At 35.0% G+C, this 72,089-nt stretch overlaps 1 protein-coding gene across 1 annotated transcript; it reads left to right on the forward strand.

Annotated features, from left to right (window-relative positions):
• Positions 1-5,344: 5,344 nt before the first annotated feature.
• On the forward strand, positions 5,345-26,669 carry LOC134857252 (cingulin-like; the record flags this gene model as incomplete). Its single annotated transcript, XM_063873635.1, is given in 16 exon segments — positions 5,345-5,464; positions 5,616-5,705; positions 6,915-6,932; positions 7,466-7,585; positions 7,808-7,921; positions 9,820-9,966; positions 10,036-10,107; positions 10,185-10,313; positions 13,723-13,800; positions 14,061-14,183; positions 14,265-14,369; positions 15,380-15,502; positions 16,799-16,879; positions 17,282-17,495; positions 17,970-18,151; positions 26,395-26,669. Coding segments are annotated over 16 exon segments (1,908 nt in total), but the record flags the coding sequence as incomplete, so codon positions are not given.
• Between the last annotated feature and the right edge of the window lie 45,420 nt (positions 26,670-72,089).

Below are 72,089 nucleotides of genomic sequence, written 5' to 3' on the forward strand. Positions count from 1 at the left end.
TCAAAAACATTGTATTTGGAGTACTATATTAAGATTTACTTGTTTTAACATTTTTAACTTATCAATAAAAAATATTTTAAATCATTAAACTCATCGTTTTAAATCATTATTCCATTCTATTTAGTTAAATACATCCACTTTAGAATAATAACCAATACTCAATCAAGTTTTTTTTAGTCGACCTATAAGCTCTGCTTTTTCTTTACTTTAAATCATTTCAAAAATAACTATTAAGAAAACCTTTGCCGTTAGTTTGCATACATTTTATCGAATAAAGTGTCTTTCTTTCTTGATCAACCATTGCACTAAATCTAAGTTAATGGTGTGTTTGACCGACAATTATGTTTACCCGGTAGCAATAAAATCAAGCGTTTCGAATCTTATCATAATATGGGCAGTTTAGACATCAAACATACAAACTGCCCTTTAGCCCTCGGGCAAAACAAGCACGACAAAACTTGACTCAATAAAAAACAAATGCCCAGATAATTAAAATGCACAGTTAGTCAGTGGAGAGCGATTCATTATTAGTTTCACAAATAAAAAACAAAATTATTTATCTTTTAATTATACCTTGAAGCGTGAAAATCTTACCCAAAATCTTCCCAAAAAAGTATAAGCATTTCAGAATCATTCTTAAAATTATGTTTTAATTTTCTGAGAAAAGCAATCGATCATTTGGTTTGAGCAACTATTTTTGAACACTTTGGGGAAAAAAAATTGTTTCTTTCGTCATGATTTTTAAAATAAATCAATGGGTTTCGAAGCACAAAACTTCTTTGAACTTTTTTCTTGTTATGTGGACATCTTTAGCCATGTGGTTGTACAGCGACGCCCTGATCATTGAATTGCCATTTTTGGTGCCCTACTTGCCCGAAGGGTGGAGATTGGGCTCTTGGGTTACATTCATGAAAGGAACTTCCACCTTTTCGCTCATACTTTTACCCATTTTTCTCAAACCGGGGTTAATCAGGGCTAACTTTATTTGTTATGGCCTTGGATTTCTCTTAAGTGTGTCTTTGGTTATGACGTGGGATAAAGTTTTGCCGCCTTGTGACAATTTTCCGAGTGGATTGAGCCTCGGTTTTTTGATCACGTCGTTTTGTCTTTTCGGGCTTGACGCAATTCGGATGACCTTGATTTACATGCTAGCCGACAAAATGTTCGGAGAGAGATACGTCACTGCGAACTTAATCGGCGATACTTTGGGCGGACTATTTGCCACTATTTTGTCTTATATTCAAGGATACAAAATTTATTTCAAAAAGGACAATTTAGAAGTTTTCGTCGATGGAAAACCAGTTGAAAATGAAAGAAAAAATGACATGTTTCTTTCGACTGACTTTGTTTTTGGGCCTGAAACGGCTTTAATTATTTTTGCTGTTATTTATTCATCAACTTGCGTTACTTTGTGGATTATGATTCGTATTAATCCCGAAACTCTGCGCAGTATGTCAAAAAAAAGCTTCCGATTATAGAAACGTCGATGACGAAAAAGTATTTTTGATTCCGAACGTTGAAAACCCAAATTTGGGTGACGGTGATTGTCAAACACAAAAAGAAGAAAATATTTGCGCTCATGGATTATTCCAGAATGTTCGAAGTTGCAAGGCACATATGTACTGTATGTTTGGTATGTGGTTCGTTGTCATAGCAACGTGTTTCACTCTAATGCCTTCGTTTTTTACATTTACTACCATTCCCTACAGCCAAAGATGCTTCAATTTGTCGGTGGCCTTTTGGGGGGTCTCAATGCCCTTAATAGCCATAGTGGCCCATTACACCCCTATGCGACGGCTCATATCATACTTCTTATTACTCCTTATACATATTATCATATGCTTCATTCTTCTTTTTATTGCTTCGAAAAGCCCAAACCCCCCATTTGTGGGCAATTTTTGGGGCGAAACTGTGGTCATAGGTCTTTGGGCTGCGGAAGCCTCGACTGGATATTTTCTCTACTCTAAAGTGTTTTACGAACTGAGCAAAATGAAGTTCGACAACGCGATAAAGTGGGGCTCTGTTGCCGCCCAATTGGGAAATGTCGGCGGATCGCTATTGGGATTTCTCTTAGTTAACATGACAGATGTGTTTCATGATTACTGAACTAAATGAACATATTGCAAGTCGGTTATTTAGCTTAGATGACCTCAACAAACAAACAACCATGTCACAAAAAATTTGGAAGTTAAAGATTTTGGTTTCCAATATTGACTCATTAATTTGACTTTTCTAAAACCAATTTCAAGAAGTATTATGCAACCAGTGCTTTAAGACCTATAAAATTCAATGATTAAGTTGATCAATACAAGTTCAAAGATGACCAACTATTATGTATACATGTTATACATTCAAATTTTTTAATACCATCAATATCTTTCGTAAAAAGTTACGATTTCTTATTATTAACAAAAACAACAGTGGAGAAATTTTGAATGCTGTCCGAATGTAAACTAACCTATCTGCAGTAGCTGCAAATTGTATGATTTAAAAAACTTAAAACTAGAGTACGAAGAAAACTAACCCGTGAATAAAATACCTTTTTCATTTTGAGCTTTTCATATATACAAGAATAGCCGGTTACTGTGCAAATAGCACAGAATGTTCCGACCGTCTTAAAAATTACAACAAAACTGTCGTTTTTTCGGCTTGGTGTGATAAAAGAATCTCAACAAAAAAAATAGATTGGGCATTTTCGTCAGTCATTGTAAAATACGCAAATTGAAAAACAATTTTTTGAGGACAAATAACAAGAAAAACAAAAAATTCAAAAAAAAAGTTTTTTATAACTTTTCAAATTTTTTTCCCAAAATTTTGAAATTTTTGATTCCTAAGATGACGCTAAAAACTTTAAAAACTAACTTCATTTGAGCCAATCTAATTTTTCAGGTCCTAAATTAAGCTTAAATAAGCTAATGTAAGCCTGCTCACTCACTTGAAATTAGACAAAAAACCAAAAATTTCAAAAACTTTTTTGATATTTTTGATGTCGTTCGAATTACGAGTGAAAGGGTTTTATTAAGATATATCACTAAACCTGATCCAATGATTATTCGGGGTAGCTGATTTTGCGTGGAAAACAAAAAGGCTGCTCGCTTGTTTTATTCGCTCGAATTAAGACAAAAAATCAAATATTTCAAACCGTTTTTTTTGGACACTGGGAAAGTTTTTTGGGTTTTTTAAAATGTTTTTTAAATTACAACTGAAAGAGCTGTAATATGACATATTATTAAACCCAGTCCGATCATCATGTGTGGTCCCTGATTTAGCGTGGAAAAAAGCACTCCAATTCCAAAATTATGTAATATGTGTTTAGCAACATATAAAAATTTCCCTTTAACTTGCCTCAAATAAAAGTTAAAAATTTTTCAGGCCGGATTAAATGGTCGCTTTAGCTTTTATAAGAGCAAAAAAAGTATTGAGCGATAATCGTCCGAAATAAGCCAAACTCGCAATTTTCAAACCGCCATAATTTTACTAAGAGTTATATCAGCTAAAAAATTTTAACATTTGAATTGGGGACATCAGTAATTTTCAGGTGGTATAAGAAAATCCATTCAAATGTGGCTCTCAAAAAATTCAAAAGTTTTTTGAAGAAAAAAGATGCACGATTAGATGACATCTTACAGATTATAGCTGCTAAGGGGAGCTTTATTTTCTATGAAGATTCAACAAAGTTTGAAAGTTTTTGTTTTCAAATATTCCATTTTTTCGTAAAAATTGGAATAAAATAGTTTGAATTTGAGAAATTTGGAATAAATAAAGTCAAAAGGATACTCTTACTTAAAAAAAGGTAGCGTTTGCTTTAATAATAGAAGTTTCTGGAAAAATTTGGCAGGATATTATTGTTCCAAACTAAATTTGGAGATTCTAACTGATCCAAATACTATGTTGATAGATGAAAAATTTATTATTCTATATTTTTATTGGGGCATTGGGGAAAAGTTAAAAAAATACGAAAAACTTCAAACTTTTAAATTAAATTTATATTAATTATTTTTTTTCAATTATTTTGTAAAACATCATAAAAAAGGTTAAAACTGAATTTTCTTCAAAAAGCCCTGAAGCTCAATCAGAACATTTAGGGCATCGCTTTGATTCGAGGAATCTTGTTTTTCATTGGTTTCCGTAAGGTTTCTGGATCTACTTAACAATCTACCCCTATTAATAAATACAGTAAATTACCCTAGTCGATCAAGGGAGGTTATCTTGCAAGATCTTGCAAGATTCTTGCAAAAGAGGGTTATCTTGCAAGATCTTGCAAGATGGAGGTTATCTTGCAAGATCTTGCAAGATGGAGGTTATCTTGCAAGAATCTTGAAAGAGGGAGGCTATCTTGCAAGAATCTTGCAAGAATCTTGCAAGATAACCATCCCAAAATTTCTGTCGAAAAACACAAAAAAAATAACAGAAATTAGGTGTAAGATCAAAAAAATTGTTTCTAGAACGAGATGCTTAACGAATAAAATTTCTAGAACGAGATGCTTAACGAATAAAATTTCTAGAACGAGATGTTTCTAAATGCTTAACGAATAAAATTAGACAAAAATCATGCGTTAAAAAGTAGTCGCATATTTGTTGTTAATTTATTCAATGAGATTAAAAGTATCAACCAATCAAATCTTTTTAATATATTCGCAATTATTGCGGCTACTGGTTTGCGAAAATTGAAGGATTATTGGCCAAAAAATTTTTGTGACGAATTGCTTTCATTAGTTCAAACCGGGGATATTTAGTTTTTTCGACTATCGATTTCTAGTTTTGAAAGTGGAATTTACTTTTTAGATTTCCAGAGAATAAAAACTTTACTTATTGATCCAGTTTTCTCAAGTCGGGTTCATGTTATCAAAAAAGCGCCCATCATAAATTGTTCTAGAAATTTAAAGAGCTTAAAGGGCTTCTATTTTTTTCTTTGAGTTTTGAAAGTTGAGATTTTTGAGCGGGCTGTGTGTATGTATGCGTAGCTAAGATTGCTTCCTTCTTCCACGAACGCTACTTGGTTGTCTTCGCGTGTAAAGCTGTTTTTGCCCAAAAAAATTGTATCTTTAAAGATCTTGCAAAAAAAGGTTATCTTTAAAGGAGGTTATCTTGCAAGATCTTGCAAGAATCTTGCAAGATCTTTTAAAGAGATGCATCCTCTTTAAAAGAATCTTGCAAGATTCTTGCAAGATCTTGCAAGATAACCTCCCTTGATCGACTAGGGTAGTACTAGAGCTTGTAATGAGAATTCTAATTTTGATGCATTCTGATTGGTCGAAAAATCGACCATTTTGATATACTCAACAATCTCCCCACTTTCGTAAAGGTGTGGGGGTTGTTAAGTAGATCCAAGTTTCTATTTCAGAGTGAAGTGGAAAAAGCTGTGAAAGAAGAGTACAAAATCAATCAGCAGTTGAACAGAGCAGTAGCCGAGACGCTAAAGCAGGAAATTAATGAGCCCCAATCACAAGCTAACATTTTGCCTGTAAGTAACTTAATTTGTTCCTACTTAAACAATTTTTGTCAGGCCAAAACGTACTTAACGTACAATGTAGATATGCAAAACTAGGGTCAAGTATCTAAGAACATTTACGATTTTTTTTTCAATGAATCGGTTCATGAAATTTTTGTTTCAGAGTTTTGGGATTGATGAGAAACTGGTCCAGTTGGAAGTGGCAGCCTCGGTAACTCCCATCCAAGCCAGCTCAGTGGCAGAGGAGATGCAGGTATAAATTTAAAGAAGATTCAAATAATACAATTAACAAAAGGCTTTGATAATTTAGCACCCGCCCCTCTTAAAGCGGGTATGTCAGCTTGGCTATGGGTTGAAATTTTCAGCAAATCCCCGTCTAATAACACAGAGCATTTAGCAAGTTTAATTCTAACTAAATATAAAGGTGGCGCGTCTTTTTGCGTCAATTAAGCATTTTCAAATATTAAGGGATGATTGTTTATTTTGTTCGGGCCGGAATTGCAGCCATGAAAAAACACAATAAGTTTTAGTCAATGTACAATTTAACTGCATCTTTACTGCAGTTTGAAATTTTGACGAAAGTTGTTTTGTTCGCTTATAGTTGAAATGTTTTCAAATTGATTTCGACTTTTTTTGAACAAGTGTTATCTCAACCAGGGGCGGATTTAGGGGGGGGGGGGGGGGCGGGGGGGGGGCGGACGCCCTCCCTTCAGGGATTCGACCCCCTGCCGACCCAAAGGGTCCCCCCTTTAATACTTTTTCAGAAATCCATTTTTGGCGGACCGACCCTAAAATTTTTCTAAAGGCGCCTTTGGCGCCAATATATACTAACTTTGAGGGGGAGCGCGCGCCAAAAAAAACGCAATTTTATTGTCAAAAATTTTCAAAAAGTGCCCAAAAACGGCTTTTTTGACTGTTTTTTCAAAAATTTGCCTGCGGCGCAGAAAATTTTACCAAAATAGGCGCAAAACAGTGCTTTGGGAGAGCTCGAAAAATCAATTTGGTCGACCTAAAAAAAAAAAAAAGGTCGTCAAAATTTTGGAAATTTTTTTCGAAAATCCGCCCCCCCCTCGAGAAAATCCTAGATCCGCCCCTGATCTCAACCATTGGGTTTGTAAGTCCACATTTGAGTTACTATAGCAAAATACAAGCGCTCTTTGCTCCGACTTTCGAAGATTTTTTTTTCATATTAAAAGATTGAAGATGAAATCGTAATAATAGATTAAAATTGTAGCGGAAAACTGATCAAAAAATAATTAATTATGATTGATTAAAATGTTCTATAGTTGATTACAATTGTTATAAGAACAAGAGATTGTAATAAAAAAACTAATTGATTGTATGGATGTTCTTAAATTTAAAAAGACTAAATTCATTATATAATCGATTATGAACGCTTGAAACTGTATGTAGCTAAACATTGAAAACTTCAATCAACACTTTCTTTTTTCACATATGTCAGGAACATGTCAAAAAGCTGGTAAGTTTCATGTTGAATCGAAACAATTGAAAAATTGAGGTAACTGATACTCTTGATTGCTTTTTTCTTTTGTTCTAAATTTTTGTTTGATAAAAAAATAAATGAAACTTAAGGTTAGAGTCAAGGGACACTTAGAGCAGCATATTTTATTTATCTGAAAAATCAGGTTTTTCAATGCTTTTACAAACGTTGTAAGGGAAATAAATATAGAAAAGTATTCTCAGATTGCCCTTCTGCAAAAAAATGAGACTAAATTTTGTAATCAAAAGAAACAAGATATTATTATGAAATTGTTATTTAGTTTAGAATATTTTCCCCAGCAGTTATTTGTTCGTTTGGGTTGAGCTTGAACTTAAACTTTTCCTGAACTCCTGATTTTTTTGACTGATTTCATATCTCTACCTAAAACGTGAAGAATATGCCTGATTTCTTAATTTATCTCAAAAGCGTATATTATAAATTAATAGATCTTCGAACGTTTAATTTTCATGATTTTTTTTTAAGAAAAAACTTGAACTTGAGTGTCGTTTCAGGCTGCAGTCGATTCCTTGATGCAGACTAGATCGGACGTGAACAAATCTTTGGATGGAATAGCAGACTCTGTCTTCGAAATTGCCGCTGAGAACTCAATTGATCTCACTTCCAAGCATCCTGTAAGCACCAAGTTCTTCTCTTCACAAAAATCTTTATGCCATAAAATTTATTTAAGAAAAACTATATAGAACAAAAGGGATTTATTCAAAATATCGCTTCCGATAGATTGAATAAATGGTTTTCCTAAAACATCAGATTCCTTTATTTCTGTTGATTATTCCTTTGAGAACCTTTTGTTTCTTTGACATTTTTGAAGAGGAACAGTTTTTTTTCTGTTTCAGAGAAATTTCTCGTTAACTGATGACAAGCTTCAGGCCACAATTAGAGCCGTTAATGAAGCTCTTTTGTCTCCGCTGGCTACAGGGAACTCCAGAGCTGAGCTAAATCAACTTCAGGTGAATGAGTGTGTTGTAGTTTCTTCATTATATATTGTATGAGTCTTGGACAGTAATCTCGACACCTATCTAGATGTCGTGATTTCATTTTTTTAGCAAAATTAGCAAAATTAGGCTTCGTAAAATGTAAATTTCTTAGTTACATCAAAAATCAAAATCCAAAATTCCTTCATTTTATGATAAATATATGAACTAACTAACTTCGGCAAAGTCACAAGCATAATAACAAACTTGGCATCCATTTATTTACAATAAAAATAGGTTCAAATGAAGACAGGAACTCTGCCTAGGATTAGCGACAGGCATTTGCTCTCACGACGCTGAATCTAATATGTGGGTATTACGAAAAAAATTTATTTAGAAGAAAAATGAAAGCAGATGGCGAATAAAAAGTTGATCTGACTTGATTCTTAAACGTAAAAGTCGAATGTGTTTGTTTTGTTTCAAAGCAAAGTCCCTTGATACCAACACTGGTAACCTTGATCATACAAGTTCGAAAAACAAAGATCTTAATTTTTCCAAAAATTCAACTACCAAAGTCTTTTTGTTTTTGAAAGTCGCTAGTCGTAGGCTCATGTAACCGGTTCACTCAAATTTCTTGATTTTGTTCAGTTTATAGCTACTGCTTCTTCTAATTGTGAAGTGCACCTGAAGTTTTCTTACCCCTGTAGATCAGGTTAGAGACTTCCATGCCGCAGTAACTAGTGAAAAAGAGGAGCTTTAGTTTATTAAGGCAACTTGAAAGAAAAAAATCATAAGTTTTGTACAAATAAACCAAAAAAGCTCCTCAAATATACTTGGTCAAAGAATATCGAAGCTTTTAGAGCCAATTCGTTACTCAGCACCCACTATGTTCTTGTAAATTGCTTGGTTTGTAGTTTTTTTTTATAAAACAATGTCGTGTAAGCCTTTACTATGAATATTACAACGGTCTAAAATCGTGTGATAAAAGCAGTTGAGTCGATACCGACTAGCAAAATCAAATTCAAAAACACAGCATAAATTTTTTTTAATTATCAGGTTCAGAGCGGAATCACGGTATCTTTCGAAAAAAAGTTCTTCGAATTTATTTTTGCTTTTCAGTACCTGATTCCGACTAGTGTTGTTTGAGCAATCGTATTTTAAACCACCATATAGAATGATTGGTGCTTTATTGTAATTTAATTGAATTATAGTAGTACTTAAGTAGATAGTTACGCTGAAACACGCATCTGATTTTTTATAGAAAACAACAATTTTGATAATTAAATTATTTGAAATGCTACTAATGTGAGGACTCCAACTCAATTTTTTATCAATCAACAGTCCGAAAAAATGTATAACCGATATCTGTTCACCTGTTTTGTTGTGTTACACAATTAAAGCTCCCACTGCAATTTTAAACAATTGTGAGGGCATTGAGGTTATGAAATTTTTACTAAATTTTTTGATAAACCATCAGGAACTGCTGAATTTATTGGGCAATTTCGGAATATCTTCAAAACTTCAGAAATATGAATGAGTTTAACAAAAAATGATTACAAACAGGAAGGTTTGAACTGGTTAGATAATGAAAACGCGATGCTAGCTTTACCAATCATAGCAAAACAATCATTCAAAATATTATAAACTTCGAAAAAGAGTTTGCTCTCATTCTTGACTCGTGCTAACTTATTAGCATAAAAACTGTATTTCACTTTGCAAACAAGTGATATCCCAACAAGTGATTCAAATGCCTGCCAATGATTCAGAATTTCCCAACAAAGCAGCTGTGAAAGTGTAGTTGAAATTTCATTTCAAAAATTAATTTAAGAAAGAAGCGATTTGTGTTTTCGATCCCCCTTAAAAATGTCGCAAAAAGTTGACTGTAACTGCTGCCAGATCTGAATTATTCTTTGGTTAAATATTTCAATTTGTAGTCGCAGCTGACGAGTAGTATAGACAGATGCTCACAGCTGGAACAGAATACGGAAGAAGCGCTTGCTTCGTACAGCATAGTCTGCCTTCACGAGGGAATTAGTCCCATAAACAACAATAACATCAGCAGATCTCAATTTAAAGACACGGTAGTATTATTAAAGAAGAACATTACCCATAGATTTATATCAGGTTTTTGCAGCTCTAAATGGTTTTAGATTGATGAAAATGTTCAAAAATTGGAAGAAGCTTCAAAACAGTTGCCAACCGACTTGCGACTTAAAATTGACGTAAGTATTCAAAAAACTCACCTTTTTGCATAAAAAACTAAATATTTCACTCAAATTTTTTGTTCAACCAATTTCAGGAAGATATCAAAGAAGTCAAAAACAGGAAAACATATTTAGACGATTCTGTTCAAATCCTACTGGACGACATTTTTGCAACATGCGAACCGCAAATGACCTCCAGAGAAATGGAACAACTATCCGCTCAGGTGTGTGTCTTTAGTTATTAACTTATCGAAACATTGTTTTTCTTAAACTCAGGGGGGTTGAGAGGTTTCCGGCGTTTCGCTATCTCCGACAAAACATTTATTTGGGTTGCGTTGAAGTTTTTAACTGCTTATCCCTTGAATTAGCCAGATTAAAAACATCCATAAAAAGCATACCTTCGATAAATCAAAAATTTGAATATTTATAAATTAAAAGAAAAATTATGCCAGTCATGTGCGATTCTAACTTTGAATTAATTTGTGAATGAATTTCAAAAATAAACTTGCTTATGAATGTTTGCTTGAACCACAAGCGCATCCAGCGAGCAATTTTCCTCTTCAAATAAAGCCCTCATTCAAAATTTTAACAAGCCCCTTTTCGCGGTGGGTTTTTTTTTTCTTCAGACAAATTTCGACTTTTTAACTAGCCGTTTTTGACGGAACTTTTTAATCCGTCTTAGAAATCGTTCCAAATTGGTTCAAGGAAGGTTATATGCCATAATTGATTTGTTAATAGGCGCAAAATCTATCACTTTGTACTTAATATGACGTGTGGGGGGATGTTTTTACATAAAATCTCAAATTTTTTCCAAAAAATTTTTTAAATTTTTTTTATTACATTGAAATTTTTCATCTTATTAATGCTCCATAGACCTTAAAAGGCAGTCGGAATTTTCAGGGCTTCGCCCTAAAACGAGCAGTCTTGTTCTCATTTTGTGCCACCTTTTTGAAGGAAAGTTGACTTCAAATGATTGCTTTTTGTTTCATTTTTTAAAGGCTTTCCTAGTGTGATTGTTGTATATGCGTCGAATGAAAATGGTTCAGAATTCATTAAAATTTTAAATTTTGCCGTGGTTGAATGGTGCTGTTGTTAGCTGGAGCAGCATTGTTAAGCGATGATTTTGTTAATGCTTTTGTGAAACTTCATTTACTGTAGAAACTTGTCCTCTTGTATGGAAGTAGAAAAATATAAGCTTAGTGGTCGATAGCGGCATTGAGCATCCGGAAAAAGTGCCAAGTTTTGGAAAACGAGAAAATATCCAGACCCTGAACTTGTATCGAGCTGTTTCCTCTCTTGTGTTAATGAAGTTTTGTCAAATAAAACAGAACAAAAAGCTACTGAAGGGTTTATCAATATCACCCAAACAATCTTTTACTCAATTTGAACAAGTAGTGCTTCGCCAGTCAATATACGGAGCTTTGCTTGAAGGCTGCGGTATTTAGTTGTTTCAAGATTTCTTTCGGATATTAAAAAACCGGGACCAAAATGCCTGTATAAAAACAACTATGAACTCATTTTGGCTCTGCGGCTGATTCCAGCTATCATTTCTTAAATCATTTATAATGATCAATGTTGTTTTAAAAACTGGTCATTGAGAACGTCAAAATTTTTCATAGAAGTTTGACATCAATGACGAGATAGTCTCACACTTCCATTGAACCTATATCAAAGACAAAACTATTGCAAAAAATGTGATCTTTTTTTTTGGCAACTTTTCAGAATCTTTCCGAAGAAGCAGCGGCTGGATTAATCTGGATAGCGATCGCCGGAGAAAGATTGCATCTTGGTGTTGCTTCTCTTTTAGGGAAAACTAGCCGTATATTTAAAAATTAGATGCAGCAATGTAAAAACTCGATATTTTCAAATCTATAAGAGCAACAGCTTTTCCTTAGTTCTGTTTGCTTAACAATTTTTTCAATTTTCAAAACAACTATATGAGTTTATGAAAAACATGCATTTTATGAGTTTCTGGTGGTCTGGCATTAGGTTCCTGTTTGCTGATAATGTTTGCTGATTTGAAAATGTATGTTTCGTTGTCCCACGCTCCGCCATCCAGAACCACCTTGCCCTGATACTGAGGAGTTTACACTTCCTTTTTGAGTCTACCAAAGATTTCTAGAAAGTTTTTTGAATTCGGCTTAAGCAATTAATTACGCGGAAAATGATCTTTAGAACAATGATTATTGAAGCACATGCACTATCCACTAAGCTAAAAAAGACTTTGCAATTCAGGATTTGCTCATTTAATAATTAGCAGCAATGCATAACTATGATGAAACTCAATTTAAATTTTTTGGTCCTTCTCGATTTGAGTTTTTTTCTGATATAAAACAACAAAGTGTAATTCTCGTTGATTTTTATTCACATGCCGCAATCATTTTATCAAATTATTCTAACTGTTTTTTGATTTGCTCAGAATCTTTCTGTTTTGTTAGTTTTTGAAGGCTGGAGTTTTTTTAGTTGCTCTTAGTTCATGGAAAATGTCTTGGGCTAGATTGGAACACATGGTAAGATAGTACAAACTTTCTCACAAACAGAACGTGGAACCTTCGATTGGAGCAGGGTAGAATTTCTTGGAGCTATTGTTTAACCAAAAATCAAAATTCCTCCATCTTTTTCAGTACGATGTTTTCAATTGATTATGTTTATACCGCAAAAAGAACTAATTTTGGGCCAATCATCGTCGTTTCTCAATTTCTCAAATTGTTTGAAGAATTTTTTTGCTTAATCAACAATATTTTATTTGTTTTCAGGTATAGTTTCAAATATTTCACCCAACCTAACTTTGTCAAAAAAATACAATTTTTGTGACGTTAAAGAGTACTCCAGTTGACCAAAATCTAATCATTCAGTTTTGTTTCATGAAAAAACGCTCATCATACATTCTAATAAAGCTCCCAACAAAATTATCCAACTAGCCCTACCGACATGATTTTGAAAAACGGAACTGTGTGAGTATCCTTTTCCATAAATGAAGATCATTTAGTTTTTTAAGCTTTTTTACATTTTTTGTTTGCTATGAAATACAGAAGCCAAGAACAATCTTACCCCAAAAAAAAACCGAAAAAGGATCAATCAGAAAAAGTTCATTTGTAGATTTGCCATTCATGTTAAAACAAAAAACTCACACCGATCTTCAACAAAAAACGTAAGTTTTTGTATCTGGCCAGATAATTTCTACTTTGAAAAAAAAAATTTCTAGGGTTAAAATTCGTGGCCTGTTACTATAAATAAAATATCTGGCTTTTCACAGATACTCAATAGGTGTTTTATTTTTTTTATTTTTGTTTTAAAAAATTGTGTAGAAAATTTTTGTCGAAAAAATTTTTATCGACTAACCTTAACGTTATTTTATTCTGGTCTTCATGTTTAAACTGCTTTCCGATCATTTTCCTAAACTAAAATATGCATGACCAGCAGTTTTTCAAAATATTCAAAAATGTTACAGCTACTTCTGTAAAAAACCTTGAATGAAGCAGTTTGATTTTACATTTTTTCTGATATTGTGAATTATCAGTTTGAATGAACGCAATTTATTTGTAGATAAAATGCTAGTTGTACATTTTTTATGAATGGTTTTTATGACAACCATTTTCAGTGCTGAGTTCAGCCAGGTGTGCATCTATTTAGGTGAAAGAGTGTGCAACTGTGACCTCCGTCGCATCCCTTCTTCAGTCCAGATCAGTGGAACTTACGCCAGTACAAAAGGTATTTTTTATTCTGTTTTTGCTTGAAGCCAGTCGCTTTTTAATCAATTTTTTTTTTGAAAAGTCTCAAAATTGACAGGAAATTTGCATTGATAAACTGAGCAACACAAATTACCAATAACACAATGACCCGGATTTGTTTAAAGCGATGAAAACTAGTTTTCGAAAAAGTACCTTTTCTGAATATTCAATTTAATGTTTCTGAAAAGATCATAACTATCACTATACTGAATTGAATCTCTCATTTTTTTCAAACTCCAGAAGTCACTCGCCAAACTGATATCCGACGAGAATTATCTGAAAGCGAAGGTTGCAGAGTCTTTGGGGAGTAACGTAGCGAGCCTACTCGGCAAAGGAGATCGCATTCCGGTGGCCTTGATTGAGGTAAAACATCATAGAATCTCTTCAAATTAACCGACAGTTTCTCAAGTTGAATAGTGTTTGCATCTGATTAAACTATTTTAGACACTTGGACAACCTCATACAATTCAGGCTGTTTCTGAAGCTCAGGCGACTCTAATGAGAATCCCAATGTCATCTGAAAATTCTGACAGACTCTCCGATATCAAGGCAAGCTTAATTCAACAGCAGATTTGTTTCCTTAATGATTTTTAAAACGCTTCCACAGGGGCCGATTTAGGGGAAGAGAGGGTTGGACCCCCCCCCCCCCCCCCCTTAGGGATTCGACCCCATGCCGACCCAACCCGCGCCAAAATATACTAACTTTGACTGGGGAGCGCGCGCCTAAAATCCCTATTTTTTGGTAAAATGTTTTCCAAAAAATGCCTAAAAACGCCTTTTTTGGCGGCGCAGAAAATTTGGCCAAAACAGGGTCTTTTACTGCTTTAGGAGAGCTCGGAAAATCAATTTGGTCGATCTAAAAAAAAGGTCGATAAAATTTTCGAGTTTTTTGAAAATCCAAACCCCCCCCCCTCCCCCCTCCCTCGAGAAAATTCTAGATCTGCCCCTGCGCTTCCATACAGGCGCGGATCTTAAGTTTTCTCGAAGGCTGCGGGAGGGCTGTTTTTCAAAAAAAAACTGTCGAAGTTTTAGTCGAAATTTATATAAATTCAACCAGATTGATTTTCTGAGCTCCACCAAAACACTACTTAAACCGTATATTGAGCGTCTAAATCGAGTTTTGGAAACAAAACTGGCCAACAACGACATTTTAGGCTTTTTTTGGATTTTTGGCCAAAAATTGCTTTTTTGGTCAGCGCTCTCCCCTCGTATTTAGAAATACTTAGGGGTAGAAAGTTTTTAGGGTCGATCTGCAAAAAATGGATGTCGTACAATAGTACTAAAATGGGACCCTTTGGTTTTTCGTGGGGGGGGGGGGGGGGTGAATCTATGAGAAGGGGAAAAGCGTCCACTCCCTAAATCCGCTTATGCTTCATGGCTTATTTTAAAAGCAAGGAAATTAAAACTGATAGTCAAAAACGCTAATAGCCACAACTCAAAAGTCTTTTTTTTCCGCTTAATTTTTCCGAGAATCTGGAAATTAAACAATTGCAAATGCAAGAAACTATATTATTTGAAAAAAAAAACTGAAAACTTTATGATTTGAAAATGTGTTCAAGTCGAGGAGTGAAGAATTGGTTGAACAGATGAACGAGTTGAACACCCGAATAGAAAGTGCGGCCATTGGCATCATAAACAGTAACGAATTCCTTGCACAGTCGCCTCAACTTCTCACCTCATTGGCAAGTTCACCATTTAATAAATAAATTTAAAAAAAAACGAGTTCAATTAATTTTGCAAATATCTGAGACTCTGGAACACCTGTGAACGGACCTGCAGGTCCAATGGTGTTATCCTATATAGTTAAATTGTTGCGTGGTTTGTCCATTTATTAATTTAACTGCCCACAATGGAACTGCCCGAATGCAATTTATTATTATTACTATTATCATCATATTAATAAACAAGCTTTGATGCGTGGTAATCAGCTTTTTTTTTACAGATCGTTCTCACTGGAATTTTTTGGTTGAACTTCTGTTTGCTTTTGACTAAGGTCATAAAAGTAGGAAAAATTTTCCTGGCAGCCAACGCAAAGAACTAACTACTTGCAAAGATTCTTTATACTTTGGCAAGAAGAAAATAAAAAGACAATTGCGTGGTAAAAATAAAAAGAGATTTTCCAGAGATTTTTTTTCACTATTTAATTTGATCAAAATGACGCTGAAATGACGAAAAATATTTAAAAAAAAAATTTCAGCACATTTTGGATATGAGAGTTGGAACGCTGCCCGGGTCGAGGTCTGCGATTAATTTTTCGACTTTTTCGTTGGTGGAAATGTTAATTCCGCGACCAAAAATCCATAGTCTGGACAGGGCATTAAGTCGCGGACAATCTCTAGAAATACACTATTTCGGTCGCGATAGTAGAAAAATTAGTCGCGGCATGGTCAAAAAGTAAGTCGTGGCGGTCGAAAAATTAGTTGCTCAAACCTCAACTAGTTTTTCGACAGCCGCGACTAATTTTTCGATCGCCTCGCCTAATTTTTCGACCAAGCCGCGACAATTTTTTTGACATCTGCGACTAACTTTCTTTCGGTCGCGCCGGTCGCGGTTAACTTTCCTTGGGTAGCGCCGGTCGCGGACACGTTGCCTCGGTCCGCAAAGTCTGAACACACCAAATTTTGGTCGCGGCGGTCTGAAATTATCCAATTTTGGTCGCTACAGTCTGGAAATACCAAAATTTGATCGCGACCGTCTGGTCATAAAAGCAAAACCTCGACCCGGGTGGAGCTTTATAATATCGTAAAATCGAGGGTTTCAAATCGTTTTTCAACTGATGCCAGATTGCTTGAACGAAAGTTTTTAGTCAATTTGTCTTGAAACTGAAACAATTTTGAAGAATACTTTGGAATTCGAATCATGATACGAGGGCTTCAATCTGGTACCACAATAAATCAAATGCAAACTTTTTAAGGGTACTTAAGTTCTCGTTGAAAAAAAAACGCGCCAATGAATGCCATATTTTTCTCTGACTTTAGAAATCGAGTCATAGCCCTGAGGAAAAATTGAAGATGCTTCTCAGTGCTACGGAAGAAATCAACCTGAACAACAAAGAACGGGTAAACTTGTTTAAGAGTACTGAACGCAGTGAAAACTCTTATATAGGCCTTGGTGTTTTTTTGGAGTTAAACAGGGTTTTTTCAGGAGAATGTCTTGTAATTCTCTAATAACTACAGATGTGCATTCATACATATTAATGCTTTTATGAATTAATGCTTTTAGGTATATATGCGTTCTTTTGATTTTAATTGAAATTCATCTGCTGAAAGTGACGTAAATAGCTCTCCAAATACAAGCGGGAAACTCTATTTTTTCTGTGAAATTCGAAAGTTGAGATTTTAATAACAAAGTCAGTGTTTTTTTTCCTGTTTACTTGCGTTCATTACTCTTTTCCAACTGTATGTGGTCTAAATTTATAACCAATTCAACTTAAAAACAAAAAAATCCTCATTGCGTTTTAGAACGAACTATGCAAGCTAATTGAATTGATGCACCTTGTGGATAACGAAGCGCTAAAATTGAAGACAGATTGTGATCGCGAAACAGTCAACTCAATCAAACAAAATGCACACTTAGATGGAAGATCGAACAAAACTTCACCAATTATCGAAGAAAATTTCATCGAGTCGAAAAAGTTGAACACAATTGCACAAGCTGTTACTCCAGGCAAACCAGGTAAATCAGACATGGGATGTGGCCGAGGTCAATTTGACCCAGTTTGAGAAAAACAAGCTGGAAATTTTGAAAATTGTTTGTATTGTTCGCATGATTTAAAGCACTGTATTTGGAAGCAAAAACAGACAAATTGAGGGAACTCAAGCCACTCAAAGACTTTAATACGAGCTGTCTTTCTGCTGTAGAAAAGATCTTTTAATATCAAAGTTTTGAAATTTCAAAAATATTTTTGTTGCTGATTTTCAGCAGGTGTTGATTCCACATTTAGACATCCTTTTAAGCAGACGGGTCAACAAGTAGACAATTACAGTTTTCACCAATCAGAGTCGAGATAAAAGAAATAAACGTACGCAATAATTATTCACGCGTAAAATTGTTTTTTGTCTCAATTCTGATTGATTATTAAAGTATTTGTCTGTTTCATGACCTGTTGACTCAAACAGTTGTCATCTTGTGGCTATTCAACTTTTTCAGCATCAATCAATAAGCTCCCGAGAGACGAAGTGGACAGCATATTGGGTCAATCAAGGGTCGGTGACAAGCTTGAGTCGTCCGAGTCCAGTCGGAAAATGCAGAAGGAGAATATGCTGCTGAATACCAGGGTGCTGGAACTGCAAAGTGTGCTAGAGAAAACAATGAACGAGGGCAAAAAACATGTAGGAGAGATAATTTTTGGGGTTAAAAAACATAGCGGCCTAGAATCATTCTTAGATTCTATTGGACAAAATCGACGCAAATTGATGTTTTCGTTTTAAAAAATGAGTTTCACAATTTCAAGTCCCACTTCACAATTATTTACTTCGCCTGCTTGAAATGAAACCGTTGAGAAATGTTACCACAAATGATCAAAACAGAGCTTTCAGATTCACATCAAACTTGTTATCTTTAAATCCAAATATTGGTTCTTCAGAATGAAATTGAATGCTATAGCTCAGATCAACTGTTCTCGGTCGACGCAAGAAGTTAAATGTATATCCGTATCCAAAGCTTGCTTTTCAGTAAAAAACTGCCTTTTTTAGGTGTAGAATAAGTTAATGTGTAATTTTGTTAACTGGTGCGTTTTCTCTTTTTCAGGAAAAATTTTAAAACTGTCCACACTCAAGTTATACTTTGGTAGTCTGATTTAAAATTTTTTATAGTTCTCATTTTAAACCAGAGAACCAATGGAAGGCAAAAATCGCATATTTTACTGAAATGAAAATGCAGCAAAAACTTAATTCGTTGTTTTTTCAAGAAAAATGTCATTCCGTTCAGTTACTTGTTTAAATTTTAGCAAGTATTCAGTTACCTGGCCAATCCGTTCGGATTCTAGAACAGCTAATACTCAGCGGTATGACATGGCGCAGTCAGCAGGATACAAGAACGCGCTAAGTATCCAACCATTTCGGCAAAAAGCATCAGTAGATCCACCTTTGAAATGGTTCAAGTGGACGGCCATGATGAAAATGGCAGTGTTTGCCAAAGACGGATTAGAAGTAAGAGATTTACTCAGAACAAAACCTCCAATTGTCAAACCACTTGAATCAATTTGCAAAATTAAAATAAGGCAAAAAGAGGCCCAAAAGTGCAACCAAGATATCTGCAACCAAGAGCAAAAAGTAAATTGGGAAAACAACGCAATAAAATTCAGAGACAGGGGCGTTCTATGTAACAACATTCCAAGGGACATGTAGACGCCAAACTAAGAAGTTGCATATTCTTATGCCTGAAAGTGGAAGGTCAACGACCATTCCAACAGAAAACACCGGTACTGGTCATCCAATCGACAACTACAAAAAAATTCATGCGCATACTCGAAGGTATTTTTTCTTGAAAAGAACCTTAGCGTTTGATAGATATAATTTCATCAGCCAAAAAGAACGAAAGAAAGAAACTTTGGAAAAATTTCATGCCAATCTCGTAGAACTAGCACCACGCACTGACTGTGGAGACAGAGAAGATGAAAGGGTTTGTGACATGTTTACGGCCGAGATGTCAAAAGAGAAGATAGCTGAAGAACTCCTAACAGAAACCAGATCCCCTCAAGAAGCATACGAATTTGCAGTCGAAAGAGAGAAAGGGATACAGAGAAGCAAAACAGTAAAAAAAAATCTGCTTGGAGCGGTATCAACCACAACGGCAACAGTTAAATAGGAGCCAATGTGGCACAACAACAAAGCGGAAGAGGCGCCCCATCGGTTATCAAAACCACCAAATAGGTCGGGTTTTTTCGAAAGGTCAAACTAATTTCCCCCAAGAAAACTACAACGCAAGGGGTAATCAAAATGAACAAAACAAACAGAACAGAACGTGTTACAAGTGTGCAGACAATTTGGCCCAAACCACCTACAGTCATGCTCAGCGAAAGACAAAACGAGCACAAAGCGTGCTAAGCGCGGCCTCTTTGCAAAGGTAAGCAGATCAACACACTTCAACTACATGCATGAGACGAAAAAAAGTTAACGCGAAGACGAAGAGGAAGAATCCACTGACGTTGTAGATAACAACGACCCATTGGCTTATGCAGAATTTGCATTATCGAATACGCGGAAAAAAATACCACAGGACAACTTAACCATTTTAGCGATTTCAAAAGCATTTGACATAAAAAAACTCGAGAAAAATCCAAATAGATGGTTTAATTGGTCATATTGTGAAATTGAAAATGGAAACAGAAAACATATTTGCAATCGCCGATTCAGGAAGTCAATTGGCTTTCTTCAACTAAAAAATGGCACTGATATTAGGAACAAATGAACGACCAGCAGCATCAAGTAGATCCCACCGGAGGATTCCGCTCGAAATCCTTCATGTTTTAACGGCAAAATTATCCCGAAAGGGCGTCTGATAATCGCGGCGGAAGGTTGGGCCATACAATTAGCACTGTTCATCACTGTAGACGACCAGAAAGCAAAAATAATTGGACGGAGCATACGGCCAAAAATTGGCTTCAAATTAGCACAAGACAAACCACAACATAACCAGATCCTTAATACTTACAAAAAAGAAGAATTTTTGAAAAAAGTAACTAAAAGTTCGTAAAGGCTTTTTCCAACAACTCTAAAAGTGTAAAGTCAAAAACCACCTAATGCAAAGTTACTTCATAAAGGACGTCAACCCAAATCACCAAAAAGCTAGACGAGTACCAGTTTCAACAAATATCTACAAAAACGAGTAAAGACCTAATTCAACGAATTGATAGATCAGAAGCGCATTGAAAAGCTAGTTGAATAATTGGATGAACAATTCATCAGCAAAATTGAGACAACAAAAAAAACCAGACCTTGAAACTAGCGTTGGTTTCAAAGAAAATCAGCAAAATCATCCACAAACGTAAATATCAGAAGCCCAACATCGAACTTCCACTAGACAACATCGGCCAGATCACCAAAACGGAAGAACAGAAGAAAACTTTATTCTCAACACATATATTCGCAAATCTCTCGGGGTGTTAAAACACGAAATCAGTGCAACTTCAGCTTAATAGGGGTAAAACTACGGAAACATACCGATTCCGAACCGGATTTTACGGCCTTATGGTTATGCTGGCCGAATTTCAAAAAGCTATAGTTCTTACACTTACAAACTGCAAAAATTTAATCGAGAATCTCGATGACATTTTAATTGAAACAAAATGGTCAAAACAAACACACAAAGAACTGTTACAGAACGTTTGGAACAAACTAAACGACCAAACTCCAGCAATATCACTAGACAAATACAAATTTGCGTGCAAGCAGGTAAAATGGCTCGATTACAACATCAATAGCGAGGGCAAAAAACCCTTAACTCGGAAAACAGACACAAATAAAAAAATATTTAAACAACTAAAACTTTTCATGGGTTCAATACACGACCTCACGAGATACATACCAATTTTTGCATAGACTGCATCAGCACTAAAACCACTACTAAAAAACTCAGATAAACACAAAACTTAAGAGTGGAAGCTGGAACACACAACGGCATTCCACGAAATCTCAAAACTCGTATCTAAAATAACTCAAAACAAACAATTTAACCAAAGCTTAGAGACCCGTGCTTTGCGACTTTTCTACCTTTGGGTTAGGAGCCGTCCTAGAGCAATTTACCGATGAGGGCTGAGTAGCATTATCATATGCCTCGAGGTTAATAATATCCACAGAGGAAAAATACTCCGTGAATGATTTAGAAAAATTAGGTATCGTGCAGGCGATCGAAAATTTCAAATATTATTTATACGGAAAGAAATTCACCGTCATTACAGACCACCTAGCTTTACTCAGCGCATTAAACGCTAGCGAAAGAAAACCTAGCCAAAGCAGGCTCACTAGATTTAATAGATTAATCCCTTTTTTTTATATGAAACAGTTGGCAGGACAACAATGGGACTAATTGACTATTTGTCCAGAAAAATGGCAGGATTAGCGCTGTCCCAAGCGAGTGTCATGACGAAATTGTTCTGGCGTCAAATAACTTGTTCATTTCCCTTCCAGCCTTGAATTAACTGAAAACGCATACTAATAAGCTAGCCAATCAAGATCGAGCACTAAATCGGCTGGTTGAAAAGAGCGCTGAAAATGAAGGACCTCTACTGCACAATTGAAACCTCAAGTGCTTTTCAAATCTTCCACACATATCGAAAGCGGTCAACCAGTCCAAATCTAAAAACATTCACTTGCAAAAACAGTCAAACAATTAGCTGACCACAAACTCAAAATAATCAAACTACATCAATATCATCGATACATACAGCGGAGGAGAACAAAGAAAATTGATTGGGAGAAAAACATAAGGGCTTCAAAGGGAGATTCAACTCCGATAGCGCATGATCCCGAGGGGATGCAGCTCCAAAAAGCGAATAATCCACCACGAGTGAGAAACACGGAGCTGACCTGGAAAGGGAATCGTACAGAAAGGAAAGCTTGTCCAACCCGAGATGGCACGAAAGAACAACGACAACCTTTGAGCGATGGACTACGTCATCTTTTTATTCAACTACATCGAGCCCACAACGCACGAGAGCTGATAACAAATACGAAAGCCCAAAGTTTCGCCAAAAATCGTTTTCGCAGACAGTCCATCAAGTTCCCAGAAAGTAAAAAAAAAACGAGGAGGGAACAATTTTCAGAAAAGCTATACCATACGTCACATCCAAAAGTCCCAAAAACGGAATCAGAGACCCAAACAACCACAAACAAAAAACAACAAAACGATGCCCAATCGCAAACCGAGCTGACAGTGGAAGCGTACGAGCAGTATGAATACTGCGTAAGCAGAGTTAATCCAGAACAACAGTATACAGGGGAAACATCGCCAACCGAATCACTCCCAACGATGACCGGAAAACAACATGAAGCCAACCACAAACTCTTAATGTCAAGCGTGGTAGCAAATGAACTAAGCCACATGAGACAAAAACCAATCGAATCATTATCAAAAATTTCAAGAATTCAAGTACTAGTTCACTAAACAACCAAAAATGGAAAAACGCAAAACACGCGTGTTTAGATCGGGAAAACCTGATGCATCTTTCACAAACGCAAAAGGTTATGCAAGGCATACAATGCTGGTCCAAAAGTGAAGTCAGAATCAACAAGCGCCCGATAAAAAATCTACCGGAACGCGACCCTAACGAACACGGAAACCAAAAAAGCACAAAATGGTTCAAGTGTGAGAAAAAGACATTCACCAACTAAGGAAGAGTAAGCCCTAGATTTCAGACAAAAAGAACACAAAAAACAGGTGGACACTAGCACTATGCAACACATTCAACAAGTAGCAGTAAAAAAAAGTACCAATCGCAACAAAGATTGAAGATCCAAAAACATTCGAGCAAAAGTTTAAAACAAAAGATGGGAAAATATTAACATACACCCCATACACACTGCTTGGGTACAAAATCGAGGAAAACAACATTGATTGCTGAAGAACAGCGGATTCGATTTTGTCCCAAACCCACAAATCTGCGGACTATCTAGACTAACCCGATCATTAGCATAGACTCTCCAAAGAAATATTCTATAGCGTCACCGAAACAACAACAACAAATACAATACGGAAATATTTGGAGCATCAAAAGTCTGATCCATAAGATAGGGCCTCAAAAAGAACTCAACGGGATGCGTGGTGTGCACGTAAACTCTCTAGACATTCAAACCAGAGACAAGCGACAACATCAACGTAATAGACTTCGTATCTCCATTCGAAAAATAAAGGAGCAAACAAACACAGGTGATCACGACAAAAGAAAAGAAAAGCAAGGAAAATGGTGACAAGTGCCCAGAGGAAACAAACACAGAGGAAGATCATGAGGAAAAGAAAAAAGCAATTATATGCACAAACCACAATCGAAACAGAAAAAATTAAATACGCAAAAGAGTCCTACACGGACTTAAAACACAAAATTAGTCTCTAAAGTAACTAAGAACTCAATTATTTTTAAGAAAGAGGGAGAAATGTCATGTGGCTAGATTGGCGTAAATTGATATGACGTAATTTAATATGACTTTGACCAACAAAGACAAAACCGTGTCGGTGATCATAATCGCTCACTCCTCTTGAATACATTATAACGTTGATTCATTTTTTCAAACTTTAATAAGTATTGAGTTATCTTGCCAATCCGTTCTGGTTTTAAAATAGCTCATACACAGCGGTATGACAAAATTATTTCATTTTCTAGATTTCTCAGTGAAATAGAAAAACCGGAATCCATTTTCGCAAGTTTTGTTAAAATAACCGAAAAAAAACAAAGAATTTTTTTTGAAGTTCGGCTATTGTTTAACTTCCAAGTTATAAAAATAAAATGTTAAAAACTCCCCGGAATGAACTATCTATGATAATCTTTGGTGTTTTGATATAGAAATCAGTGTTTGAAATTTTTGATTCAAGATCTTATCAGTGGTATTGTATCCATAATTAGGCCTGAAACATCAGTCAATCAGTATTCAAAACCATGGTACTGAGTCATGTCTCAAATATTTCTAAAATGGAGCTAACATTTTGGCTTTTTGCCATTGAAAAGTTTCAAATCTAGCAATATTTTCATTATCACCAAAAAGCAGAAGATTAAGAAAATAAAACTATTGGCATTGCCAAAAAACTCTGAAAGTATCAGTTAGAGCATAAGATGACGAAATTTCCATTATTGTTTTTGCATTATCATTGACCGCTCTTGCTTACAAAAAATCGTATTTTTGGCTTGTAACAATTATAGAATGAAAACTTTGCTTTGTGTTCCAATCTTTTCTTTTTGCTTCAGTTAAAGTCGAAAGTGTCAAAAATGAAAAAGCAAAGATCTGCTAAATCAAAACAAATACTAAATCAAAATTTCTGGTATAATTCAGTCAGTTTTTCTTTCAATTTTCTGTAATCTATCAGGTCGAATCTAAGACACGCTGACAGTTTATTTACCAGAAAAGGTAGTCGCTACCAAAAATTGTTGTTGCCATTTTTTTTTCAGCTTTGGGATATGGAACGCGTTTCTGGGTACTTGTCGGGTCTCGTACGATTTTTTAATGCAGGGCATAACGTGATCCTGAATATAACATCTGTAGTTGTTGTTAGCAACTTTGTGGAAGAAAAGGAGATCGTATATTTCGTGATATAATGAAAGAGAAAATAATAGAACTTTTCAAGTCTTTGCATATAAGGCATAGCCGAAGAGTTTAGATCAATCTGGTATCTTTCTTTTGAACATCTTCAATGCCTCATAGTTCTGTTTTGGTTGGCTTCCACACCTCAGACCCGTTTAATATAATTGGTAAAATGTAGCCACAGTATTTATTTAGTTTTGATGATAGTGATGACGATTTTGACAAATTTCGCTCGACTTGGAACAGTGCCCCTATGGCTTTTGACACTCGCTGTTCACAGTTGGCAGACCAGGTGAAGTTTTTCGATATTACGATTTCCAGATCTTTTTCGTTATTAGGCTCTGAAATTTCGTATTCACCTAACTGAATTTCATGCGATGTACAATTTGATTTGAAGATCAAGTTATGACATTTTGATAGATTTAAACCCATGTTGTTATCACAGCACCAGATGATTATGTCTGTTTGTAGATCTATAGGGTTTACAGATAACAGCTTGTAGTCTTCCGCATAGCCAAAGCAACTGGATTCCAAGCCACTCGGTAGATCATTTATGAAGCAAAGAAAAAGTAACGGGCCCAATATTGAACCTTGTGGAACTCCGCTAGTAACATCAAGTCAATTACCGAGCTGATTTCTGATTCGAACGCTCTGCTGGCGATTCTGCAGATAGCTTTTAAACAACTTTCTGAGTTATCATTGATCCAGTGTGTAATTTAAATAGAATATTTGACCCAGTGTTACAATTTAGGCAACCATGAGATGCCTGTAAAATATGGCTGAAAATTTCTGTGCGCTCAATACGTATCATGAAACAGTCACGTGACTTAGAAGTTGCAATTTTTTGAATTGATTGAGCAAAATAAAGAGGTTTTCTCTACATTATTGTCGTTTTCTCTGCAATTATGAAATTTTCACTCATGCTGAAATTTTCACTCAAGCTTTTTAAAGTTACTAGGAAAGAGCTAGCCGGATCGGTGAATAGGAATGTTTGTTCCGAAAAAGTAAAATAGCCAGTATCTCATGACTAGTCTCAGAGAAGTTGTTGCTGAAAACCCTCGAAAATAAAATAAGAAATTTGAACTAATGGGCTAAACTTTTTTGAGACGCTAACGAGCTTGAGTTCCACCTTATGCCGCAGAAAAACGTTGATTACAGAACTAAAATTTTAATTGGCACGGCATCTTTTTCAAAAATTTTTTTAAACTGTTATTATTGTGATCGGATCTTAAGAACATTATAGTTGAATCAATTTTAGTATTTAAACAAAATTTCTTCGCTTGACTTCATTCGGATATTTTTGTTTTGCAGTTTTTTGTATCTAAAAATTTCTGTAATTTCAGTTTTCCGACGCCAGTAAACACGACAAGCTAGTTCGCCAACTGTACAACGAAAACGCCGAACTGGCTAAACGATTGGTTCACATTGAGAAAAAGTCAAAACAAGAAGGCGGCGAAAGAGAGAGGCTAGACGAGAAACACAGGGCGCTTCTGAAACTCTTCAGACAAGTCTGTCAAGCTGCTTCCTCGGAGTAGATTAAATTTTGTACATCTGTATTTTGACAAAAAAAGTTTTATGTTAATCATCAAGATAAAAACTCATTTTATTGACTTATTGACTGCTAAGACGAGAGTGAGAAATTGTTTTTTGTTTGTTTCAATGCTCTCAAAAAAAGGTTGCTCAGATTAAGAGTGTATCTAGGAGTGTATCTAGAGTGTAAAAAAATCTTTTGAAAAAAATACACTAAAAATAGCGAAAACTGGCGCTTTTCTGGCGCGCGCTCCCCCCTAAAATTTAGTATATATTGGCGCCAAAGGCGCCGGCGCCCTCAGAAAAACTTTTGGGTACATCAGCCAAAAATGGATATCACAAAATAGTTCAAAGGGGCGACCCTTCGGGTCGGCAGGGGGTCGAATCCCTAAAGAAAAAAAGCGTCCGATCCACCGCCCTCCCCCCTAAATCCGCCCCTGGCTCAGATGCCAATCCGTGTCAAGTTGCTCACCTTTGTGTCGACTGTCTCGACAGAATTCGAGCATGCTTCGACTTTGTCATCCAGAAAAAAGCAGCTGGGTATATAAGTTTTTTCCGCTATTGTTGTTTGTATCGACCAGTTCGACTGATTATGGATGACTTTTTATTTCAATTTCCGCCAAAAAAATGTTGGACAAAAAAGATTTTGGCCAAATCAATCAATGCACAAAATGGATTCTAGGGAACTTTTTTGCGGATGAAAATCTCACCTCAAATGAATGTTTTGGTTAATGCAACATGGTGATGCAAAATTTTTAGGCGTCTAATTTGTTGCCCAAAGGTTTGGGTATGAGCTCGACCAAATTCTCGTAGCTACGAAAAATCGGTGGAACACATATCCAAACCTTTGGACAACAAATTAGACGTTTAAAAAACTTTCATCACAGAGTGTTGCATTAACCAACACATTCAATTGAGGTTATTGGAACCTGATCTAAACTACATTTTATGATTGGATAAATTAAATGTTTTACCAATGTAAAGTATTTAATATTAACCAATCATGATCCATCTAACTAACAACCCACTTATTTGTAAGTGCTGAAGTTACTTGTAATTTCAGCACCAGAGAGATTTGAATTTAACTTAGAAATTAGTTGGACTCTCCCGAGCACTTCAGCAGCCGCAATAAACCAGTATACCCTAGATCTATTGAGCCTAGCAGAGACTAGTTAAACAACCTGAGACTAGATAGTATAAGAGTAAGATTAGGATCGGTATTAGACTAAGAAGTTGCACGAATCTATCCGGCCGAAAATAAGATAGCGTGACGAGCAGACGGTGTACCCTATCCGAAATTACTCTATGAGTTACACTTCGGTCCTAACTCATCTGGTGCGACCATAAGTCTCGAACAAGACCTTACTAGATTAGAATTAACCAAAAATAGATTAGAAATTAGACAAAAACATTTACAAAATGTTATACGACAATAATTTAATTGAAATGTCTCTCCGACTCAATAGATCAGAGCCAATATTCCGAACCATAATAGAACTACCCGGAATTGGAAGAAGACATCGAACCAAAGACGACATACGACAAAGTAGAAACTTGCCGTATAGTTATATGATAGTTCGGCAAAAGCCAGAACAAACTTTTATATTTCGAATACTACTTGCAATGAATTTAGATTTCCATTTGCAAACATAAAACCTTGAAGTTAATCTTCAAAATCATTTCAGGCGCTAAACAAAATTAATATTATACAATAACGATTGATAAAAAGATCTAAGATCGTTTTCCTAAAACTCTGCAGTATTATACAAAACATGTTTGAAAAATATTTATTGGAAAATAAAAATAAAAATTAGTAGCATGACAATAAATGGTTAGTAATCATAAATCATCTTGTTGTTCCAGCTTCATCACCTAAAACATAACAGCAATCATCAACTCACTAATATCATCAAAACACTAAATCTTTCCTTTACACACATCTAAAATTTTATTAAAACTTAAAGTCACTTAATTTTAAAACCAGATCATCAAGGCTTATCCTTGGATCTTAAATCATTTTCTACTTAATTAAATTTCAAATTTGATCATCAAGGCTTATCCTTGGATCAAACAGAACAACTTTGTTCTCCCCCACCCACTTAATTAGTGTCTAACGACCTCAAACGTCGATTCACTACCCAACCCTTTCTAAAGACCCAAGACTAATAGAAATTTTTAAACAAAACTAATCATTCAAATTAGGATAAACAGTGAAGAACTTCGGTTAATCATCCTTCACTTGACCCCCCCTCTTACCAGACCCAGGATAAATCTTAGACTTAGTAAGTTTAAAATAGTATCTAACGAACTACTCGCGTTCTAATTATACCTGAACCTTGTGGATCGATTTACTATTCTCCAACCCTTGAACACAATCACTACCCCTAAGTAAGATTAAGTAAGTTAACACCTTAGCTTATACTAGTCACGAGAAAGTAAAAATCATTCTTCGGAATCGATATACTTTTCTCTCCAACCCTGAACAAATAGACCCAGGTTAAGCTAACCAAAAAATCGTAAGAACTAACAGTTTAGGAAAATAGAAATCATTTAACAACCTTTTGCATCCGTCATCCTAAACCTTATGTCATTTAAAAACCTAGGAAATAAACAAACAATCATTTTACACAATTGTGAAATAGATAACAAAAAATACGACCTTGTAATCACACCTCATACACAAACAGTTGGATACATTCGAACAAAACGACAAACACTAAAGAGAAAAATAATAACTAAACAAAGACAAATAACACGAAAAAGATTTTCAAAAAATCGAAACGCATTTTCAGAATCAGAAACCAACAGTTTAGACGAACTTTACAAACTAAAAGAATCAATAGATAAAAATTACCCACTTCACGATCAATTATATTTTTCTGACTCAGAAACAACTTCAAATTCATCACAAAGAGGAAAAAGAAGAATAAAAAAACAGTACAAACACAAACCAGTACATTTATACAATTGGAATCAACCAATTCGACACATTAATAATTACATATTAACAGTCATCGAACGGAAAAATGAGTTCAACGCACACCCCAGGTGACGAAACTCCAGATGATGATGAAATCTTTCCTTTTATAGTAGACGCAGATACTGATAGAGGACAACACATATTTTGTCAAAATTTACTCGTAAATTTATTTGAACCCGGAATCAGTCCATGTAAAACAGAGTTCCCCGATGTAAAAATCAAAAGACAAATCATAGATCACTATCTAAAAGATATATGCAACATAACACAGCAGTATGGAATCTACTCTATAGAATTCACTTCCCCAAACCATAATAATAGAACATATACTATTCAAACAGACGATCTTGATTTAGAATTTTCAAAAGTTTTTTCAGAATATATAAAAAACATCCAATACCATAACTCACAAAGAGCAAACTCCATTTTCACCAATGAAGTTTTCGCAATAATATATAGTTATATTTCGATATTAGAAAACGAAATCCCATTAACAAATGTCTCACCGACAGAAACATCTAAACATTTAAGAGTACGACATGAAATCACACTACTCTCTAGTTATTTAAACATCATTAAAGAAAATTTCACGAAAGACGACGTTTCACAACATACCAAACACGATTTACAAAAAATTTTGGCATGGTTCATAATAGATTATTTCACACACAATATTGATTTAATTGCACAAGCAAGAAAAAATTTTAGACCCCAAAATTCGAACGATGATACCGCTATCACAGAACAATCAGATTATGTTTGGGACCCCGAATGGTCTCATCCCGCATTTATAAGCTTTCCACAATCAATCTCAAGTCAAGCAATAGGTACAATATCTTACATAAGAGATTACGTAAGAGTAATACCATTAACAATTGATGCAACACCATTAAACTATAATACATTTTTACCCGATACACAAAATAATAGTTTAAACTCTACAGTCATACACAACGAAAACCTCAATGGAACTAGGAATCTTACTCAACAAGATATCCAGACACCATCACACTTCATAAATGAAGAAATTGTACACACAACAACTACACAACAAAGTATTTCACCAATACGCCCAAATTTAACAACACCAAGAAATACAAATCCTTCACAAACACAGGTAACCTTACAATCAACCGTTAAACCTTCGGTTGCTCCAAAATATTCACATATGGATTACCAAACATATAGACCCATGACAATACCATCAAAAACACGCAAAATATTCACTAGAAACAACTTTGCAGACCATAATTATAATTATACACATCCATCAAAAACATATAATCAACCACAAAGAAATTTTAACCAATATACAAGATCTCGAAATTGGGATAACCCAATGACCCAATCTAATTCAATAAATTTCAAAACAAATCCTCCACAGGATCACAGTGAAAATTACCCATTTTTTCAACAAAATAAAAATAAAAAACAGACATCTTATCAAATGGATTATTTATCCTCAGATGATGACTTCTTACAACCAGATATATTTACACAAAATACTCAAGAATATCGTAGACAAGGAATACAGAAAACACGTACAAATCATAGAAATTTTTCTCCACAACCGATAGATGCACAACATCAACAACCAATTCAACAACAAAATCCAATTAATACACAATCTTTTCAACCAATTCAACAACAAAATCCAATGACTGCACACTCGTATCAACCATCACAAATGCAAAATGAAATACCACTCCCATATTATCTTCAACAACATGAAATAACAAGAAACCAACTTTCAAATTTTTCTCAAATGCCAAATGCAGCAGAATCATTACAAATGACAATGAATCCATACCTTATGGGTGGATCATCGATAACATCAAATAAACCTTTAATGGTCTTCACAGGAACAGACCCTGAATACTCTGTAGAAGATTACTTAAATGCAGTAACAGCAAATTTGATTTTAAACATAGGACCTGAACCAATTAACACGCCACTACATCAAAACTGGATACATCGACGCACAGCGTTGATACAAACAACCTTAGATGGCGCAGCCCAAAAATGGTTTTCAGTACTACCTCTAGAAATAAAATCAAACTGGAAAAGATTTACACAAGAATTTTCAAAAATGTTTGACTCCGAAAGAAACAAACAACAACAAAGAGTTTTATGTAATGAAATTCGTAGATTACCAAACGAAACCATCATAAATCTTAATGATGACCTTAAAACCACAATTAAGGAAAATAGGAATAAAAAAGAGAGCACCCCATCCTTCTTCAATTCGAGAACCCGATTTAGATTTTCGAAAACTAGTAGACAAATTAGAACAAGCAGAAATCACGATGAAACTAGAAGAAACGGAAAATCTGAAATTACAATACGTTAACAAAATTGAAACGACTTCCACTAATATTAATAATATACAGGAATCAGAAACAGACCTCGTTGAAAAAATCACTGAAATACTCAATATTTACGAAAAGAACCCGAACTTTAAAGGCAAACCATCTTTCAAAAAATGGTGTAATTATTGCCGCCGATACGGACATAGTATTTCCGAATGTAGACAAAAACAGCAAGATAGTCAAAATAAACCTCAAAAATACAAAGAACCAAATAAATCATTCTATCAATACATGAAAAAAGATCAAAATCTACCGAACAAAACAGTTCACAGCAACAACAGTTCAGGAAAACCACTCCCGAACAATACAAATTATACAAGAAATCAATCACCATATAACTCAAGTTATAGAGGAAGATCACCAGAACGAAGAAACACGTATAATCCATCACAAAATCACTACAATAGACCAAATAGTAGAAATAACTACTCCAGATCAAATTCAAATACACAACGATTTGTTTCTAGATCTAATTCCCAATCAAGAAATAACTACTATCCAAACAACCAATCACGAAATTCATCATACAATAGGAATAGAAACTACTCCTATAATAGAAATAGAAGTTATTCAAACAACCGAAACCAGAATTACCCGAATAATCGATCAAGAAATAACTCATATAATAGATCGAACTATAACAGACCAAACAATAATTACCAAAACAGATCGCGAAATAATTCACAAAATCGACACCCAAGTTATAATAATCGTTATAGAAATTATTCCCAATCACCACATAGGAATAATAATAACTATAATAATTCTAATAATCGTCACAGAAGCAGTACACCTAAACATCAAAGACAAATCAATCAAGTACAAGCTAACCCAGAAACAACATCAGACCCTCCAGGTATTGATGACACAGTAACTGATACGTTACAACTCAATCAAATAAACTGTACATCATCAGATTCAGAAAGTGATACTGAAAACACTCTTGCTATCAATATGATAAAAGTCGAAAATGACTATGAATCTGTCATATATGAACAACCCTTTCCATCACATATATCTGAAAATCAATCAGAATTTCTTCAAAATAATTACACTACACCCATAAATTCCACACCAACGACGCAAGAAACAAATGAGATAAACACTACAAATCAAACCAATAAAAATACCAAAACAAAATGCTTGAATACAAACCACATTTATCAAAATATACAAAAAGAACAACCCAAAGAAAAAATTTGGACAATACCATTTCTCTTAGAAAGCCCAAGAAATAAAGAATTTCAACCACCAGACCTTGAAATAGATTTTTTAATTGATTCAGGAGCAGAATCAAACATAATAAACATTCCCACATGGAATGAAATAAAAACTTTACATCCAAAGCTAACACCTCTTGAAACCTCCAGTAAGCTAGCAACAGCACAAGGATCAACATTGATAAACTACGGAAAAATCCAATTATTTCTCCTCCCTACCAGAACAATGGAGCAAAGCAAAATTTTAAATAAGCCATTTAAACAAATATTTCATATCACTGATATTAAATATAATATCATTGGAATACCATTTATTTCGAAGTATATACCAACAATTAACATACTAAATAGTAAAATATTAATCAAAGATAAATATACAAAAACAAAAGAAACATCCTTAACATTTTTTCAAAGATTAAATAAACAACCACCATTCTTTTCAAAATTTTATCCGATATTTAACCAACAAAGAAAACACCTGAAACCACTATCAGGAAACATCTATAATTTTTCAATCAAACAAGTTCACCAATATGATAAAGAACAAAACAAACAAAAATTTTATATGTCAGATTTTGAATTCAAACCTATTCATAAATTTTTCAAAATCACAATCTCTTCAATAAAATATTTGAAAAATTCGAATTCCGATATCATTTCCTTACATGTCTATAATAATACACCTTACCAAGTAACATTACCTTTAGGACTTTTAGGATATTGTGAAACCAACGCTACAATATCACCAATACACGAAAAAGCCTATCGCGTAAATAATATACTCCAATTACTAGATATTTGCCAATCTACAATTCTTAATGAAGAATTATCTATAAATAATATAATAAGTAACGAAAACAGAAATACGGATTATTTCACAAAAACTCCATATTTCAAACCTACATTCAACATAAGTAACTACACAGCAGACCAACAGAAATTTTTAACAATGTTTAATTTCCAACATTCACAAATAACACAAGACGAATTCGAAAAATTAGCCAAACAGCTAATTAAATATTCATCAGTCTATGCAACATCAAAATTCGATGTTGGAAAAATCAGTTCATCACTACATCTCCCGTTAAAACCAGACGCAGTTTTCAAAAAACAGAGAGCAAGTAAAGTACCAATTCACTTACATGATAAAGTAAACAGATTACTCGATATTTTAGAACAGTACAATATTATATCACCAGTTAATAAAGAAGAACAACCAAAAGGCAACACATTCATCAACCCCGTTATCATTCTAGCTAAAGGAGAATCATTAAAAATCGTTCTCGACGCTAGATACCTCAATTCACTCATAGATGAATCAAAATGTAATTGGCCCATTGAACCAATACAAGTTATTTTAACAAAAATAAATGGCAAATACTTCACAACCGCCGATATGAATAGTGCATACAATCAAATGCCACTAGATGAACAATCACGACGTTTAACACAATTTGTTATCGGAAACCAACAATATGAATTCAACCGCTTATTCTATGGAATATCCATAGGACCAGCAGCATTTTCAGCTTTTATGAGCAAAATTTTTAGACCACTAATACTCAAGAAAAACGCAATCACCTATCTAGACGATGTTTTTATGCAATCACAAACAAAAGACGAAATGTTCAGTGTTTTAGAAAAATATCACCAAATACTTCAGAACGAAAATCTGAAGGCCGCCCCCGATAAATCACACTTCTTTTTGACAAGAGTTAAATTCTTAGGACATAACATAGAAAGAAAAACAATCACTCCACTGAAATCACGCATTGACGCTATTCAAAAACTTCAACCACCAACAAATAAAAAGAAAATCCAAGAATTCCTTGGAATGTTAAACTTTTTAAGTAAATATGTTTATAAAATGCAATTATATCTACGACCATTTTATAACATCCTTAGACAACAAAATAACTTTGAATGGAATACAGAACATCAAGCACGATTCGAAGAAATAAAGAAACTTTTAACTGAACAAATTTCAAATACAATTCCAGACCCTGATCAACCATTTTATGCAATGTGCGATGCTTCGAACTTTGGCATCGGCGCAGCATTATTACAATCACATAATGGTACAAACAAAATGAACCTTATATCAGCAAACTCCCGATTATTCACTCAAGCAGAGCTACGACTCTCAACCCTAATGAGAGAATGTACAGCCATAATCTATACACTTACAGAATATGAATTTCTGATACTTGGATCAAAACATCCCACAGTTTTATTCACAGACCACAAACCAATCATTTTTCTTTTCACACAAAAATCTAACCCAAACCACCGAGTTTACAGATTTCAATTAATTCTAATGAAGTTTCCAAACTTACATATAGTTTGGACTGCAGGAAAAAATCTTGCATTACCAGACACCTTAAGTCGAAATACACCACCTGAATTACTTACACGAAAAACAACAGTTGAAATACCCAAAAACATAAAATTCTACCTTGCAGAAAACGAAACATCACCTCGATTAGAATGCAAATATGCAGTAAAAACTGATATTGAACAATCACAAATAAATAATTTACAACATTTCCCACTTTATTTAGATTGTCAAAATAATCATTATGAAGTTGATCTACTTGGAACATCAACTTTCAAACCAATCCCATATTCTCAATGGATAAAAAGTAACACCCAACAAAAACGAACAAAACAACACCTACCTAAGAAAGACCATTTTCCACTAATCGAAAAAGAAGATTTAACTGATAAAATAAATTTATCAGGACCACAAACAAATGATTCAAAATACACAATAAATCAAGTTTTTGACCTTCACGACCCACTTGATACAATACCCTTATCTAAATTAGAAATCGAAAACATTTTTCTCCCCCCAACAGATACGATTACAATTTCAACACTGAAACAATATCAAAATCTTGACCCAATAATTCGACAACTGAAATCATGGCACAAATATAAAACTAAACCTATCAAAGCAGATTCAACCATTCTAGGAAACAAAACACTCCTCCGATACTTTCGCAAATTTAACAACACAACAATTAACGAAAAAACAGACCTTTTAGAGTATAACCTAAATGAATCTACAGTTCCCTGTCTCCCTATAAGTATGATTCTTATAGCTTTTAATATTTCACATACACAAAATATTAAAGGACACTCTGGATCAGAAAAAACATATTCAAATTTTATACAAAATTTTTACTTCCCAAATGCACCGATTTGGATAAAAGTACTATGCAATGATTGTATAGTATGTCAACTGAATAAACCTTACCCAAATCAAAAACAAATAGCACAAAAACAAGATTTTAAAGGACAAAGTTTGTACTTTAATCACCGTATCTCATTTGATACTAAAGGCCCAATTTCACCCTCATCAGAAGGAAACTCCTACATTATGGTAATTGTTGACGCATTTACACATTATGTAGCACTTAACCCAGTACCACATTGTAACGCTTATTACGCTTACACAACACTCTATGAACACTGGATAGCAAAATTCGGACTACCAGAAATTTTAGTTACAGACAACGGTACAGAATTCATAAATAATGAAATTATCACACTATGTCATTTATATAACATTAAACACAAACCACGTACATCTCATGCACCTTGGACAAACGGTTTAGTCGAAGGTATGAACCGCTCACTGCAAGAATATCTTAGATGTATCATCAACGGAAATGATACAAAATATACCGAATGGTCAGCAGATGTAAAATTATTTCCCTTAGCATATAATTCACAAATCACGACAACTTTAGGAATGTCACCATATGAAATGGTTTTCAACCAAAAGCCACGCAAACCAATAATGTTTACAGCAAATTCCCATAAAAACGCACAAGGTTATTGTCAACCAACTAAAGACTCAATTTGTTATAACCTACCTTTACATACACACGATGAAGATCATTTTCATCACCCACAAATTCTTAAATTAGCCTCCGGTACACACACCGAATGGATTTTAAATAGAGATAAGAAACACAATGAAATTTACCAAAAAATAACGAAAAAGTTATTACAAAGACAAAACATAAATGAACAAATCAATTCACGTTTTACACCAGCTTCCGATTTAAAAATTGGAACATTTGTTTTAATACCTAATTTTAATACTCAAAAAGGAATTTCTAAAAAATTACAACCCCTTCGAAAAGGACCATACCAAATAATTGCAAAACCCACTGATGTCACATATAAAATTACCGACTCAAACAAAAAAGAAATCGTTCAACATCGAAACAACCTATTACCTTATTACCCAAAAGAATACGCACTCCGCGAATTAACCCAATTATATTCTTTCACAGGATTAAAAATCATCCAAAATGAACCACATCTGAAAAACACAGAACAAAATGATAACCCCACCGAAAATCAAAACACAAAACCAACCGCCACCAAAAACAATACACAAAACCATAAAGAATCTCCAAAACAAAGAAAAAATAGAAAAATGACAGAACAAATAATACCCCAAGAAGAAATAGACAAATCTGAACATAGAAAAACAACAAGACTCCGAAATCAACCACGTAAAAACTACAAAATGTTCATCCCCCAATCTAAAATATTAAAGAAAGTAGAATTTAAAAAGTAATTTTAAGATTTCATACTTCACAATCTTGAAACCTCCGTAACATTTTTCATTTCAATTTTTCAAAATAACATGCTCACAAGTACGCAATAATTCTAGTTCATAATAGACCAATAGGATTCATCCAATCCGCCACCTTCTCTAACTCAAACTAAGATCAATTAGACGAATAATCTAGAACTCCAGGCACATCTCTAACTATAACTTTACAACCTCCAGGTCAAAAATAAGCAAACCACTCCAACTTGACAGCTAAAATAAACATCACCATAATACCGTACCCCTCCCTTATCTAATAACCCAAAGATCAACAATATTTCCCCAACTCAGACCACGAATACCCCCAAAACAAATTTGATAACTTAGCCTAAAGTAACAAAATGAAGATTTTAATTAGCCTAAAGTATAAAAATCTCACCATACCCCGGATCATTTGACAAACAAAAATAAAGAAAAAGACGACCTCCCAGTCACCATGAAAATTGCCCCCAACAGTTTTTTACGAAACTCAACCCACTTGTCAAAAAAACTAATAAATAATTCGACCACACTAGAAAATCGCCTCAAACAGCAAAAAATATTCAACCAAGAGATCATTTCTTAAATGCTTTTCTCTCAAACAGTCGCTCAAATACTTATAAATTTTAAACATTTTTTTTCAATACTTGAAGCTTTTATAATATTTCTTTTTGATCTACTTGAATCTTTTCTAATAATCTTAATCATTTTTTGTAACATTTTTTAAATTTTCTACACAATACTCGAACTATTCCTCCAACTTTCCAAAACCCTTGAATATATCCACAGGTACGATTTTAACAACTTGTCTAAATGATACGAACAATTTTCAGTAGAACTGATATTTTTTTATTGTTTGTAATTTTCATAACATTTCTATCATCCCTCATTTTGACCATATGTAAATGCATAAAGAAAGCAATCATCACATTTGCCCTAGCAACAATTTTTTTAATTATTTTTTTGGAAGAATATTATAATAAACATAAACCTTCCCACTAAAGTAACAATTCAAAAATCCATCAAAAATTGCTACCCAACAGTCACAGAATCAGTCTTCACCGACATCATCCCAAGATAACCAAACACCACCTTCAACTACTCAAAATCCTCCAACATCTACACGAATTTCTTTTCAAGACAATCCATACACCTTTGAAGAACGGCACGCTCGTTTATCTGAACCACTAGAACCATTTCAACGACAAGCATCCCTAAGTGAACCAACATATAATCTTTACCCAACACTACCACAAGAACTAAGTAGAATACGAAACCTTAGTCAAAACCAAAACACAACAGAAATAGATAGACAAATTATACATCCTCGACGAAACAGAAATTTTCAAACTCCCCGAGTTCATTTTGATATACCTCAATCCCCATCACAAACCACTCCAGAAAACACCACTGGTATCACACCAGAAACTCCTACACTTTTTTCACAACGAAGCACTTCAAGTCTCCCCTCAGACTACTTAGGTTCAACACCAACATCTGAACAAGCACGAGAAAATCCTTTTAACCCCCCAAACCTAACATCACGACTTCCATATTGGACTACACATTCATTTACACAAGGTGAACCAAATTTAGTCAATGACCCCATAGATATTTCTACGGATACAACAACATCCTCATCACTACCAGAAACATTATCACTACCATCAACACCATCAATAAGCCAATTTTCACCACCACCTTTTAACTTAAATTTTCCAAATAATCTCGACGCCAGATATCGAGAACAATCATCAATAAATATTCCTTTAAGATTAGATTGGAATACATTCACAGCACCTCCACCATTATTTGGACAACATCAAGAAAGTAACCGCCTTCATAACTGGGCACTTAATAGATTACAAAATCGCCAAGATATTCACAACGATATCCGTGATCACAATATTCAAATACTCCAACAAAACAGTTTACAATTAAAATTTGAAATCACAGTTAAGTTAAATAACATTACCCAACATCCCTACCCATTAAATCCACCTAACATAACAGCTCAATCACTACCACCACCGTTTATAACTACTGAAGTAATATATAAATACGACAGATACACCAAAAACACAATTGGTTACATTACATTTTATAACCCATACTCAGGATTATCATACACATGTATATTCTAAAATTATTAATTTTTCTCCAACTCCTTTTTCTAGTAACCTCAAATCAAAACATAAACCCTTCCCCTCGTACAGGACCACAAGATTTATTAGTAACACATTACGATTGCGAAGAAAATGAACAAAAAACACTACACAAATATGCAATAAATCAAGTATCACAATGTGAAACAGAACCACAAGCTATAGAAACCACAGATATAATAGCAACACTCTATTCAAAAGCCCGAGCAACAACAGTTACAGGTTATAAATTCACAGCAACATTTCCCGAAAAGAAAGTACATTGTTCACAAGTCTCGAACGGAAACAAAAACCGACTTGACCATGAATCATTCTATCAAAGTAATATAGAACGTCTTTTACATCTCAATCCCGACGATTGTAAAAATGAATTACTTAGACTAAACATCACACGAAATAAAAACTCCCAAAGAAAGTTAGTAAATTTTCAAGTTTTTTCAGACTCTGTACATCAATCACAACTTGAAAGACACCAAGGACATATAAAACTAGACGAAAAATACCCGTATAACGGCGCACACGGACGATTAACCTATGACCTACATGATAAACATTGGATACCACACATTGGTATAAATAACCCATCAAACTGCAAAGCAGACACGAAAAATAAAGGATACCAAGAAATAATGTTTTTCGATTGGAAAATACAACTCGAAAAAATACAACTCACACGAGATTTATCTGATAATACAATGATCTATCAAGGAATCCGACTACCTTGTAAAAATGATCAAGGATATTGCGACCCTACAACGAGAACACAAGCAACAATTGTTTGGTTCCCCGAAGATACATGTACAACATTTCAAGTAGCAAAAATACACGCTCGTATGATAAAATTTCACGAAAAATATTTTATACAATCAATTCCATATGAACAAGTCCATCCATCACGCAAACTAAGTTCCGATTTTAGAAACATAGATAATATAGAAAATAAATTGACACGTTTTCAAATATATCAAGAAACAGAACTTGCATGTAAATACAGGAATCCACTTCACAGAACACAATACTCTGAAATATTAGTTGAATACGAAAAAGGATTCGACATGACCACTGGAAAAGTGAAAATCGACCCATATGCCACAGGTCATCCTCTAAACGAAGGAACATCCTATATACCAGTTAATTTTGAAAAAAGCAACGGACAACCTGGTGGACATCTAAAACCTTATGACACCAGAAGCACACGCTTACAAGAATTATCACTAATGAATACTACATATTTCGGTAATATCCACTATGATATTCATTTGGATATGAAACTAGACTATACAATTAGCCGCATTTTTCAAGAAATGTCAATCTCCGAATTAGAAACACTACACCAACTATGCGAATTAGAACGAACACAAATATTACAATCACTTGCACTAGCAGTATTAAAAATACCCTACGCAGGATACTTATTATCTGGAAATAGATCAAATTTTTTAGACTACGAAGGAAACATCTTATGGTTTTATACTTGTACTAAAAAAGTATCACCACTATACGTTTTTGAAGATAAACGATGTTATAAAAGAATCCCTATCTTTTATAAGAATAAAGTACATTTCGTGGATACACTTTCACGAAGAACCTATTTCTGGGATACCGCAGTCCCATGTGGATCAGAAAACAGCCACAATGTAGTACAACTAAACCCTGATGAAAATAAATATTATCTTCTCACTCCATATCCCACATTAATGCAATCACTCAAAAAATTTTCACCAGAAAGCATTCGCGCTATTGCTCGAAACCCAAATATAGACTTACAATCAATAGGAATCTATTCAAAATCAGATATTCAACATCACATTAGAACACAACAATTCCAAGAATTATTAACACAAATGGACACTATACAAAGACAATCAATAGACCAAAATTTACGCAAACTTGCAGAAACCGCAGGATTTGCCGATATCTACACGCAAGACTATAGCGGATATTTTAAAGACATTAAAGATTATATATATCTAAACGGCGAAAAATACCGTCCCCAAGATATATCACCAATTAACATTTTTAGCTTTGTTACACTCAAGAATGAAATCCTTGATTTTCTAGGATGGCCCTACTACATCTTAGAAAAATTGACTATTTTATACGCAATGTTTAACTTTATTGGATTTCTTTTCTCACTCTTAAAAGGAATCTACAATACATGTGCTATACACACACAAGTAAACAGACAAGCAAGCGTAGCACGCATACTCTTTGCAGGATTTTTTGGAATTTTTTCGACATCTATAAACAAAATTCTTTTAGACGCACAAATAAAAGAATATAACACAAAAATAACAACACGACAAAATACATACGACGAAGAACATAACAATGTCGACACACAGCCAACGGCACCACAATTACCACCCCTACCAAATAACCATCCACTATCCCTAGTCCCACGAAATTTTCGAAATTTAGCCATCACACATAATCCAAATTTTAGACTCACCACATCGCAAAGTCCCGTCCAACATATAATAACACATCAATCACAAGATGATAATACTTATGAACAAATTATTGAACAACCCCATACCACCGCTTTTCAATCTCAAAATAATAATTTTTTTAGCCCACGATGAGCCGCCAACTTGGATCACTCCATCGATCAAATTCCCATCCAACCAACCTTCCTTCTTCAATCCCAATAATACCACTTTTTGCTTTTCCGCCACCCGATTTTCCACCTAGCAATGTAACATCAGGCATGAATTCCGACACTAACTCACAAATTTCAGTTTTATACTCCATTTCACAGCTAAATAATCCGAATATTGAAACCCCCGATGAATTTGCCGACTCAGAACCATCTCCATCCAATAATTTTCATAACCCTTCTCATTTTTCTCAACCTCCTTTTCAACCCATATTGTCAAATAACCCTGACCCAATCACTCCCACACCCTCTTATGCTTCCCAAGTTACCCCAACCTATTCCTCATACCATTCTGACCAATCATCTCCAGACACCCCCCGAATCTCCCCAGAGCTAGACAATTTTATTACCCTCCAACAACAACCCTACCACCTTAACACCCCGACCATAAACCAAATCTCCTCCACTACAAATTCATCCAATCCCCCTACACCCTCTTCAAATTATACTGAATCATTAGCACCATCATCCACATCAACTGAATCCTCACTCAACACTAATAGAGCTTACCGCACTTTTAAAAGAAAGTTCCCCAACCATCCTTTCCCAGCAAAACCAGGAACAGCCCGTGAATACATCAACCACCCCCAGCATACTAACACCAAAGAATTTTTAGCTATCACTTTACCCTCATTTCCACAATACACCTTAAACACCCCTCATGACGCTAACGAAACACGCAACTTTGTAGACGAATACGTTTTAATGCCCACTCTCTCTTGGACCTCATACTATCATTTCACTAACCCTCTTTGCTTACCTTTAACCAACACTTCCATCGATACAGACCGAAACAAAGATATGCTATATCGACTAACTACACCACTCACCGCTAGACAGTTTACTTACGTAGGATATAAAAAATCACTAAAAATACACACTGCACCTAGAGCTAATGAATATACACTAGAATACTACGATCACAACATCATCAGAGCTAACCAAGATCAATTCTTAGACGACGATCGCTTCGCTAATCCACAAATCACCGAGAAATTTTTCATCAAGACACCATATGTATTTACACTAAACATTTTCGACCGAAAGTTTGATCACATTATTTCAGAAGCACTAACAAACACACAAGCATACGAAAGTTTTAAAGAACGCTTCCAAATCTTTTCACTAACCTTTCATTTCCTTGCACCACACGAAAGAGATTTACACTGCTCACACGATATTATGTTGCGCACTAAACAAACACATACATACAGTTACTATCGTTTCATCCAAAATCACTTTGACCTCCACACACCCTCTAGACAACCACACCATCGTTTCCAATTCATCAATTCAAAATACACTTCACCGTATTTCCTAAATTTCACATATTGTATTAAAGACACTAACCTCCATGGTATTCTTCGTAATTATGACCCCATAACCCAAATGTATATTTTCTGCCCCATCACCAAGACCTTCAACGCCGAAGAATCCCGACCCTTCCTTATCCCGCACGAGTTTGTACAGCCTATAGAGATCCCAATTTTAGAATTCATCCACAACACTAAATTTAACCACAAATTATATAACTTAATCCAAAACACACCTTATGAGTTTGCAGTAGGCACTGAAGAACTAACCACTATGAAGGCACTTCAATTGCTTTGGCCACTGCTTCAAACTAAAAATATCATCCGCATCTTAGCTAAACTACTAACAACTTCAGAACTAATTCACGATATCTTCCCCCACGGTTTTTTCCCCGACGACTAACAGGTAAGTATGAATTCAATGAATATTACTAACTAATTAAAATATTAAAAAACTCACCATTCTTTATTCATGTTTTCTTTAGATTTTTAGCCTTCATCCTAGATCATCTGAAAAATTCACAAAAGAAAAATAAAAAATAGCAAACTTCTTCAAAACTGTTAAAAACCCTATTAAACTTGTGCACCAACAATTAAATAAATATAATACCAATGCAGTAAATTAATTTATAAAATTTTCCCCCAAAAGCAGTAAATATACATATGATGAAAATTTGTATCTTAAAATTCCCCCATAACTAGCAGTAAATTTCCAAATTCTATGCAGTAAATTAATAAAATGCAATTTCAGTACTAACCTTTTGATATTTTCATTCATTCGCACAGAAATTCTATCCACACTCGCACAGCTCGCCCACGAAGAATTGTTTAAAATAATGAATTTCAGTTTCAAGTTTTCACACTCAACAACTCTAACATATAATAACATGTTTCAAACTTTCCTTTAACCCGGTTGGAAAGGAATCATATACTAAACAAAACTAACCAACGCAGCTTACTAAATACCACAAATCATAGAATAACAGCATGACTAAGAAAAGGAAACCAACGGTACCCAAACCGGATTAACCCAGTTTAAAACTGGATAATTTATTCTTTTGAAGACTATTACAAAGTCTTAGAAAGAAATAATAAAACACAAAAAAGTCGAAAGACAAACCCATACCACAAACAATTTGCTTTTTAGAAAAAGTACATAACCAACAAGACATAAGTAAAACCACAACAAACCCAACATAAAACGTTGTCACATAACAGGACCCCTCACAAACATCGCATGAAATTATACTCCCACACCTGGCCTAACCCACCAGGAAAGGACGTCCTGAGCATGCTCTATAGCCGGCCTAACCCACCGCGCTACATCCACGCTTTGTGACCACACCTTTATTTTTAATAAGAGCTACTCAAGGGTGAGTAACTCTTCAAAATAACCGAACTAAAACAAAAAGCTTTTGTGAAAACAACTAACTAAAATCATAATTAAAAAATACTAAACTAATAAAAGTTTTATAAAATGTAAAATCACATGATGCAATATATAGATCAGAATACAACACCAAAGACGAACATCAAAAGACAAGACGACCCCACTACACTCGAGAGAGAATGACCAACTACAATCGATATGCCGCTCACAATCACAACTCAAAGGATTTAGAGTACGACTTGACTTCGCAGAAAAGGACTTCATTGAACTAGACCAATGACCACCTCGATGTTCAAGTATACGTACAGATCCGAGTAACCAGGCATCCCCTCCACGCACAATCTCCACGCCATTCCCAAGCTAGATCAAACACAAAAGAAGTTCTCTCCGAAGAACAGAAAAACCTGACATAGCCAACCATTCTGAAATCAGAATTGATGCTGTTGCAGAGACTCAGTCGTTGTCACAAGAAGAAGCGGAAGAAAATTATGATGTTCGCCAAATACCAACGTCCATCATCCATCCTTGAACTACAGAAGAACTGTTCTAAAAAACTCTGTAAAACCCGGATGGGTGGAACCTGATCTAAACTACATTTTATGATTGGATAAATTAAATGTTTTACCAATGTAAAGTATTTAATATTAACCAATCATGATCCATCTAACTAACAACCCACTTATTTGTAAGTGCTGAAGTTACTTGTAATTTCAGCACCAGAGAGATTTGAATTTAACTTAGAAATTAGTTGGACTCTCCCGAGCACTTCAGCAGCCGCAATAAACCAGTATACCCTAGATCTATTGAGCCTAGCAGAGACTAGTTAAACAACCTGAGACTAGATAGTATAAGAGTAAGATTAGGATCGGTATTAGACTAAGAAGTTGCACGAATCTATCCGGCCGAAAATAAGATAGCGTGACGAGCAGACGGTGTACCCTATCCGAAATTACTCTATGAGTTACACTTCGGTCCTAACTCATTATATTTTAATCCGCAGAGAAATAAGTTTCTTGAAATCCCTTATGTACACTGGTTATCTCCGTGCTCGAGGTATTTTTGGCCCTATTCGACCCCTTTTACGCTGGTTTGATCATGCTCGAAGTGTGCTTTGAATTTTTGCTTGACATAGACCTCTGCCTCAAAAAATTTCGAGCCAACACCGACTTTGTGCTCGACTTTGTACCCGTACATAAAATGAGCAACTTGGCGCAGCTTCTTTAAACAGAAATCGATGCGTCAACAGACCACTATGAATCCAATTGTGCGGCATTTGATGTTCCAGCAAACAATTTGACTTAAAATCCATTTTGTGTCGCTTTTGAAGTTGATATTTTTTTCTAATTTAAATGTTTGAGTTATGTGTCAACGGTTCCATGGCATTCAGCTCTTTTCAAATTCACCCAATGCAATTCTACCGTAAGCCATCCTAACATATAATCCATTTTTCTCTATGCCATTTGATCTCACTCAGTTTTTTCCGCTAAAAAAGGCAACTAAAATAAACTGAATCTCCTTGAATATCAAAGTAGAGCATTTTCGAACAAATCAAAAAATCATTAGTTTCATTCGAAGAAAAACGCCGCGCATGAGTCTTATATCAAATCGACGCGAAAATTGCTGGCTCGAAATCCAACTGAGATGGAAAGCAAAACGAGCTATAAGTTTATTTTGATTGTATCGTCATATCAAACAAGCAAAAGAAATATCAAATTTAAACAAGCAAAAGTCGAGTATAGCCATGGAGCTACAATTTAGTTTATCCCTGTCGCTTATGGCCATCTCTAGTTTAGCCTTGTGGGAGCAGTGAATAATTAAAAACTTTTTTTACAATGTTCAAAAATCAGCAACCGTGAAGTCAAAAGTTGTAGGTGAAACTCGAAAAAAGTTTTGATGCTGACTGATTACAGAAAAAAAAGAATAGGGGCTTCCCCACCCCAAGATCCACATCAAGACGGTTCTAGTTGCGACTGAGGGAAAAGTGAAAATTCCCCTCTATCGTATCCGAATAATCAGCCATTTAGCGTGTCAAAAAATGATCAAAAAGTGTGTTTTTTTTAGAAAAAATTCACTTGATTGCTCAGTAAATTCACAACAATTTGCGAAGTATTGAACTATGAATGGCTCAATTGAGCCAGAAAATAAAATCAATATACAATTAATACAATTAATGAACCTTTAATAAATCCATTTTTTTCTTTGTATTTATTTTGCGTACTTCTCGTTGCTTTTTGTTCCGACTTTCGTAACGGAAGTAACGGAATATTTGTGCCCGGGGTGGGTTTTTTTTCTTCAGACAATTTTTGACTTCTTATCTAGCCATTTTTGACGGAATCTTCTTAAATCATTCGAAAGGTTTTATTTTCCTAGGCTTAAAATTGAAAAGATGTTCACCTGTGATTCATTTTAATAAAGTTATGGCTCTAAAGGTTGCCATTTTGGCCAATTTGGGACAATTAACGCGCGATATATTTCGAGCCATTAACGCGTAAGTGGATATTTAATCCGCCTTAAAAATCGTTCCAAACTGGTTGAAAGAAGTTTTTTGCCAAACTGATTTGTTAATGCGAGCGAAATTTGGCACTTTGTACCCAATATGGCGTGTGGGGTGATGTTTTTACAAAAAAATTTCAAATTTTGTTTTTCAAAACTCAATTTTTTTTCATTACCTTTAATTTTTTTATGTTCCTGCTGCTCCATAGACCTTAAAAAGCAGTCGGAGCATTCAGGGCTTTGCTTTGATACAAACAGTCCTATTTTTCCGACCTCCGTTACGAAAGTAACGGAACATTTGTGCTCGGGTGGGTTTTTTTTCTTCAGAAAAATTTCGACTTTTTAACTAGCCATTTTTGACCAAAGTTTTTAAATATCATTCGAAAAGTATTGTTGTCCTGAGCTTAAATTTTAAAAAATAATTTATCGGCGATTCTTTTTTCATAAAAATATGGGGATAATTGTCCATTTTGTTCAATTATATTTCGCGCTATTAACGCGTAAGGTGAGAATTAATGGCACTTAGAATTCGTTCTAAATTGGTTGAAACAGCTATTTGCCGTAATTGATATGTTACTAGGAGCAAAATTTATCACTTTGTACTTTAAATGGCCTGTGGGGAAGGATTTTCGAAAAAATCTCGAAATTTTTCAAAATTTTTTTTAAATTTCATGTTATTTGTAGTATTGTAAAAAGTACACGAACAAAGGACCATTGTCTGAATTCTTTATTTAACGACCGAATTCCAAATTGGAGTGTGTCACTTAAATTAAAGCCTCTATTCACTAAAACGGATATTGACTGATTCATTCTTATTGGGACTCTAAAATCTTGTTTTGAAAAATCCACTACTTTTTAAAAACTTGTCCATTTTTTCTCATGTTTTCATGCTTAGTATTTCATAAGGGCGACGATTACTAACACGTTTTTTTTAACTATAACCTAAAACAAATTGGTATAATGTTTAATAGTCTTGCCGTCTGCACAGGATTTCTCCTTGCTTTGATTAAGCAGAGATACACCTGGAATATGATGCATCAGAGAAAATACTATAATTTTAGTAAAATCGAATTGAAGCCTGCGATTTTAACCAAAGATGATTAAAAATTTAAGAATATTTGATCGAAAAAATCAAATAAAATCTTGTTGAGTATTCCCTTATGATGAAGGGAGAATAAAGGAGCAGTTGAATCCTGAATACTTCGATAGAAGAATCAGCCGCCGGCTTATGCTTAGGAGCAAAAAGACAGGCCTGAAATCTTCAATGCTTCATTTTGGTCCGTCAGAAGCAAGTTCTCTACTCTAATAACTTCAGTTTTCCAAATGAAAAAACTTTCCTTTTCAGTTTTACAAAATTATTTTAAAAAATTAGTCTTTTTTCAATTAAAACAGAGTTTAGTTTTTTATCTAACTTCGATAAAATAGTAAATCGAGATAATCACGAACGAGACAAATCAGATCACGAAGACCACTGAACAAGACGTCACTAGACGACTAGAAGATTGAGTCGAGAATACTATCCTATCATCAAACTTAGTAAGAAGAAAAAATGTGAATGTGAAAATGCGATTTAAAACCCCATCCATCATAGGTATGTTTCTTTAAGCTGTTCGATTCATTTATATAACCTAATAACCCTGTGCTTTTTATTCACCCAGCTCATTAGTTCATACTCTTTTCTAACGAGTGTTCAACTATAACTTTTGTCAAGGAACTTGACGATCTTAGGTGAGACTTATAATTTAGGATAGATTATTAAGCAATCAACCAGCAATGATCGCTGAGTAAATATTTCATTTAACTTTTTCATGTTACTACTGCTCCATAGACCTTAACGGCAGTCGGAACAATCAGGGCTTCGCCCTGACACGAGCAGTCTCGTTTGCCTTTGGTTCTGATTTCTACATATGATTTCTACACATTTCTACATATTTCTTTTACATGAAAACATCATTGTTTTTGTTTTGCTGCAATTGGAATGTACATGGAGAAAAATGGCTACTCTGAAATAGCAGTAAGCACCAAGTTGCCATCATTCATTTGTTGTTCGAACCAAGTCAGAAGCTGTATTCTTTGAAGGGTTCGATGAACTCAATAAAAAAAAGGAGTGGCGACTTTTTCTCTTTTTGTTTTTCCCTTGATACAACTTATTTGGAAAAGTAAAAACAACTTTGTCATGTTTTTCACCAACAATGTATTTCATTTCGAATTAGTTTGCAAGTTTTTCTGTTTTTTTGATGACCTGCCCAAAAGCAAGCTCAGATACTTCAGTGCCGGAATGACCCTAAGGAGCGTTGAGCGCTGCTTGTTCCATGTCAAGGAGAAAGCATTGTGGCTCTAACTGATTAAAAATTTTGACAGACCGTTCAGGACTTAGCTTTTAATGTTTTTTGGGGAGCAGAACCTAAATAAAGGTCGGGTGAAAGCCAGCCATCTGTAAGGAACTGTTTAAAAATGGTGAATTCATTACAAAGCCAGAGGTTCAGTTGGAGCGTTCAGTTGGAGGCCAGTTACATAGTCGCAATCGCCAAAAACCATTATCTTCAATCCCGGTTTTCGCAATAATTTAGGCAATTCAAAGTGTTGCCAAATAGTGGCGGATCGGAGACTTTCAATCGTTTTTTGTTGATTGAGCGCCATGCCATGTTAATTGACGATCGCGAGACTAAAGCAAGTTGTATGGCTTTCCCATTGGCTTTTGTTCGACGGTAAGTTGCCATAAAACAGCTGTTAACAGGTAGCTGCTGAACTCTAGTATCTTGCTTCAAAGTCAGCACCTGTGATTTTTTTTTCAGATCAGCCAGGGAACAGTGGTTGTAGTGATATTGCGTTTGTGGGAAGGCTATTGTGATCAATTCCAGTTTATGTCGCCATTCGCCGCCTTTTGTTGTTTTGTTTATTATAACGGTTTAGTAATTGCGCTACAATAGTTCTCATGTATTTTGATAAATAGTTTTTTTTGTTGTTGTATTCAATGCTATTTTAGTTTGGACTTTTTGGATTAAAACAGACTTTTTGGATTAAAACCTGCGAAATGTGTTCAATGTTTGTCAATTTTTTCAGTTGCATCCAAAAATTACTCAAGTGTTTTCCAAGAAAAATTATGAGACAAATTACCCGCACTGACAAAAATGATTTGGGATCGATTTGAATTGATTTTAAATCGATTTTAAATTGATTCAAATCGATTAACAATGTTCATTTTACCAACTTAAGTAGATTTTAAATCGATTTATATCGATATTTTTTTGAAAATTTTGAATCTATTTAAGTGTCTAAAAAATCGATTAAAATCGGTTTGGATGGATTTTCCGACTCACTTATCCAAAACTCAATTATATCCATCCGAATCTCACCTAAATCCATTTTAAATCGATCTTCCTAGAAAATTTTGGATCGTTTTTAGTGTCTTATTTCGATTTCCCTGAACTTTAGGACTCACTAAATCACTTTTTTTGCTAACAAGACAACAAAAAACATACTCTTTAGAATAATTAATCGAAATATTTTCTAGAAAAAACACACGTGCCAGATGTTATAGAGTTCAATAAAATGATCCGCATAAATCAGTTTTTGAGCTCGAAAACATGCAAGGAAAATATAGAAAATCCTTGTAAATCAGATAACGAGCAAAATTCTATGGAAAAAAGAGTCAAAGAAAATAAGATTTTGATCTCAAAAAAATAAAATTAAATCGAAGAAAATCATGAATGAAAACCAGATTTTATGGAACGAATCAAAAAAAGGGTCAAAATAGATCAGTTTTTGAACTCAAAATTTGCTAGAAAATCATAGAATTTTATCCCTATTTTGTTCTTTTTATTTTGTCTTTTTTTGGTTTGAAGCTACAATACGCTATGGATGTACAATTCAAAATGATAGGCAACGAGCGAGTGCAATAAATACGAAACTAATAAAACTCGAAAAAAATCTAATTAAATCGAAATAAATCCGATTTAATCCCCTTTAAAATAAAAACAAAAAAAGACTGGAAAAAATGGAAGTAAATCATTTTATAATCAGTTTGGATCAGTCTTTTTAGCTGAGATTTAAAATAATTTTAAGTCAAATTTCAAATCGACCCAAATCAACCTTTATCTTTTTAATTTAATCTGTTTACTGTTTTCATACTAAAATCGATCTAAATTTAATCAACGTACTTTTTTCTTACTAAAATCAATCCTAAACCACTTTTGTCAGTGCGGGTACCGTCAAAATTAACATAGTAGAATTCAATTGATTTGAATTTCCATACAGTCAATAACACTTACTGTAATGAAGGAAAAAATTTAATTTTGGTAAAAATTGGCATAGAGTATTTTGGCATAGGGTGTATTGGAAAAGAAGTAAAACGTCTTGCTGCCACGACAACGTACCCATATCATAAAAGCAATCAAAGTTTGCATGCTAAAAAAAGTTTTTCTTTGTAAAAAAAAATTGGGCTTCAATTAAGCCGCAACTTCTTCGCCAAACCCCCTCATTTAACATAAGCTCGTGAAATCTGTTTTTAACTCAAAGAAAAGTTTCATAAAGTTTTCGAGAAATCTGATCCGCACCAAGCTGAACAAATTTAATTGAATTTAACTATGCAATTTTAGCAGTGCAATTGAATAAACTTGTTTCAAAATTACACTTGTTGTTTTTTCGTGGTTTGAATCCACTGAATTGCCTCATCTGGTGGCGCCTTGGGAACCCACTGAAAAATGCGGAATCCAAACGCAAGGTGCAGAACTCTCCTCGCTTAAACAAATGAAACTTTATTGCCTATTTTTTGCATTTCTTTCGATCTTATCTGCGATTGATTTTCAATTACTGTTCGGTTGATGAGTTACAAGACTGCTGGAAAATTAAATACTGTAACCCTCCCCCAAAGTATTTGGTATGGCATTACCTTACATACTTTTAACCCCCTAAGGAGTTAAAGCGCCTGCATTTTTGGTAAATCATGTTTTTCAGGGAGTTGAAAAGTGATTTTTTCTACCACTCTTAGAAATTGGGAGTAATGAAATTTCGTTTTTTTGCCTAATTTCCAAGTACAAATTTTGCCGTGTTATTTTGGGTATTCTTTCCTATTCCTGTTTGGGTTAAATTGAAGGCCTTTGTTTTTGCAAGTTTTGTTTGGTTGCTATATAACTGTACACTATGTTTTTCTTATTGATTGAGCTTTTGAACAAAACTGAACATTTTTGGTTGCTTTATTTCCCAATTTCATTTTTTGGCCCAAACGCAGTCGTATTTCATTTATCTGTAAGTATGTAAAACTTATTGTCAAATTCACTAATGCCAATTTTATTTGTTACAACTGTTTTGAAGTTATGTTCTCTGGATTTTATCCCATTATTCATAGATCAAGCAACTGCAGTGCATGTGAGTACTTCCTTATAAATTTTGTTGAGGTACTTTTGTAACTCCTTCAGCTGATTGTTTAGTAGGTTTTGAACAAAAAAAGGTTCAGTTAACGTAAACAAAACAATTTTTAAACAACTGTTGTTTTTCCAAAAAAAAGTTTCTTTTTGTCAAAAATGTTTTTTAATTGTCAGTTTTCAAATTTAGTATGAAAAGTGGTTTTAATGGTAAAATAATATCCCTTAATTTTTCAAATTTTTTTTTAAAATGATTGCAAAAGCTAACTTATCCGCTGCAACTGTGCTGTAAAATTTGAATTTCAGTCCCATAAACTCCTGTCTGATTTCGCTAGCAAATTCATCTTTGAAATTTTTCGTTACGTGTTTGTTTTCGGTGTTGTAGAGGGTATGTGTGTGCGGAAGATTTCAAAAGTCAAAAACTGTTTCCCAGGCCGGCATGTTTTGCAACATCATTGTATAATTGCATACTGCGAATTTTATACAAGGTTTAATCAGTGTCAGAATGAAATAAAGAACACTGGAAGTTTTCTTCATAATATTCTAAGGGGAATGAAACATGTAAACTTTAGCCAAATCAAAGATGGCTGCCCCCACAACTGCTGGATTATTCCACTTAATGTTGACTTGTTTTCAGGTAACAGACACCTTCTCGGTATGAATTTCTACGCTGCCAGATCACTTTTTTTGCAGCTAAATTCTGCATTCTTTTGCGGTCCGAAAAAATCTCAATAGTAATCGATTTCTTTTAGATTCACCCTGTTTTCCGAAAGCACTATTAACGATTTTCTTAAAACTGCTGGTTAATTTTTAAAATTAGCTGTTTTTAGCAGCTCGATGTTCAACGGTACAAATGGGGCAAAATTTTTTCCTACCGATACCATGGCACTCAATTAACTTTATCAACTATCATGTCCGATTTGATCTACAGTTGAAGGGTGATGTAATGCACTGCATAGTTTTTTCGGTAAGAAAATTTAAATAAGCTTCGGCGTAGTGCTCAGATTATCAGAAAAATTTATTTTTTTTCACATATCTATTTGAGCACCACTGAGCCACACTTTTGACACTACTCAATTGGTTGGGGCTATTTGGTAGTCCCATTGGGCATCTATTTGTGGAGATGATCGGGGTAGGTCATGTCGACGTCCCATTTGAATCCAATGCCAGAATGCGCGCTCGTGTTCATAATCTTCTACAGCGTATTGGTGTAATTGGACTCGAATGCATCTGTGGTAGCGCAAACTTCTCCTTAATACCACCATAAAAATTGTTCGCGTCGGTCATAAACAGTAAGATGCTGCGCTGAGTCGAGTCAAAGTTTAGCACAATCTTGTTTTTGGCAGTTTCAAATTGTTTATCGAAAAAACTAGCGACACGCTCCTTATCAGATTTTCCGCCACATCCATTTGTCACCTGTTAGTGAACAGTTGCAGATCTGCCTTGTATATTCGAAAAAATGCATCCCTCGAAAGATTGCTTGCGGTAAAATATTGCGCGGAATCTAGTTTTTAAGTTTCAGAACCAACTCGTCTAAACATCTCAAACACGAATACCAGTATCAAAGTGTCAGTCCTTAAAGATAATTCACTGTACTCGGCATCCAAAACAAATAGAGAGTAATCATGCATTTTGATTTTTTTTCGTTCACACTTACAGCATTTTCTTCAAAAGTATTTGCCCACTTGTCCCAGGGTGGTAGACCATCTTCCACGTACCTTGCATGACAGTCGGCATACGAGTAGGCGAAGGTCCCTTCTGGCCTATAAACGCTAGCATAGTGGTTGTCGAGGTAGTTGAACTTGTCCAAGGGCAGAATCCGGGCCAGTTCATCTAGACAGCTGATCAAGAATTTGCAACTATCAACAAACCGGATATCCTCGTAGACATTATTTACATATCTCCACTTGTTAGTGAAAATTCTGATCCATACTTTTATTGTTAGGGAGCTGAATTTTTCATTGAGTAGAATTCCTGAAAATGTGCTTCTTGGGTTGCAATCCTGTAAGTTTTTGAAAACATGTTGCAAGTAATAGTTTTGGAGGTTATGAGCAAAAACAGAGAAAACATTTATTGCACGCCCTAAATTTTTGCTTTCGGGGTGCTCCCAACAGAGGAAAGGGCATCGAAATTGTTATGATCGATTAAACTTGTTCAGTTCTCGCTGAATTTTTCCTCGCAATTCCAACATCGGTCCCTTACTTCAATATCGGCGATGCCCCCCAAAAAACTCGAAAGTCTTGGCTATTTTTTATGAAAACCACATGGCAAAACTTCATCTATTTTTACAAACTCAGATACTTCGTCTGGACCCGGCGAAAGAAAAAAGAATGCGGGCTTTGGGTTTCCCTATTCAACTATTACAAAAACAAAAATTGATCGGCTTTCGTTTTTCAATAACCACAGTGCTCGAGCTGTCAGGGTTGTTTCACACCGTGTGTAAGTTCTCTAACAATGACTCCGAGTCAAGTTACGCTGCAAAAAGCTCTGGCTTTGTGCACTAAAACGCACTTATCAAAGATGAGTTTTTATTTTTCGAATTTCAAGTTGAGACGGTTGGTCATGTTTCAAAATCTGAAGAAGTAAATCATATCTTTCGCCCCCTTGGTGACCACCAAAAGTAAAGACGTAGAGCGCACTATGAAACAAGAATTCTCACAATAAAAAAACGCCAGATAATAAATCAGTTTTCAAATTACCAGCGTTACAAGCTCCTGGATGATAAATTAAGAAAAAATCAATTACTGGAAAGTCTCCTTTCGAATTGCAATTTGGGAGGACACTCAATACTCAATGATTGCTGAAAACAAACAAAAAAAACTGAAGATAAAAATTTTTTTTACGAATACTTTGGAGAGGGAGATTTTCACAGCAGACGACCGAAGTGAAACAAGTCACAGCGAAACGAGAGTTAAAATGGTTAAAAAAAATGTGACTGCTTCTATTTTTCACCGCGTAAATTCATTTCAAAACTCGACTGACCCGGATTCTAGAATCCTCGACCAATAGTTTGACCATGTCTTTTGTGTTCCAGCGTAAAACGTCGATATTTTTAATTCACCCCGTGCAAAATTATAGATTTTTACTTAGTACTTCTGTGCACTCTGTGCTCTCGATCTAGAAAATTTGTTTCCTTCTGTTTGTTTTCTCATTACTTAACTGACATTACAAGGATCTAATAGTTGCAAAATAATTTTTTCGTCTGGTAAGGTCATCCAAAAATTTCATTATTTTTGCTTCTACTTTAACGAAAACTATAATAATTTTAAAATATCTGGATTTTTTAAAAAACAAATCTGAAGCAGGCAAAAAGTTGCATGGTGTTGATGTTAGATACTTTTTCATTGCTGTTCTATGATTGAAGTTGATTTGTTTAAAACGATTATGCAGCAGTCGTTGTTCTGGTTGTTTTTGCTTCTGATTCTGATCGCAAGTGTAGTCGTCAACTCCTACTAGGTCACTGTTCGGCCGCTTTCTCGCCACACACTGTTCGTCCCTTTCGTCTTTCTTCTCTCCTGGCTGTGTCTGCCGAGGTCCTGCCTTCCTGAATATCTCTTGGATCCTCACTCCAGGACATTGCGAGTAGATGTCGTAGAACTCCTTGGCGTCTTTTCGGATACCTTTGTTTTCGTTACTCAAGACTCCACCAATGAGAGGAGCCGCTTTTCGTCGCCATCATCCCCAATACCCTGAAATGGTCTCTTTACCTTGACCATCGGGGAGGCCCAGCCACAATCCCAGAGCTTTGACTTGGGCATTGGAGTTTGGTCGTGCTATGAACGCGTTTTGGTGGAGACAGTACAAAAGACACTCTCCGAACCAAACAGGCCCTTCTTCGATTGATTTGACCTTGTAGCAGTATCCTTCATTGGCGCCGACCACGCTGGTGAAATTATCTGGACAGAATGTGTCTTCTTCGGGGGGACAGCCTTGCTCGTCAACTCCTGAGTCTTGGCAATCAATCTCCCCGTCGCAAAAATTCGATTGGGGAAGGCAAGGGTTATCGGCTTCACTGGGACAAGTCAGCAAGTTTTCTGCGCATACCGGCAGCGATATTGTATTACTTGCAGACATAAAAAAATAACCATAGTCTTCGACAATGACAAAAAAAGCGGAGATGAGGCCCACCAGGGGAACAAGTGTGGAGATTTCCATTTTCAACTTATTGCTGAAATTCTGTCAACCGGCTCAGAATTTTTTGAATATAGAAATTATTTTTAGCTGCTGACAAAGCTCACTCCAATAACTACCAGTCTTTATCTGTTCAGAGTAACAGTTGCATTTTTTTGTGCTCTGCAACCGATGTTCGAAATTTTTAAGCTTATTTGGGTTCCTGTTGATCTTCGAGAAACAATTGCTTTTGTAATCTGAAACATAGAAAAAATATGTTGGCGAAAAACAATAGATTAAAGAGAAAAGATCTTCTCTCTTTGTGAACCAGGGCTCCAGCATGAGAAAAATCAATTACTTTTCAGAGGGTTTGGAAAACGAATCTGATCGGTTTTAATGGAATCAACAAACTCCCGTTGTGAAAACAAATGGTTTATAGTAAAATCTCATGCAATCACTTATGATTCTTTTTGACTCCTAATTTAATGATTATAGACTGCCTTTTAATTTGACCTCGACTTATAGTTTGACCGTTTTTTCTGTGTTCCAGCGTATAAAGTCGACGTTTTTAGTTCATTCCGTGCAAAATTATTAAATTCTTTTTTCTAAGTACCTAAATGACATTAGGTGGGTCTAATAGTTGCAAATATTTTTCATCTTTTAGATCACCAAAAAATTTCATTTATTTTCTTCTATTTTACAAAAATAACAATAATCTACAAATATCTGAAAATTTTTGCTTTTTGTTATTTTACTTTTTTTGTACAGTAGCTAGTTACTTTTTTAGAAATCTCGTTTTACACCAAGTTTGAAAAGTGAAAAAACATTGCAAAGTGTTTGAGCAAAAAAAATCTGACTGGTTGAAATCTAACAAATTTTGTTCGACTGCGTGAATGCTACCATGCTTTTCAGGCAAAGTTTTTCAGTGATTTTTGTTTGGAATACTACAAGTAATTATGTATCATTATATTATAAAAAAAAGAGTATTGGGTTTATTTTGAAGCTATGGCGATCTTTTTCTGATGCTGTATTGTGAAACTCCAAGAAAAATTCTTCGACTGATACATTAAATTTTTTATAAAATATCTCTTATCAAACTTTCATCCCACTCCCTGCCAATTTTTTTTTGTTTTTCAGGAATAAGCACACCGCTAAATTATGTCACAGTTCTGTTTCTTTTACTGTTAATAGCCGCCTTGCTTTTTGGTTGCATCGTATAACACAGCGTGACACATTTCTATCCCCCTAAAAACTGACAAAAATCAGACGGGTTGAGTATTATCTGCAATCGACTTGATGTACCATCTTCTAGAAGCAAGAAAAAAATGGAAGACCCAATTTTTCAAATGCAAAAAATTGACCTATTTTAAAACAATTTTGCAGCATTCGGTTTTTGTATCAAGATTGAGCCAATGGCTAAAATAATAGTCATTTTGCTCGTCTAAATGAACGTATTTTTTGGGTAACGTGGCTCTGAATAGAACTGGGTTAGAATACCATGTGTGTTTACTACTGCGGGTATCATTAAGTTTATTATGGTTGCGCCTCTGATTTGAGCAAAAAAAATCTGACTGGTTGAAATCTAACAAATTTTGTTCGACTGCGTGAATGCTACCATGCTTTTCAGGCAAAGTTTTTCAGTGATTTTTGTTTGGAATACTACAAGTAATTATGTATCATTATATTATAAAAAAAAGAGTATTGGGTTTATTTTGAAGCTATGGCGATCTTTTTCTGATGCTCTATTGTGAAACTCCAAGAAAAATTCTTCGACTGATACCTTAAATTTTTTATAAAATATCTCTTATCAAACTTTCATCCCACTCCCTGCCAATTTTTTTTTGTTTTTCAGGAATAAGCACACCGCTAAATTTACCTGCAAGGCACTGTGTTTTTTCATTATGTCACAGTTCTGTTTCTTTTACTGTTAATAGCCGCCTTGCTTTCTGGTTGCATCGTATAACACAACGTGACACATTTCTATCCCCCTAAAAACTGACAAAAATCAGACGGGTTGAGTATTATCTGCAATCGACTTGATGTACCATCTTCTAGAAGCAAGAAAAAAATGGAAGACCCAATTTTTCAAATGCAAAAAATTGACCTATTTTAAAACAATTTTGCAGCATTCGGTTTTTGTATCAAGATTGAGCCAATGGCTAAAATAATAGTCATTTTGCTCGTCTAAATGAACGTATTTTTTGGGTAACGTGGCTCTGAATAGAACTGGGTTAGAATACCATGTGTGTTTACTACTGCGGGTATCATTAAGTTTATTATGGTTGCGCCTCTGATTTTTTTTCACAGTGAAGCTCACTCAAAAAATTTTCGACGGAAACTTGATTTTTTTTAAAACAAAACATCACCTGAAGTTGTCACCTCAATTTTCACCAAATTGTTTTTTTTTGTTTTGGTTTTGGGATTCTCAGCCTGTTTTAGTTGCGTTGAGCTGTCATGAGTCATTCCGTTGTCGTCGTAGTTTCCTGTTTGCTTATGTGCCGGACTGAGTTTCTTCAACTTCGAGACACTTCTCGCAGACGCAGAAGTGCTTCTGATTCTGATCGCATGTGTAGTCGTCAACTCCTACTAGGTTACTGTTCGGCCGCTTTCTCGCCACAGACTGTTCGTCCCTTTCGTCTTTCTTCTCTCCTGGCTGTGTTTGCCGAGGTCATGCCTTCCTGAATATCTCTTGGATCCTCACTCGAGGAGATTGCGAGTAGATGTCGTAGAACTCCTTGGCGTCTTTTCGGATAACTTTGTTCTCGTTAGTCAAGACTCCACCAATGAGAGGTGCCGCTTTTCGTCGCCATCCTCCCCAATACCCTGAAATGAGCTCTTTACCGGGACCATCGGGGAGGCCCAGCCACAATCCCAGAGCTTTGACTTGGGCATTGTAGTTTGGTCGTGCTATGAAAGCGTTTTGGTCGAGACAGTACAGAAGACACTCTCCGAACCAAACAGGCCCTTATTTGGTTGGTTTCACTTTGTAGCGGTATCCTTCAATGGCGCCGACCACGCTGGTGAAATTATCTGGACAGAATGTGTCCTCTTCGGGGGACAGTTTGCCTCGTCAATGCCTGAGTCTTGGCAATCAATCACCCCGTCACACAAAATCAATTTGGGAAGAAAAGGGTTATCGGCTTCACCGGGACAAGCCAGAAAATTATCTGCGCACAGAGTGACTGTTATTGTTGACGAAGATGGAGATGGAGATGGAGACGGAGACGACCAGCCTCCACTTACAATTTTTCCAATGAGGCGAAGAGAATGAGAGCCACCAGGGGAACTAATTTGAAGTTTTTCATTTTCAATTGATTGTTGGAAATCTACAACCGGCTCAGAATTTTTTGATTCTAGAAATGATTTTTAGCTGCTGACAATGCTTACTGCAATAACTACTAGTCTTCATCTGTTCATGGTAACAGTTGCATTTATTGTGTGCTCTGCAACCGATGTTCGACATTTCTAAACTCATTCGGGTTCCTATTGATCTTCGAGAAACAATTGCTTTTGTTATCTGAAATCCAGAAAAAATATGTTGGCGAAAAACAATAGAAAAAAGCGAAAAGATCTTCTCTCGTTGTGAACCAGGGGTGCAGCATTAAAAACATCAAAACTTTTTGAGAGCGTTTGGAAAACCAATATAATCGGCGATAATTGAACGAACAACTTCCCGTTGTGAAAACAATCTTTTTATAGTGAACTCTTATGCAATCACTTTTTTACTCCTATTTTAATGTTATAGTTTGACTTTTAACTTGACCTTTACGTATAGTTTGAAAATTTCTTTTTGTGTTCCAGCGTATAACGCCGACATTTTTAGTTCAACCCGTGCAAAATTATAGATTTTTACTGAGTACTTCTGTGCACTCTGTGCTCTCAATCAAGACATGCTTTTTTACTTAGATTTATTTTCTCAAAACCTAACTGATTTTATGTGGATCTAACAGTTGCAGATTAATTTTACATCTTGTAAGGTCACCAACAATTTCAATTTTTTTGCTTCTACTTTACAAAAATTACAATAATCTACAAAAAACTGAAAATATTTAGGAATAAATCTGAAACAGCCGGAAATTACAATTTTGACGTTGAAGTTTGCTACTTTTGCGTTGCTGTTCCGTAATTGCAATATATTTGTTTCATAACGATTATGCAGCAGTTGTTTTTTTGTTTTTTTTTATACAGTAGCTAGTTAATTTTTCAGCAAGCTCGTTTTCCACCAAGTTTGCATAGTGACAAAAAATTGCAAAGTGTATTAGCAAAAAAAGTCTGACTGGTTAAAATTTTATAAATTTTCTTCGACTGCGTGAATGCTACCATGCTTTTTCAGGCAAAGTTTTTCAGTAATTTTTGTTTAAAATTCCACAAGTAATTATCTATCAGAATATTATAAGAAAAAGTGAGTATTGAGTTGATTTTGAAGCTATCGCGATCTTTTTTTGAAGCCCTTTATTGAAAATCTATGAAAAATTTTTTGACTGTTTCTTAAAATTTTAGACAATTACTCTTAACAAATTTTCATCCCATTCATAGCCAATTGTTTTGTTATTCAGGATTAAGCCCACCCTTAAATTCACCTGCGCAAGGCATTGTATACTTTCATTATGTCGCAGTTCTGTTTTTTTACTGGTAAGAGCCGCCTTGCTTTTTGGTTGCATCGTATAACACAGCGTGACACATTTCTATCCCCCTAAAAACTGACAAAAATCAGACGGGTTGAGTATTATCTGCAATCGACTTGATGTACCGTCTTCTAGAAGCAAGTAAAAAATGGAAGACCCAATTTTTCAAAGGCAAAAAAATGAACTAATTCAAAACAATTTTGCAGCATTCGGTTTTTGTATCAAGATTGAGTCAATGGCTAAAATAATAGTCATTTTGCTCGTCTAAATGAACGTATTTTTCGGTTAAAGTGGCTCTGAATAAAATTGGGTTAAAATACCATGTGTGTTTACTTCTGCGGGTATCATTAAGTTTATTATGGTTGCGCCTTTGACGTTTTTTTACAGTGAAGCTCAATCAAAAAATTTTCGACGGAAACTTGATTTTTTTTTAAAACAAAAAACCACCTAAACTTGTCACCTCAACTTTCACCAAATTGTTTTTTTTTGTTTTGGTTCTGGGATTCTCAGCCTGTTCTAGTTGCGTTGAGCTGTCATGAGTCATTCCGTTGTCGCCGTAGTTTCTTGTTTGCTTATCTTCCGGACTGAGTTTCTTCAACTTCGAGACACTTTTCACAGATGCAGAAATGCTTCTGATTCTGATCGCATGTGTAGTCGTCAACTCCTACTAGGTTACTGTTCGGCCGCTTTCTCGCCACACACTGTTCGTCCCTTTCGTATTTCTTCTCTCCTGGCTGTGTCTGCCGAGGTCCTGCCTTCCTGAATATCTTTTGGATCCTCACTCGAGGACATTGCGAGTAGATGTCGTAGAACTCCTTGGAGTCTTTTCGGATAGCTTTGTTCTCGTTAGTCAAGACTCCACCAATGAGAGGTGCCGCTTTTCGTCGCCATCCTCCCCAATACCCTGCAATGGGCTCTTTACCCGGACCATCGGGGAGGCCCAGCCACAATCCCAGAGTTTTGACTTGGGCATTGGAGTTTGGTCGTGCTATGAAAGCGTTTTGGTCGAGACAGTACAAAAGACACTCTCCGAACCAAACAGGCCCTTCTTCGATTGGTTTGACTTTGTAGCAGTATCCTTCATTGGCGCCGACCACGCTGGTGAAATTATCTGGACAGAATGTGTCCTCTTCGGGGGGACAGTTTCCTCGTCAACGCCTGAGTCTTGGCAATCAATCTCCCCGTCACACAAAATCGATTTGGGAAGAAAAGGGTTATCGGCTTTACCGGGACAAGCCAGCAAATTATCTGCGCACAGCGTGACTGTTATTGTTGACGAAGATGGAGATGGAGATGGAGATGGAGACGGAGACGACCAGCCTCCACTTACAATTTTTCCAATGAGGCGAAGAGGATGAGAGCCACCAGGGGAACTAATTTGAAGTTTTTCATTTTCAACTGATTGTTGGAAATCTACAACCGGCTCAGAATTTTTTGATTCTAGAAATGATTCTTAGCTGCTGACAAAGCTTACTGCAATAACTACCAGTCTTCATCTGTTCATGGTAACAGTTGCATTTATTGTGTGCTCTGCAACCGATGTTCGACATTTCTAAGCTCATTCGGGTTCCTATTGATCTTCGAGAAACAATTGCTTTTGTTATCTGAAATCCAGAAAAAATATGTTGGCGAAAAACAATAGAATAAAGCGAAAAGATCTTCTCTCTTTGTGAACCAGGGGTGCAGCATTAAAAACATCAATACTTTTTGACATCGTTTGGAAAACCAATATAATCGGCGTTAATGGAACGAACAACTTCCCGTTGTGAAAACAATCTTTTTATAGTGAACACTTATGCAATCACTTTTTTACTCCTAAGTTAATGTTATAGTTTGACTTTTAACTTGACCTTTACGTATAGTTTGACCATTTCATTTTGTGTTCCAGCGTATGGCGCCGACAGTTTTAGTTCAACCCGTGCAAAATTATAGATTTTTACTGAGTACTTCTGTGCACTCTGTGCTCTCGATCAAGAAATGCTTTTTTTTCCTTAGATTTATTTTCTCAATACCTAACTGATTTTACGTGGATCTAACAGTTGCAAAATAATTTTTCATCTTGTAAGGTCACCAACAATTTCAACTTTTTTGCTTCTACTTTACAAAAATTACAATAATCTACAAATAACTGAAAAAATTTAGGAATAAATCTGAAACAGATGAAAATTACAATTTTGACGTTGAAGTTTGCAACTTTTGCGTTGCTGTTCCATAATTGCAATATATTTGTTTCATAACGATTATGCAGCAGTTGTTTTTTTGTTTTTTTTATACAGTAGCTAGTTAATTTTTCAGCAAGCTCGTTTTCCACCAAGTTTGCGTAGTGACAAAAATTGCAAAGTGTTCTAGCAAAAAAGTCTGACTGGTTGAAATTTCATAAATTTTCTTCGACTGCGTGAATGCTACCATGCTTTTTCAGGCAAAGTTTTTCAGTAATTTTTGTTTAGAATTCCACAAGTAATTATCTATCAGAATATTATAAAAAAAAGTGAGTCTTGAGTTGATTTTGAAGCTATCGCGATCTTTTTTTGAAGCCCTATATTGAAAATCTATGAAAAATTTTTTGACTGTTACTTAAAATTTTAGACAATAACTCTTAACAAATTTTCATTCCATTCATAGCCAATTGTTTTGTTATTCAGGGATAAGCCCACCCCTAAATTCACCTGCGCAAGGCACTGTATACTTTCATTATGTCGCAGTTCTGTTTTTTTTTACTGGTAAGAGCCGCCTTGCTTTTTGGTTGCATCGTATAACACAGCGTGACACATTTCTATCCCCCTAAAAACTGACAAAAATCAGACGGGTTGAGTATTATCTGCAATCGACTTGATGTACCATCTTCTAGAAGCAAAAAAAATGGAAGACCCAATTTTTCAAAGGCAAAAAATTGAACTATTTTAAAACAATTTTGCAGCATTCGGTTTTTGTATCAAGATTGAGCCAATGGCTAAAATAATAGTCATTTTGCTCGTCTAAATGAACGTATTTTTTGGGTAACGTGGCTCTGAATAGAACTGGGTTATAATACCATGTGTGTTTACTACTGCGGGTATCATTAAGTTTATTATGGTTGCGCCTCTGATTTTTTTTCACAGTGAAGCTCACTCAAAAAATTTTCGACGGAAATTTGATTTTTTTTTAAAACAAAACACCACCTAAACTTGTCACCTCAACTTTCACCAAATTGTTTTTTTTTTGTTTTGGTTTTGGGATTCTCAGCCTGTTTTAGTTGCATTGAGTTGTCATGAGTCATTCCGTTGTCGTCGTAGTTTCCTGGTTGCTTATATTCTGGACTGAGTTTCTTCAACTTCGAGACACTTCTCGCAGATGCAGAAGTGCTTCTGATTCTGATCGCATGTGTAGTCGTCAACTCCTACTAGGTTACTGTTCGGCCGCTTTCTCGCCACACACTGTTCGTCCCTTTCGTCTTTCTTCTCTCCTGGCTGTGTCTGCCGAGGTCCTGCCTTCCTGAATATCTCTTGGATCCTAACTCGAGGACATTGCGAGTAGATGTCGTAGAACTCCTTGGCGTCTTTTCGGATAGCTTTGTTCTCGTTAGTCAAGACTCCACCAATGAGAGGTGCCGCTTTTCGTCGCCATCCTCCCCAATACCCTGCAATGGGCTCTTTACCTGGACCATCGGGGAGGTCCAGCCACAATCCCAGAGCTTTGACTTGGGCATTGGAGTTTGGTCGTGCTATGAAAGCGTTTTGGTCGAGACAGTACAAAAGACACTCTCCGAACCAAACAGGCCCTTCTTCGATTGGTTTGACTTTGTAGCAGTATCCTTCATTGGCGCCGACCACGCTGGTGAAATTATCTGGACAGAATGTGTCCTCTTCGAGGGGACAGTTTGCCTCGTCAACGTTTGAGTCTTGGCAATCAATCTCCCCGTCACACAAATTCGATTTGGGAAGACAAGGGTTATCGGCTTCACCGGGACAAGACAGCAAATTATCTGCGCACAGCGGGACTGCAGACGTAGTCGTTGGAGGGGGTCCTCCTCCAATCGCGATTTTTACCAAGAAAGCGAAGATGAGACCCACCAGGGGAACTAATTTGAAGTTTTCCATTTTCAACTGATTGCTGAAAAATCTACCAACCGACTCAGAGTTAATTGACTCTAGAAATGATTCTAATCTGCTGACAAAGCATACTCCAATAACTACCAGTCTTCATCTGTTCATGGTAACAGTTGCATGCATTGTGTTCCCTGCAACCGATGTTCGGCATTTCTAAGCTCATTCAGATTCATGTTGATTTTTGAGAAACAATTGCTTTTGTTGTTATCGCCAAAAAAAATAGTTTGGAAAAAATCAATAGATCAATATAACATGTGCTTCTCTCATGGTGAAGCAGTGATGCAGCATTCGGAAAATCAACTTGTTTGGGCCTAAAAAAAGTTCGGCGCATTTTTCGAACCTTTTTTTGAGAATCCGCCCCTTCTTCTTTATCGAGAAAATTCTAGATCCGCACTGTTGTGAATTATTTTATGTTTTTATTTAGCCAGCTAGTGTCCAGTTTTGATTGCAGTTGGTCAAAGTTTTCGTTTTGTTTACCTTGACTGGAGTTTGGAGCGGGTTTTAAAAACTGTCAATTTTTTTCTAGATCAACGAAACTGATATTTCGCCCTTTCTCGCAATGCAACTATTTGGCTGAAACTTTACGCGCTGCAGGCATAATTTAAAAACAGCCCAAAAAATGCTGTTTTTGGGCACATTTTTGAAGGTTTTGACTAAAAATGCATTTTTAGCGCGCCCTCTCCTCTCAAATATGTATTATCTCTCTAAACCACAGAATAAAGTTCACAGGCTTAACTGTGAGATCTCGTAAAACCCAGTTTTTTTTCTTAAACAATCTTGGCATAGCCAATTATAAAGATAGGCTTTCAACAGCCTGTTGTTTTGTTTAAACCTATGATATCAAATTTGGCGAGAAAAAAAAAACAAAAAATGGTCAACAAATCAAAAGTTTGACATTTCCGAAAATCATACTTTTTTGTGTGAAAAAATAGGGCGTATCCGTTTATGCGGAAGCAGTTTACTCAATCTGTAAACTCGTTTGGAAATTATTTTTAAAAAAGTTAAATGAAACAGTCAAAAATCAAAGTTTTGACTTTTTCCAAGGCAGTTTTTTTTGGTGTCAGGAAAAATTGGGAGTAGTCGCATAAACATTTGAGCTTCTCACAACCCGTTCTTTGAATTGAAACATTTCAGATGTGGCAAGGTAGTTTCGAGAATATTCAAAATTTGTCAACGGTAAAAAAAACGAACTATTTGATTATTTTGAGCGCAATAGATATGTGTGTAAAATTTTTTTAGTGGCCGCTAATGCAGAACAGCTTCCCACTACCTTTTGTCTCCATTTCAACAACGAAATCTGATTTGAAGCATTAGTTTTCGAGAAAAATTTAAAAGATTCGAAAAACGGTAAAAAATCAAAAATTAACTAGTCCGAGGGCCTGAATTTTATGTGTGAAAAAAAAATTGGGAGTAGCCGCTCTTGCAGGGAGTTTTGAGCTGGGTTTTGAAGGCTCAAAGTTGAGTGGGGTAGTTTTCGAAGGCTGTGAACATATGTGTCAAGAAAAAAGAGACTCTAGGGGAGTATACAGGCACACAGAGGAATAGACCGTCTTTCTTTTTCAATTGATACCCCTTTTTTGAAAATCAGTAGAAATTTCTGAGAAAAATTAAGTCTTTTCCAATAAATTTGAAAATAGTTCTCCATCATGAAAAAATAGAAATTTCAGCAGACCGATTGGTAAACATACAATCAACTTGAAAGTAGGGAGAAGAGAGTTAAAATTATGTTTCCCTTGAAACGACCCAAAGTTAGGCGATTAAACCAATAAAAAGCAAAAACAATTTGGGCCGTAGATTTTGTTTAGCTAAACAATAAAAAACGAAGAAGGAAACACCTCATGGTAAGTAAAATTGCCAATTGTAGAAGTAAATCAAATTTTAAGGCAATATTAAAGTAAATTGCGAAATGGGCAAAGCAAAAAAAAAACGATTCTAAGATATGACAACTAAGCAGACCACAGATAAGCAGACAAATAATTTACCGACAACTTTATTTGAGACGAGGTCCTGGTCAGATTCATACCCAGGACCTTTGCCGTCCGGGAACGCATAGAAGTTTGAAATCAGCATAAACCAAAATACAAGTGATTCAAGTGATTTCCGTTAAACAAGTTGTTGACCCGAAAAAAAACCTACTTTCGTTTTGATAACGCTTACAAATTGCAAGCGTATTGTATTCAAATTACACTCTCAATTCTGTAATTAAAACCTCAAACTCATACTTTATCAACAAACGTGATTATTTATGCCTTATTTAAGCCATGAAAACTTCTTTTTAATTAATTTTTGGAATTTTTATGCAGCGATTTTAACGGGTGATCCTTATTGTTCCGATCATTGAAAAAGGGGAACAATTATGTATTCAGGTATGTTTTGGTTTTTTTGATTTTTTTTTGTTTTTTAACACAAAATCAAGTTCAAGTACCACAAATCGTCATTAGAATGATTCGAGTGACTTATGATATTAAAGTTTTTTCAACGTCAAAATTCCAACGATATTGAAAAAAAAACTGAAAAAAAACATCTTCTCTGTTTCAAAAAGAACCCATTTGAAAGTTTTGATTTTTTGGAGTAAAGCGGGCTTAAATATATATTTATGCTTAGCTAAGGACATTTACAAAAACTTTTTGACTAAATTTAATTTTATCGAAGGAAAATTAGTTTTTGGAGTTTTTAATTAGACATTTTTTGGCAATTGAAAACTTCAAAAATTAAAATATTTCAGCGAGAAAAAATTTCAGCGAGAATTTTTTATCTTTTGATTGTTTTTGCGTTTCTAGTCATGGTTCTCCAAAAACATTTTTCAATTTATCTATTTTACTATGACCTTCGAATATACCTTTGTTCTATCTTTTTGTTCAGATCTTTTTATCACACGATGCAGAAAAAAACGAGACTAATTTGAAATTTTTTTTCTAAGGCTGGTCCGAACAATCTCTGCTACTTGCACAGCAACAGTCTGTCCTTGTTTTCTTTGTTTTTCTGTTTTCAAAGCAAAACCTTGTACCACAAATAAAAATCGGAATAGATCGATGGAGATTTTATATGAAAGCACTTTCACCAGCGCCAGTGTCAAAAAAACCGGTTTGAAATTCGAGTTTTGGTCTAATTTTGAGCGAGTAAAGCAATCGAGTAACGTTAGTTGAAGAAAGCTAGTCATTTAGACAGGGAAATTTTGACTGTACCATAAGAAAAAAAACTAATTTTAAGAGCTTCGTTTAGCGCTTTCTTGTCAAAAAGTTTTGTAAACAATATATATAAACAAGAAAAAATAGTTAGATAAAAAACTGTTAATCCAATGAAATTTTTTTCAAATGATTATGGGAGGAAGAATCTGGCTGAATCTCTGGTGTTGCAAATCCGTCATCTTGATTTTCAGTTGCTGTTTTTTACCTTCGGTACATTTAATTTTCAGGTTAAATATCCTTTGAAAACGAGAGAGGAAACATTTCCGCTTTTGCATCTTCTGCTCAAAAGTAGTTGTCGTTCTGCAGACTGAGTCATAATCTGTCAGGTGCTCTATAACTGCATAATCGCCATCATCCATCCATTGCAGTCCCAAATGACGAATTAACTGATTTTGTTGCTCTTTTTTCTTTTCCAAGCAACTTTTTGTAGTAGAACAAAGTGCTCCGCCTTCATAACAATCGTCCAACTGCGTATCAAGGACTATGGTCCTCTTAGAGTTTTGAGAACTTTTTCTGGGCACACAATCTGATGATTTGAGTTTGTTTGACTTGACCATAATTTGATTCTATGAGCAGTTCCAAAAAGTTCGGATTGACAGTATTAAAAGCAGTAGTCATCAAAGTTTGAGCAAATTTTGCTAACTTTAGAAGTATTTTATTTGTCGAAAAATCAGCTTTTTCATCTCTTTAAAAACTGACGAGAAACAACATTTTACTCTTTTTCTTTAAATATGAATATCCGAACTTTTTGCCAGGTATTGCGTGTGAAAACAAGGAGCTTAGTTTAAAAATTGTTTGTATCTGAAGTATCTGAAACACAATGCTGTGTTGAAAACTTTTAGCGGATATCTTCAATAGGAAACACAATTAGTCACAATCTAAAATGACAAATTCTTCAATAGTTCATAATAAAAGCAATACAATGTCTTTTGCAAAGGCTACTTAAATGCCCAAAAATGTCTATTTTTGTCCTAAAAAGGATCAAAATTGAGTCTTAAGGGAATTTTCATGAATACAGAATGACCTTTTCCAAAGTCAACCTTGTAGTAATTTTTGAACTTTTTGAAAATCAGAGCTTACGAATCGCGAAAACTTAATACTATTTAGAAAATCAACATATGAGAGAACTTAAGTATAGAGACCTACTTATGGATGAAGTGCTTCAACATTTTCGCACTGAGCACAAGTGCTTCAAATGAAAAAAAAATTTGTTCAGCTGAGACACAAGCTGAATGTAATCCATTGTTCTGTCCAAGAGCTTCCAGAAGCTTTCAGGAGCTTGCAAGAAAGCACATCGCTGAAAGAACAACATTTTGTTTGCTACCTTTATCAAATCCCTCATGCAGTATCTCTTTATTCTTTATTTTCAACAAAAGTTCTACCCTTTTTCAATAATTCATAAGCTATGTTTAGCTTTTATGCTGGAAACAAATATTTTTGTTGGCTCAAAGAAACTATAATTATCACTAGCAACGTCAACTATTTTATGCCTGAGAATGTCGTGGTCAAAGTATACTGTTACCACCCGGGTTGACGTCCATAGAAAAAAAATGCTTATCATACAATTCCATTAAAAAAATGCTATCATACATTTTTTTTGTAAGTTTAAATGAGGTTGATTCGTTTTGTGATTAATTTAGATCAAGTTGGCCCATTTTTTTTTCATTTTTTTTGACAAAAAACGTTTATCATACGATTTCCATTCTATGAAAATGGTATGATAAGCATTTTTTCGATAAACAAAACTTTAGCCGCGACACACAAAATAATTTTGAAAACTTGTCCCAAATTTTTTTTGTTTTTTTTTTCAACCGCAAATTGAGTTTTCTACGCAAACAAACATGTTCCAAAATCTTTTTTTTTGTGTGCATAACGTAGTCCTGGATACGATAATATTGGCTTTTTTCGTTTCACTTTAAAAATTTTTTTTCAAAAACGCTGAAAATTCCTATTTCTTTTGTATGGCGTGTTTATGTATGCCCTGATCAATGTCTGATAATTTGAAAATTCAAAAATTTAAAATAATTATCAGTGAAAAATTTTGCCAAAAATTAAAAGTTTGTAACTTTTGTTATTTCATTTGTGAAGGACAACTCGAAGACAATTCAGGTCGTTTATTATGCATTGTGAAAGCAAGACCGTCCAACCTTTGGTGCTTTGAGTAATCAAGGTCTTTTGTCACTTGGGTTCGGTTGAAAACATAAACCAAATTGTTTCAGAAAATAAAATTAGAAACAAAAAACAACTTTTTGGCTTAAGGCAAAAACACCTATCATACAATGCCATTTAATGGAAAAAATGGCTATCATACAAATCCATACAATTTTTCCAATCGGGGTGGTCTTGTTTTATTCAGACCAATTCTCAAAAATATTTGCCTCGGGGGACCATCCATGGATCTTCCGAGCATTGATTATGCGTGACATATTATCGTGCACCACAAAATTGTTCCAAATTCAATCAAAGCAGGCTAATTGGTCTTAATAATTCCATTCTCGATTCTTAACATTCAGCTTGAAATTCATATTTTGTGAAAATTTCCGTAAGCAATAACTATTTTAGTCCAGTTTATGAACAGTCAGAGCATTCAAGGCTTTGCCCTGATACGAGCAGTCTTGTTGTTTCGACTTTCGAAAAAAGTGAAGAATTGATACGCCCGGGGTGAGTTTTTTTATTCGGGTCAATTTCAGAAAAGATGACTGCGTATCCGAAAATCGTGTGATTGCCAAGCGATTAAGCTTGCACTTGACTAAAGTGCGGCTTTGCCGCTGGAATAGTACTTCGGTAGTCTGACTATTAAGAATACTTCGATAGTTTGACTATTTTTCACTATTAAAATTTAATCTTTTAGTCTAACTTCGAGCAAATTTTATTAGTTCAAGTTGGACTAAAACGCAAAAGTATCAAACCGGGGTTTCTAGACTCAGCTGAAAGAA

This window comes from Symsagittifera roscoffensis, chromosome 1, assembly GCF_963678635.1.
Source record: "Symsagittifera roscoffensis chromosome 1, txSymRosc1.1, whole genome shotgun sequence".
Taxonomy (NCBI): Eukaryota; Metazoa; Xenacoelomorpha; order Acoela; family Convolutidae; genus Symsagittifera; species Symsagittifera roscoffensis.